Genomic DNA, 72089 nt, shown 5'->3' on the forward strand with positions numbered 1-72089 from the left:
CACTTCCTCAAGCTTTACTCAAAATATGTAAAATCCAATTGCCTATTGGACAACTGCCCCCCCCAACTATTATGAAAACAGCTCCTACCTCTTTCAAGGCTGAACTTTTTAACTGGGTCTCTACATGCATGCATACTGGTAAATTCCTGGAGGATCATGGGCATATCCTCGTGACCCCTATTATCAAAAACCCAAAGAAGTCTATTTCCTTGACGGCCAACTACAGACCCATTGCCAACATACCATTCTTTTTTAAACTAATGGAAGGTCTGGTTAACATCGACCTCACAAAATATTTAAATAAGTTCAACATCCTACATGATTCTCAATCCAGCTTCCGAACAAACTACAGCACCGATACAGTTTTGGCCTCTATGACTGACCATCTTTTCCATCTGTTTTCCCAGGGAAAAAGCGCACTGGTACTGCAGTTCGATTTGAACAGTGCCTTTGACCTTGTCAATCATGACCTCCTGCTTAGGTGCCTTGATTCCATCGGCATTTCTGGACAGGTACTAAATTGGTTCACGGGCTTCCAAAAAAACGTACTTACCAGGTCTACAGCGAAGGAACCTACTCTCAAGCTTGGTCCAATCCCTGCGGAGTGCCACAGGGCTCCCCACTCTACCCCTCACTCTTCAATATCTACATGGCATCACTCAAGAGACAGAACAACTCATCTCATCCGTCCTTACCAAGGTTGAACATTCGACTATGCACTCCAAACTAAAACTGAATCCCGAAAAAACCAAGATCTTCTTGGCAAGTCCCAATAACAAGATCGCGAACACCTCCTGAAGACTAAATGGATCAGATTACCCAATTAACCCCACAACCAAAATTCTTGGCGTCACCCTGGACCGAAGCCTGACTCCATAATAAGATCCAGCAAAACCGGACTTAAATAAATGCAGAATCGTGGGATCATCCCCAGGTTCCAAATCCCAAGGGATCCGCAGGTCCAGCACACAGCCCCAGTACCCCACTCCAGAAAGCTCTGCACCTGTAAATAATGGGTCAGCAAGCTGGTCATCAACATAAAGATCTCCCAGATCAGGATGCGTAAGAACAGTGGCTGACTGAGTCAAAGATGTGCCCACAGAAGTACCACCACTGAGAGGAACATCAGAGGCAGAGCAGTACTGCACAGGGGAAGAATGCTGGCTGTGAAACTCATTCCACAAATATTTCATAAATTCTGAGAAAACCTTCATCTCCTGGGGCGTACAGTTACCCTTTGATGACTTAATTTTGCGTTTCTTAGGCTGCGGAGGATCTGCATCCAGGCAAATGGAACTAACAGCCGTGCAAAGTCCCGAAAATAAAGACGGTCACTCCACCAGGCTAGCCGAGCGTGTTGTTACTTACTTAAGAATGGTGCTGCTGCTTCTCCCGGCTGCGCCATGTGGCATGTGGTGCAAGGATGCTCCTGAGGCACTAAATTTGTGCAATCCTGGCAATAATTCACATCAAGCAAGCCCACAGACTCTGTCCTAACAGGTTTTGAGGCAAAAACTGAAGTTTTGGAAAAGCAGGGAGCTTTAGAAAAAAAGATAATTAAAAATCCAAGATGGTCACTGCTAAGAAATTCACGCCATAATTGCAATATTTTTCACATTAAACAAAGTGCAAAAATGATAATTTTATGATTTTTCAGGTGGAGGAACACAGGATGACATGCAGAGACCCTCAAAACTCCAATTTTCAAACATCCCCTGATTCACCTGTGCTGATAATGTGTTGCAGCCTACCTCAGCTCTCTAACAGTAGCTAGAATAAGAGAATCACTGCCTCATGCTGGGAATGCCTCTTCGATGCTGATCTTCAGGCTGCCAGTCAGACCCTATGCTTGACTGAACCTGTGGACCAATGGACGCGCTCAGGGACAGGCGGAGGTGAGAAGACATAGCTGGCACTCTGTGAGACACCGCTGAGTCTCCTACAGATGCCCAACAGCCTGTGCTCGAACCTTTGTTCGGCAAAGGGAGAAAGATAGGTACGGCCCCGAGCTCCTGCGAGGTAAATGTAGGCTGGCTGACAGGTACCATCAGGGATTGGCCTGTCAGCTGCAGACTGAATTCTGTGTGATATCAATGCAGAGCTGAATAATCACTCCGAGCACAAGACACCCCGAAAAAAAAGAGACTAAAACACACCGAATAAAACAATAAAATGGGAGAGCAGAACAAACACACTCCTGCTGGCATGTGTGCAGAAGGGAAAAACTAGAGGAGGCACTAAGGAGCCCAGTGAAGTACAACAGAGGCAAAGAGAAAAAATCCAGAGTGGTTTCCTTCTGCAGATGGCACAAAGCCATGGGGATAAAACCCATCTGTCTAGAATGTCTCACCTATTGCACTGGAATTGAAATTATAAAATTGTAAAACCAATAAAAAATTAAATTTGAGAGTTTTTTATTTAAAGTTCTTTAAGCTACGTATGGATAATTATAACATCGGTGAAACTAAAGTAGATAGAATTGCTAAATCAAAGCAATGAATGTGCTTGTTTCTGAGTGCAAATTAACTCAAAACCCGGCTCGATAGTGCATTTCATCATCCACCATCTGCAGTCATTCTCTTTTTTTAAAAAAAAATGTAATTTGTCAGAGCTAAAAATCTAAGTTCGCAAAGATAAGACGATCCAAACAGTAACAAAGCCTTGATTGCTTTGTTGCTCAATAAAAGGATAAAAAATAATATAAAATTACTTGCCATTAGTTTTCAAGGACCAATCACATTAAAGAATGATGCTTGTTTGGGCGGTCATAACACTCATAACATTGACAGACTCTTGCGTACATGATGTACATGTCATCTATTCTAGTGTATACTCATTAAAAGGAACTTTTAAAAATAAAGTAAAATTCTGGAATCTCTTTGGGGCACACCAGTGTGCCAGGGCACACAGTTTGAGAGACACTGCAGTAGGGTGAAGCAGCAAGAAGGTAGGGGGCAACAGAATTATTTCATTACAGCCACAGCAGGCTCCTGTTGGGAAGGAGAGAAAAATCTAGTGCTGTTATCACACTAGACAGAGTTGCTATTTGATACTCAAATTACAGAAAATTTGCTACAGCAGATCTTATGAAAGAAAATTTTTGCTTTGTTCTTCAGTTTATTCAGGACTCTAATGCAAGCAGTTCTCGGACTGCCTTCTACAAGTCAGTGAACATTCTATGTCAAGGTCTGAAGGTCCTGAAACTGCCAGGTATGCTCAGGACCTCAGAAAATGGACCTCAAAAAATGAGCAAAGCCAAGACAGATACATTTCTCCTGTAGTATGGCAGGTGACACAGCAAACTATACGTTATATATTTGTGTCTTTTTATTTCTTAAAGTTCACTGATCACCACAAAATCTGCAAAATGCAACTAAGGAGAGAACAGAAGTCCAACCAAGAACCCGAAGTTCCAAGACACCATTAGGCAGTTGTTGTCACTGGACAGGAGCACTCATGACATGGCATAGCCTCTCCATGCAGCCCTCATATTAACCGCTGCACAATCACAGCGTTAAGCAGGTTGGCTTCCTTCAGTGTCTGGCTCTCATCTGACAACTCTTTGTTGGGAAAGGTGGTCATGAGAATGAAGCTAGTGGCTGCCATAGCTGGTCGAGCATCCACAATGAAGAGACGAATATCATGAATCCTGCGCAAAGCGTTGTAAGAAGCACGGCAAGCGAAGACAATGGAAGGAGAGACAGATGTTATTTCCTGTGCTGCTGGTGAATTTGTCTGATTCTTCTCAAGAAAACATTCACAGTACACCATGCTTCTAAAGGGCAGAAAGCATTAGTAACATACACTAAAACCCTGTGGCGGCTCCTCTGCCACACACTTCTTTTAAGTGTCATGCTTCCAGTGTACTCCCTTTCTAATGGGCACTTGGTCCCACAGTGCACTCAATTACATAATGCAATCCCCATCTAATGGAAGTGCTGGATGATATGGCTTTGGTACCTGTGAGTGTGGTTGAATCTTTGGACCAGCCTGCTGCCATCAGCAAGACGGATCTGGATACTGGTGACAGGTTCACTCTCTCTGATGGAAACAGAAGAGCTGGCTTTGGCTTCATTCTCTGCCTGTTGAGATGGAGAGCCGGTGCCAATCACCTGTGGAGCCGTGCTAAGGAGAAAACCAATAGAGGACACAAAGAACAGTAATTTAGAAGGTGAGAATATCCCACCACTGCCAGAAACACAATCAAGGGAAGTAGACCTGCTAAGGCAGCCTAGATCCTGATAACACCTTCATACTGAGCCGCATTATTTCTTCCCCCAAACCACATCTCTCACCCAAATTCTTCTCTTACACACACCACACCCTCACCTGCCTAGTTTCTGCCCCTCTCCAGTAAAAGCCTTGAAGACACCCTTAGCTTTCATAAATTCTTCATCTCGATGGTCTTCCATGTCCAGACTGACCTGCCCTCCTTGTGCCAACCTGCGCAATTCTGAGGGAACCTCACTGCAAGGAAAGAGATGTCACAAAGCAAGAAACCAAGTCACACTTTTCACCTCTGCTTCCTCACAATATATATTTTCCCTTCAGCACAGTCACTGATTGCTCCTATTAGGACCCTTGCAATGAATGCTTCATACCCTCTGCGAATGGACTCTAGAAATTGAGCATTGGCTGGGTCCTGATAGCTCTGCAGTTCTCCATTATCCAAGCTAAATCCATTCTTCCATAGTTTGAGCACCACATGAACCTACAAGAGAAAGGAGAAGGATTACAGTAGAAGGTAGAGGTCTGCATGGGAACGGGGATTGCGCGAATCATGAGAACTGCGGGAATCCTGCAGGTTCCACGGGGACCCTGCAGGTCTACAGGACTCCCACAGGGAACTCCCTCCCAGGTCTACAGGCCTCCCACGGGGATCCCCCTGGTCTACAGGACTCCCAAGGGGATCCTCCCTCCCCTCCCCGGTCTATTGAACTCCCACGTGGATCCCTCCAGGCCCACGGGACTCCCATGAGGATGGAACTGAGGTTCCCAAGGCCTACCTAAAGTTCCATCGATCCAGTTGCTGATTGTTGTACAACCACCAATTGAGGAGATAGAGCTGGAGCATTTCCTTATAGAGGTGCTCCTGATTGGCCATCAGGCTCCAGCTCTTTCTCTCAGATTGGTGGAGTGAGCCTTGACAAAATGCGAGACCCCCCCCCCATCAAGGATCTTGTGATTAAGCACTCACTGCAGCTGTGCAGCAGAAGAGCACAAGAAAGACTGGGAAGCAACAGCATGCTATGCAGCCGGATTATCCTGCAGCAGGTACCACCAATTTTAAAAAAAATAAAATATCTGAAGTGAAAAATTCTGAAGTCATGAAAGCTTTCCAAGAACCTTTTGGTGTGTGTCCGGGAAGGCGGCATTGTTTGCACCACTTTGGGCTCTGACCTTCCTCTCTCCCTACCTGAATGCATAATATAAATACTTGAGCTGGTGGGAGGGATCCCCAAGCCCTGCTAACTAAAGATCTCCTCTTCCAGTCTAGCAACCAGAAATCTCCAAGCTTTGCAGCTAGTGGCCGTATCTTGAAGCTGCCGCTGCTTTCATGCATGAATGAAAGCCAAGGTGGTGGGAGGCAGTAGAGCTCTGAAATATTGTTGCAAGCAGCAGAACTTGGAAAGTTCTGATCTCTGGACCTTTTATGGGGGGGGGGGGGACAGGCAGGGATGGATGAGATTTCTCATGGGGACGGAGGGGATTCCTCATGGGATTCAGCAAGTATGGAGAGATTCCTCACAGGGACTGGTGGGGACGGGGATTTCTGTCCCCACGCAACTCTCTAGTAGAGGGATCACCTCTTGAAAGGCAGACCAAAGCAATCCTATAGAACTACCTCACGAGTGATCACACCCTGCCCCACCCTTCTCCATGGAACCAGAGTCTGCAGCAAAGTTATTTTCTGCAAATTAAGAACAGGAATCAAGCACTATATAGAGGTTTTCATAATGTATCTTACACCATTTTACCAGCAAAGAAACTTTTAAAATTTAAAGATGCATTTGATTGATTGAACCAACATCTCTACAATGCTCTAGATATTTAAAATGAGACTTTTCTTTTGCCCAAAACAACAAAAGTACCAACTGATTCCAGGGGAAACAAAATAGAACTGTGGAGACAATATTCTTGATATAAAGATTTTAATTGCAATAATTCCCCATATAAAAAGTGATGCAGTCAAAATAAGGTCAATACATATGACACACAGCAAAGACTTGTGGTGCGGACCCATCACGGTCCATGTTTCGGTTGTAATCACCACCTTCCGGGGTCCAATTATTGAATACCACAAAATTTAATTATGCTATAAGGCATCCAAAAGTGTGTAAAATCGCCAAGCACTGACAGCATTGAGTGCATCGCATATCAAACTGTAGTCTGAAAAATGCCACAGGAAAGCTGATGGAAACAAAAATAGACCTCAAGCAGTGATGTCAACATCATACATTTGACTATGGTTTCTATCAACGGTGGCTAGCACTGAGCATTGTTTTTCAATCTCACTTTTTAAAAATTTGTCCCGTTTATAGATCCATAATTTGATGCATGAAATTTGTCCCATTTATAGATCCATAATTTAATGCATGAAATTTGTCCCATTTATACATCCATAATTTGATACATGATGTTGAGGTCACAGCTTGATGTCTATTTTTGTTTCCATCAGCTTTCCTGCAGCATTTTTCAGACTGCGGTTTGATGTGCAATGCACTCAACGCTTTCAGTGTTCTGCGATTTTACTCACACACTTTTGGATGCCTTATAGCATAATTACAATTTGTGGTATTTGATAACTGGACCCCAGAAGAAAGTGATTACAACCAAAACATGGACCATGTCGGGTCCACACCACAACTCTTTGCTTTGTGTTCATATGTATTGACCTTATTTTGACTGCATCGCTTTTAATTTGTGGAGATTTACTGCAATTAAAACCTTTATATCAAGAACATCATCTCCACAGTTCTATTTTTACTTTTGCCTCCAGAAACACATGAAAGATACTTCCCAGTGCCAAACTGCAGAGCACAGCTTCTCCTCCTACTTGCTTTACCCTCACTTTCCTATTGACTATTGTATTTCTATTTCCTCATCTTTGTGATCCCTTTCTACCTTTTCTACTTCTTCTAAATTATACTTCTTTTCAATTTGTAAACAGCTCAAACATTCTTCAATTGACAGAATATCTAATAAACTTGAAATTTGAAACAAAGCTTACTGCTGGCTAATCTGTGTGAATCAAACCCCGGTCTGACACTTGGCTATCTCACATTGCTATTACAGCAATGACAAGAGCAAACTACTAAGAAAGAAATTCTTAAAGAAGGGAGGAGAGTAGCAACCTGTACTCACATCCTGAGCAGAATGCTGTCTCCTATCTGCTGCTACATATGCAGATTCTTCCTCTGGTGCTGCCCCCAGACGGTATCCACCCCCAGCAAATGGCTACAAAAGGAACAGACAAAACTACAGTCAAATGGTGCAGTCTCCAAACAGCTATTCACATGCAGGAATTTCAGTCCTAGACTTCTAGAGCTATATCACAACTGGAGGAAACTGGATTTTCTGCTGAAGCAAGGTGAGAATTTTTCAGCATTGTTAATGTACCAACAAAGAAAGAAACAAACAGACTAAAAAGTGATAAATCCCCTGGACCGGACGGGATTCACCCGAGAGTTTTAAAGGAACTTAAGATAGAAATTGGGGAACTACTACAATCTTTATCTAACATGTCAATTAGAACCGGGCAAGTACCAGATGACTGGAAGATTGCAAATGTCATCCCAATTTTCAAAAAAGGATCAAGAGGTGAACCAGGAAACTACAGACCGGTGAGTCTCACATCGGTACCTGGGAAGATAATCGAAGCACTGATTAAAGACCGCATTGTACAACACTTGGAAAAGCACAACCTAATGAAAGCTAGTCAACACGGCTTCAGGAAAGGGAGGTCATGTTTGACAAATTTACTTCAGTTTTTTGAGAAGGTTAACAAGCAAATAGATAGTGGAGATCCAGTGGACATAATTTACTTGGACTTCCAAAAAGCGTTTGACAAGGTTCCGCACGCAAGGCTTATGAGTAAACTATTAAGTCATGGAATAGGAGGAGAAGTGCACGGATGGATCGGAAATTGGTTAGAGAACAGAATGCAGAGGGTAACCATAAATGGGAAATTCTCAGAATGGGAAAAGGTGACCAGCGGCATGCCCCAGGGCTCGGTTCTTGGTCCCATTTTGTTCAATATTTTTATAAATGACCTGGAAGATGGAACATCTTGTAATATAATCAAGTTTGCGGATGATACAAAACTATGTCGGGCGGTTGGCTCTCAAAGGGACTGTGAGGATCTTCAGAAAGATCTAAATCAGCTGGAAACGTGGGCAATAAAGTGGCAGATGAATTTTAACATAGACAAATGCAAGGTGATGCATCTGGGAAAGAAAAACAAAGAACATGAATACAAGATGTCGGGGGTGACATTAGCCAAATGCGAACAAGAAAGGGATTTGGGGGTGCTGATAGACAGAACCCTAAAGCCATCGGCTCAATGTGTGGCGGCGGCGGCGAAGAAAGCAAATAGGATATTAGGCATGATTAAGAAGGGGATCACGAGTAGGTCGGAAGATGTTATAATGCCACTTTACAGAACAATGGTCAGACCACACTTAGAATACTGTGTCCAACACTGGTCTCCATACCTTAAAAAGGATAAAATTCTATTGGAAAGGGTACAGAGGCGAGCCACGAAATTAGTCAAAGGCATGGAGAATTTAAGCTACATGGAACGCCTCGGAAAACTGGGACTGTTCACCCTCGAAAAGAGAAGACTGCGTGGGGATCTAATAGAGACTTTTAAAATATTAAAGGGTTTTGATCAAATTGACCAGGAAGCAGCATTACTGACATTTTCAGATGTGACGCGGACAAGAGGTCATAGCCTAAAACTGAATGGGAGCAGGTTCAGGACAGATGTCAGGAAGTTCTATTTCACACAGAGGGCGCTTGGAATGCTCTCCCGGAGGAGGTGGTGGCAGAAAAAACTGTGCTGGGTTTCAAACGCAAGTTGGATGCACACCTTCTTGCAGATCATATTGAGGGATACGGGAAATCCGGGTCTCCAAAAAGGAGCACCTAAATGGGCCTCCGCGTGTGCGGATCACCGTACTAGATGGACCTTGGCCTGATCCGGTGAAGGCGTTTCTTATGTTCTTATGTTAAACATACATGCAGCTGTCACTCTACTGGGGTTCTGGGTTCAAATCTCACCATGGCTCTACTGCTCTCGCCAGGGCTCTTCGATGTCCGATCCACAGCCACAGCTCCATGTTCTTTGGCCCCTTTAAATAAATCCTCCACCAACTCATTGGGACTTTTCTTTCTAGGAGGACCAACAATCTGTTGTCCGCTTCTCTCAGAGCCCCCAGCATAAAATCTGCATAGACAGAGCAAAGCAATACCACGGCTCTATCAGTTTTTTCCTCATAAAACTTGGAAAGATTCCCAAGTCACCAACCAGGGCTACAAAACTGATAAAGATATCCCCAATACCAGGGTTTTCATAGAACTCCAGAAAAAGAACGACGGATTGAGACATCCAGGTTTTACTTTCATTTTAAGCAATGGAAGTAAAACCCAAATATTTCAATCCATCCTCTTTTTTTCTGGAGCCATATAGTAACCCTACCCAACACTACAAAATGAAAGCAGAGAAAAGCAGAAGCAATAAAGGCATTGATAATGACACAAACATACACAAAATAAGCAAGGACATCACCAATAACACAAATCACAGTCACAAACCCCAGAGAAATCCCATAGACTTCAAGGGTTACCAGCAGATGGCTGTTAAAGGCCTAAAGACTCTCAAGTCTGATTAGCATATAATTGAAAATAACTTCAATCTTCTCTTGCTCTATTCTTGGATAAAAGTATTTTACTGACCTTTGTCCTTCATCCTCATCCTCTTCTTCTTCCTGAACATGAATCAGGTCTCTGAAGGAAGTTACTCTGTGACCACTGACAGCATAAGCAGAGCGAAAAATAAAGCAAGAATGAGAAAGCAATCAGTTCTTTCAGTATAAAGCACAGTTACTTACCTGTAACAGGTGCTATCTGAGGACAACAGGCAGATATTCTCACATGTGGGTAACATCATCCACGGAGCATGGAATGGACAGTGGAAGCGGGCTATCACTTTAAAAAAAAATTTTTAAGTCTTGAGACTGCCCATACCACGCATGCGCTGGAGCCTTCCTGCCTGACGTCGGCTCACAGCACCATTAGTTCAGTAAAAAAGTTAAGAAGCCAACTAGGAAAGGAGGGAGGGTCATAAGAATATCCGCCTGCTGTACTCAGATAACACCTGTTACAGGTAATTGTGCTTTATCCAAGGACAAGCAGGCAATATATTCTCACATGTGGGACTCCCTAGCTAAACTACATGGTTGGTGGGTAGTTGGCATCTAGACGACAAATAAATTTTGTATAGAACTGCTTGGCCAAACCGACTATCTCATCTGGAATAATTCTCCAACAGTAGTGAAATGTAAAGGTATGAACTGAGGACCAGGACAGATGTCCTCAATAGGAGTTGATTACAAATGAGTTACTGAAGTTGCCATTGCTCTAACTTTAAGTGCCATGACACGACCATCCAGTGTCAGCCCAGCCCAAGCAAAGCAGAAGGAGATGCAGTCCGCAAGCCAAGTGGAGATGGTTCTCTTGGTGACAGAGCTCCAAGTCTATTAGGATCAAATGACAGGAGCAGTTGAGTGGAAGTTTTGTGCGGTTTTGTGCAATCTAAGTAGTAAGTGAGAGCAAATTTACAGTCCAGGGTATGCAGAGCCACCTCACCATGATGGGAATGATGGGAAGAAAACAGGTAGAACTATGGACTGGTTGAGATGAAATGACGAGACTACCTTAGGGAGGAATTTTGGATGGGTTCTGAAACTAGAGCCTAAAACTAGCTGACTCGGTGCACTGAGGTGATGCAGAGTAGAAATGCTACTTTCCAAATGGTTTCATAAGGGCAGACAAGATGACATTAAAGTCCTAAAGGATAGGTGGTGGTTTGATTGGAGGCTTGGTGTGAAGGAATCCCTTCAAAAATCTGTACACCATAGGATGTGATGATAGAGGTTTGTTATCTAGAGAAATATGAAATGCCATTATTGCACTAAGGTGAACTCTGATTGAAGCAGTTTTTACATTAGTCAGATAAGTGTAAAAAATAATCCAGAACTCAAGAAATAGGACAGGAAACTGGATTAAGTAATTTGAAGTTACACCAGTTCATGAAGCATGTCCATTTGAAACATTAACAGCATTGAATGGATGGTCTTCTAGAAATAATATCTAACACCGGCTTTGAGAATTCTGTAAGGTCCATTGATGAGGAGCAAGATACCATGCAGTGAGAGTTAAGGAGCCAAGATTGGGATGTATAATAGTGCTTTCGTTCTGTGTTAGCAATGTGGGAAAGATTGATAGAGAGATGGGTTCTTGAACAGTGGACTGCTTAAGAGGGAACTATGGTTGACAGGGCTACAGAGAAGCTATTAGGATCATGGTGGCTTGCTCTTGGCAACACTTGCGAAGAGTCTTCGTTAGCAAAAAAAAATTGGAGGGAATGCATATAGGAATTTGTTCCACCAGTTTAGAAGAAATGTGTTGGACTCTAGGCGATGGTAGTGTAGACCTTTGAGCAAAATCGTGGAAGTTTGTGATTGGAGCAGGATGCAAAGAGGTCTATCTCCGGCATTCCCCATTCCTAGAATATCTGATGGAGAGTGGTAGAGTTTAGAGTCCACTTGTGGGATGAAGGAGTCTGCTCAACCTATCGGCTAGAATATTTTGTTTTCCCTCTAAGTAAACTGCTTTGAAGAAGATGTTGAGAGGGATCATCCAATTCCAGATTTGCATCGACTCCTGACAGAGAAGATGAGATCCTGTACCTCCTTGTTTGTTCACAAAGAACATGGCTACTTGATTGTCCATGTGAATGAAAACTACTTGATTGAGTAGTTGGTCTTGAAATGTGAGAAGAGCATCTCAAATTGCTCAGAGCTCTAGAAGATTTATGTGTAATGTCTTTGCTTGGGTGGTCCAGGAACCCTGTGTGCATAGCCTGCTAGATGGGTTTCCCCATCTGAGCATGATGCATCAATTGTAAGAACTTTCTGTGAAGTGAAGTCTGAAAAAGAATCCCTCTGGATAATTGGTTGGGGAAAGCCACCAGAGCAGAGACTGATGGAGTTTGAAGGTTATTCGTATCTTCTGAAATAACATTACATGAAATTGGGTTCACTGAGACAACAAGAGTCCATTGAGGAATCCTGTAGATGTGTAAATGGAGTCACATGTACTGTGGATGCCATGTGACCTAGTAGACATAGCATTTGGCGTGCTATGATTGTCCGGGAGATGGATACAGATTGGCAGAGCTGAAGTACATTTTGGAATCTCTGCTGTGGTAGAAAAGCACAGGATTGTGTAGTGTCTAGGAGTGCTCCTATGAATTCCAGAAATTGGGATGGGAGCAGATGAGACTTCTCACAACTGACTGCAAAACCCAGAAATTCTAGAAGTTACACTGAAGATTGGATTGCTACTTGTGTTGTTTGTGGAGAATGGGCTTTTATCAACCAGTCGTCCAGATAAGGGAAGATATGGAAACCGTTTGAATGGAGTTCGTCACCATTACTACTAGGCATTTTGTGAACACTTGAGATGCTGAAGAAAGCCCAAAGGAAGAACCTTGTATTGGAAATGTTGTGCTCCCACTCTGAAGCAAAGAAACTTCCTGTCATCAGGATGGGAATTGAGATCTAGAGAGCAGGACCAATTGTTCTTTTCCCAACAATGACAGCAGGGTTCCTAGAGAGGTCATACAAAACTTCTCCTTCACCAAGTATTTGTTGAGTGCTCGAAGGTCTAGGATTGAAAAGACCTCCTGTCTTTTTCAGTATGAGAAAGTATTTGGAGCAGAACCTCCTGTCCCTCTCCTGTAAGGGACTATTTAAATAGTATTTAACTGGAAAAAAAGCTGAGAGTTTTGTGAAGGAGGTCTTTTTGGTGAGACGTAAACTACGACTCTCTTGTAGGATGGTTTTGAGGCCTTCCTTGCAGATGGAGAGTATAACCTTGTTTATTTGAAGGATGTTATGAGAACCCACCTGTGGTAGAAATGGGTTAGATGGCCTCCAAAGGGGATAGGGGGAGATTAGTGAAGCTTGGCTAAGCTCTCTTTGAGAGAATCAAAAGGAAGGCTATGTCTTCTGTTGAGGCTGAGATTGAGACTTTATGAGGTTGCTACTGCCTCTGGCACCTCTGCGGCTGTAATTTAGATGAGGTAGGGGAGGATTACATCTAAGCCTGGAGTAGTAAAAAGTTCATCCGGGTGCATAACGGGCAGTGGATTGCAGCTTGAATGTTTTAGTGGAAGATAAGAGTAGTCATGGATTTTTCGTGGCACTTTATCTTTTGTGTAGCTTCATCAATCTTGTCTCTAAAGAGTTCGTCCCCTACACAGGGAATATTTGCTAATTTCTCCTCAACATTGGCTTTGAGATCTGAAACTCTGAGCCAAGCCTGTCTATGCATTGCAATGGATACAGCTGAAGTTCTAGATGTCACATTGAATGCATCAAAGAATGAACAGGCCATGTACTTTCTGGTTTCTAGATTATTAATAATGTGTTGGAAGTTAGACAGTTGGTCATCTGGGATGTAGTTCTCAAAATCAGATAAATTTTGCACCAGTTGTTTTAGATAGAATTAGAGAATGGCACGGGGATAAATTTTTCCCTGTCCCTGCAGAAACTCAATTTCTCCGTCCCATCCCTGCGAGTTTTGTCACTGTTCCATTCCTGTAAACTCTGCCATAACCACATAAGCCTCAAACACTGATGATTTTAAAGTGTTTGAGGCTTGTGCAGATGAGGACAGAGCTTGCAGGAATAGGGTAGGGACAGGAAAAGAACTCAGCGGGATGGGATGGGAAAATGAGTTCCTGCGGGGACGGGAAAAAAATTTGTCCTCGTGTCATTCTCTAGATAGAATGTTGTAACTGAGCACTCTACTAGTTAGCATAGTACTTTGGAAGACTTGGCATCCAAATCTGTCTAACGTTCTTCCTTTTCTGCCTGGTGGTGCACTGGCATATGTTCTGAAGTTGTTCACTTTCTCCAAGGCAGATTCAACTAGGAGTGATTGATGCTGGAGTTGTGGCCTACTGAATCCAGGGCAAGACTGAACTCTGTACAGAGAATCTATCTTGCATAGAGCCACAGGTACTAAGAGGGGGTGACTCCCAGTTCCTGAACATGGCTTCCCTCATCAGATGTTAGAAAGGCAATTTGAGGCAGTCCTTCAGCCACTCCTTGAAATCTAGAGCATCAAAAAGTTCTGCTCTAGATTCTGACTCAGATTCAAGACTTGGTAAAGCCTGGCCCATCTGTGTAATAAATCGAGTAAATGAAAAAATCTCTGGAGATTTTCTCCTAGGAGGTGGAGCTGGGTCAGAGTCCAATCCATAAGACTCTGCAGAAGTCATTGAGGTCTGAGTCATACTGTTGTCAATGCCATGGTGAAGGTGAGCGTCGGGGATGGTGCCAAGAAGTATGACTGTGTGAAGGCAAGAACTGGCAAGGATGGTGTTGAGGTCATGCCTCCTAAACATTGAAGAGCGTCAGTATTGACTCAAGTAGCATGCCAAACATGAAGTAGAACTTCTGTCTCTGGAGGAAGAATGATGCCTCGGTGCATAGTACAGGATCTAGTCTTTTGAGATGTGGCAGGGTCTCTGCTGGGACTGGGCTGGCCCTGAAGGTGCCATGGTCAGAACCTGGTTTTGTTGTGACTGAAGAACAAAAGCCAATTCTCACTGTACCAGTTCCCGAAGTTGATCTTGAATTGATGGCACCGGTACTGAAACTGTTGGTACAGATGGTGCATGCTGCTTCTAGTGTCAAGCTTGGTGACCTTGATGAAAAGGCACGTCTCGGAGGAGATACCACGTGCAGCGAAGGAGATTTGGGTCATGGCTCGTCAATGCTTAAAGTACATCAAAGGTGTCAAGGCCTGGGAAGCATGGTGAGAGGGGAAGGGATGCTTAAGCTTCTTTTAGCTGACTTCCCCAATGAAAGTGGTATCATGGCCATGGAGCCAGACCTCGGTGTTGAAGACAGTGCCGGTACCAGAACAGAAAGAACGATTAGGTTCTTACCTTGGTAATCTTCTCTCATAAATCCACACATTTCTGGAAAAGTGGGTAGTCAATCCCATAAGAACTGCCATACTGGGAGAGACCGAAGTTCCATCAAAACCAGTATCCTGTCTCCAACAGTGGCCAACCCAAATCCCAAGCACCTAGCAAGATCCCAAGTAGCAAAACAGATTCTATGCTGCTTATTCTAGGAATAAGCAGTGTATTTCCCCAAGCCATCTCAATAATGGCCTATGGACTTCTCTTTTAGGAAATTATCCAAACCTTTTTTAAACCCTGCTAAGCTGATTTCACTACATTCTCTGACAACAAATTCCAATGTTTAATTACACGTAGTGTGAAGAAATATTTTAAATCTAGTAGCTTCAACGCATGCCCCTAGTCCTAGTATTTTTGGAAAGAGTGAACAAGCGATTCACATCTATCCTTTCCACTCCACTCATTATTTATAGACCTCTATCATATCACCCCTGAGCCGTCTCTTCTCCAAGCTGAAAATCCCTAGCCACTTAAGCCTTTCCTCATAGGGAAGTCGTCCCATCCCTTTTAAAATTTTTGTTGCCCTTCTCTGTACCTTTTTTAATTCTGCTATATCTTTTTTGAAATATGATGACCAGAACTGCACAAGATAGAGTGATACAAGGGCATTATAATATTTTCATCTTTATTTTCCATTCTTTTCTTGATAATTCCTAACATTCTATTTGCTTTCTTAGCAGCTGCAGCACATTAAGCTGAGGGTTTCAATGTATCCTCAACAATAACACCTAGATCCCTTTCCTGGGCAGTGATTCCTAACATAGAAACCAGCATCACATAGCTATAGTTTGGGTTCCTTTTTCCCACATGCATCACTTTCCACTTGTTCACATTCCACTGCCATTTTGATGCCCAGTCTTCCAGTCTCACAAGGTCCTCTTACAATTTTTCACAATCCTCTTGCAATTTAACAACTTTGAACAACTTTATGTCATTAGCAAATTTAATTATCTCACTAGTTATTCCCATCTCTATGGAAATGGAATTGCAAAACTAAAAGATGCTAGGAACCGATATGTGGAGAGTGATGAGGAAAAAGCAAACGTGCTAAACCAATACTTCTGTTCTGTGTTCACGGAAGAAAATCTTGGAGAAGAAGTTACGCACGAAAATGGAGTAGATTCTGCGCCGTTCATGGAGGAAAGTGTTTATGAGCAACTTGAGCAACTTGAAAAACTGAAGGTGGACAAAGCGATGGGACCGGATGGGATCCATCCCAGGATACTGAGGGAGCTCAGAGAGGCTCTGGCGGGTCCTATTAAAAACTTGTTCAACAAATCTCTGGAGACGGGAGTGGTTCCTGGAGATTGGAAAATAGCGGATGTGGTCACTCTTCACAAAAGTGGTCACAGAGATGAAGCGGGAAACTTCAGGCCGGTAAGCCTCACTTCGGTTGTTAGAAAAATAATGGAAGTGTTGCTGAAAGAAAGGATAGTGAGCTTCCTACAATCTAATGGGTTACAGGATCCGAGGCAACATGGCTTTACTAAAGATAAATCGTGCCAAACAAACCTGATTGAATTTTTTGATTGGGTGACTGGAGAACTGGATCGAGGACATATGCTACATGTCATTTACTTAGATTTCAGTAAACTTGAAGGGCTGAAGTTAGGACCCAAAGTGGTGAACTGGATTAGAAACTGGTTGTCGGAGAGATTCCAGAGGTTAATGGAAGTTGCTCGGAGGAAGGAAAGGTAAGTAGTGGAGTCCCTCAGGATTCGGTGCTGGGGCCGATCTTGTTCAATATATTTGCGAGTGACATTGCTGAAGGGATAGAAGGTAAGGTTTGCCTTTTTGTAGATGATATCAAGATTTGTAACAGAGCAGACACCGTGGAGGGAATGGAAAAAATGAAAAAGGATCTTAGGATATTAGAGAAATGGTCTAATATCTGGCAACTAAAATTCAATGCATAGAAATGCAGAGTAATGCATTTGTGGATTAATAATCGGAAGGAACCGTATATGCTGGGAGATGAGAGGCTGATATGCACAGACGGGGAGAGGGACCTTGGGGTGATAGTGTCCGAAGAACTAAAGGCGAAAAAACAGTGTGACAAAGCAGTGGCTGCTGCCAGAAGGATGCTGGGCTGTATAAAGAGAGGTGTAGCCGGTAGAAAGAAGAAGGTGTGTGTTCAGTTTTGGAGACCGTATCTGGCGAAGAACGTAAGAAGACTTGAAGCATTCCAGAGGTGGGCAACAAAAGTGATAGGAGGTTTGCGCCAAAAGACGTATGAGGAGAAACTGGAAGCTCTGAATATGTATACCCTAGATCAGGGGTAGGCAATTCCGGCCCTCAAGAGCCGGAGCCAGGTCAGGTTTTCAGGATATCCACAATAAATATGCATGAGATAGATTTGCATCTCAAGGAGGCAGTGCATGCAAATGCATCTCATACATATTCATTGTGGATATCCTGAAAACCTGACCTGGCTCCGGCTCTCGAGGACCGGAATTGCCTACCCCTGTCCTAGATGAAAGGAGGGACAGGGGAAATATGATTCAGATGTTTAAGTACTTGAAAGGTATTAATGTAGAACAAAATCTTTTCAAGAGAAAGGAAAATGGCAAAACCAGAGGGTATAATTTGAGGCTGAGGGGTGGGAGGCTCAAGAGCAATGTAAGGAAATTCTTCTTTACGGAGAGGGTAGTGGATGCTTGGAATGCGCTCCGGAGAGAGGTGGTGGAGAGGAAAACGGTGATGAAGTTCAAAAAAGCATGGGATGAACACAGAGGATCTATAATTAGAAAACAATGGCAAATATTGAAGAACTAAGGCCAGTACTGGGCAGACTTGCATGGTCTGTGTCTGTTTATGGCCGTTTGGCTGAGGATGGGCTGGGGAGGACTTCAATGGTCGAGAGGGTGTAGATGGACTGGAGTGAGCTTTGACAGACTTCAGTAGTTGGAACCTAAGCACAGTACCGCATAGAGCTTTGGATCCTTGCCCAGAAATAGCTAAGAAGAAGAAAAAAAATTAAATTGAATCAGGTTGGGCAGACTGGATGGACCATTCGGGTCTTTATCTGCCATCATCTACTATGTTACTATGTTAGATCATTGATAAATATGTTATAAAGCAGCGGTCCCAACACAGACACCTGGGGAACAGGAGCCAGTGAGGTTATTCCCTTTCTAGTGTGATTGTAAAGTATACACAACACACGGGGATCTGAGGCTCTGCCCATTTGACAGTAACTAAAAATGATTTAAATATTTAGGAGCTATTCACAGCGGATTAACACCTCTGAATAATCTGGACTAAGAATTTTGAAATTACATTTGAGAAGGGTATTTTTCTGAATTAAGTATATGTTCTTTCTCATCCTGTATATAATTTTGGTGAACCCCACTATTTACCTTTCTCTACTGACAATATTGACCATTTAAAACCACTCTCTGTTTTCTCTTTCAACCAGTTCCAAATCCATAAAAGGACATTACCTCCTACTCCATAACTTTCTAATTTCCTCAGAAGTCTTTCAGGCGGTATTTTGTCAAATGCCTTTTGAAAATCCAAATACACAATATCAACCGGTTTACCTTTATCCACATGTTCATTCACCCCTTCAAAGAAATGTAATACCCATGTTGGTTTTCTCTTATTAATCCATGCTTACTTATATGTTCTGTCATTTTGTTCTTTATAATAGTCTCTACCATTTTGCTTGGCACCGATGTCAGACTCATTGGTCTATAATTTCCCGGATCACCTCTAGAACTCCTTTTGAAAATTGGTGTCACGTTGGCCACCCTCCAGTCTTCCAGTACTATGCTGGTTTTTAAAGAAAATTTACAAATTACTAATAGCAGCTCTGCAAGTTCATTTTTCAATTCTATCAGCATCCTGGATATATACCATCCCGTCCAGGCGATTTGCTACTGTTCAATTTGTCTTGTAGGGAGTATCATTTTCATATTTTTGATTCTCCCCTCTTACCTCAAGACTGCCCTCTGACTTCCAGTTGGTACTAAAGCAGACTCTCATACCTGTATAGGACAGAGAAAAGGGAGGGGTACAGGGAAACTCCCCGAGAAACAAGTCTAATCTGCTCATAACATCAAGAAACATCAGAACAATCAGAAATTTTAAAAACATGTGAACAAGAAAACAGTGAAAATACGGAAACTCAGCCTGCACTAACAATGTGGGGCACAGTAATCAAGGACCCCCACCAGTGCAAAGTGCACAAATATTTGCAGGTATTACTCTCAACAAAGGCTGGTAAAGAATCAGTAACTCTCAGAGCAGGTTCCAGGAATAAAGTATGGATTTATAAGAAAGAAGATTACCAAGGTAAGAACCTAGTCTTTCCTTCTTGTACAATCCCACTCTATTCCTGGACAATTGGGACTTAACAGAGTAGTCCTTCAAATTTAGGATGGGACCAATGAACCTGCTGCCAAGACCAAAGATCCAAATGTGGATCCCTCCTGGCCGCCATATCTAGTCTGTAAAACTTCGTAAAGGTATACAAAGACTGTGTGGCTGCTCTACAAATTTCTTCCAAAGACTGCTGAATATTCTGCACACGAGGATGCATGGAGTGTACCTTCACCAACACAGGACGATGCTTACTAGCTCCAATGTAAGCCAATGAAATTGCCATCTGAATCTATCTTGAAATGGTGGCCTTTCAAGCTGATCTGCCCTTACGAGCTGGTCCAACCAGCACAAACAGGTGCAATTATCTGTTGATAATTTTAGGACTGTCATTATGTTACTTATTACTTTACTACTGTAATGCTTTAATAATAATAATAACGGTTTATATACTGCAGGACCGTGAAGTTCTATGCGGTTTACAAGGATTATAAAAAATGTTACAAACTGAGTAGAATTGACATAGTTAATATCTATTGTTTAGCAGTTCTAGAGATCTGGTATTGAGAGAGAGATTGTGCGACTCAGTTTCCTATGTACTTTAGGAACAGATATGTTTTCAGTTGTCTCCTAAATTCCCTATATGTATTGGCAAGCGTAAGTAGTTGTTTCAGATCATTGCCCCATAATGCTGCTTGATACGAGATAAGATGTTGGTGATGAATTTTGAATTTACATTCTCTAACCGGGGGGGAAACAAAATTCAAGTTTGAGCTTCTTTTATGTCTATTGGTTGAAAAGGAGAATAGGTCAGTTATGTATTTGGGGGCTAGACCGAATAAAACCTTGAAGCAAAAGCAGCCGAACTTAAACCTCACACGCGCCTCCATCTGCAGCCAATGAAGGAGTCGGTAGGAGGGAGTTATGTGATCGAATTTCTTCAACCCGAAGATCAGCCTGACTGCTGCATTCTGCACCAGTTGCAATCACTGCATATTTTTCTGGGAAATTGCCTGATAGGCGATATTGCAGTAATCCAGTTGGCTCAGTATGAGGGATTGTACCAGGATTGTAAATGATGGTGCGTCAAAATGTGCTCTAATGCACAGTTCTTCAACTGCCGGTCCACAGGAAATTTTTGCTGGTCCGCACAGGGCCGGCAAGATTGACTCCATTCAATTTCCTGCCGGTCCGCGCAGAGCCAGCAAGATCAACAGCTGAAGTCTGCGCTGGGCCCGAGAGATCTTGGCGTTCTCCCCTCTCTGCAGCTCTCCTTTACTTCCCAGCGCAGCGATTCACGAAGGCAGCCTCGGGGCTTTTGCTGAGTCATGGCTACCTCTGATGATGCAACTTCCTCTTTCCTCAGAGGCAGCGCGACCCAACAAAGGACCCGAGACTGCCTTCCTGAATCGCTGTGCTGGGAAGTAAGGAGAGCTGCTGGAAGGGGAGAAAGCCACTATTGGAGTCTGGGAAGCTGCTGGGTAAGGGGAAACAGGGACAGCTGCTACTGGAGAGGGAGAAGGAAAGATGCTGCTGGGAGGGAAGGAGGGAAAGGAATCTGGGAAGCTGCTGGGCAAGGGAAAAAAAGGGACAGCTGCTACTGGACCTGGAGGGAAGGAGAAGGAGAGATGCTGCTGGGAGGGGAAGAGGAAAAGGAGTCTGGGAAGCTGCTGGGCAAGGGAAAAAAAAGGGACAGCTGCTACTGGACCTGGAGGGAAGGAGAAGGAGAGATGCTGCTGGGAAGGGAGGAGGGAAAGGAGTCTGGGAAGCTGCTGGGCAAGGGAAAAAAAGGGACAGCTGCTACTGGACCTGGAGGGAAGCTTGTGGGCAAGGGAAAAAAAAGGGACAGCTGCTACTGGAGAGGGAGAAGGAGAGATGCTGCTGGGAGGGGAGGAAGGGAAGAGAGTTACTGCTGGACAGGAGGAGGAGGGAAGGGATAATTAAAAAAGGAAGAAAACAGCTGGCAGAGAGATTAGAGAAGGGAAAGGGGAGACACAGGCATGAGAAAGTAGAGAGATTGATGATAGGAAGGGGTCAGCAAAAAATAAGCAGAGAGGGACAACGATGATAGATCTGGTGTAGGAGAGATAAAAATGAAGAGAGCAGTGAAGCTGGAATGAATCATGTAAAAAGGAGAGAGGGGCCACAAGCTGGATGGAAAGTGGCATAGAAAGAAGACAGATACCATATGGAAGGGGGAGAGGACAGACAGTGGATGGAAGGGGCAGATGCTGGATTGAAGAGACAGAGAGGGCAGGCGCTGGAAGGAAGAGAGTGAAAAGAAGATTGAAAGCAGAAACCAGAGACTACGAAAGGTAGAAAAAATAATTTCTATTTTGTGATTAGAATATATCAGATTTGAAATATATATCCTGCTAGAGCTGGTGTTAGACATAACTGGGGACTGCAAAACCCAGGCAGTGCTTCTTTAGCTTCCAGCTGGCTTAGGGCGCTCTCTGACCAGGGGGCAAGTGCATTAGTTGCACTCCCCTAAAACTATTCCTGTCATGTGTGACTGCAGTATTCTGTTAGCATGATATTTCTGTGTAGCATTCTGTAATAATTTGACTTGTTCAGTTTTCTTGATAGTAGAGGGGATATATGTGAAGGGGAGGGGAGACAGGGGTTTTGTTGATCCTTGCTCTGAATTATTTGTATTTATAAAATGACAATTGTACAGAATATTGTTTCTTTTTATACTTTAATAAAATACATTCAATATAAAATCATAACTGAGGCTTGTGTGGATGGGATCAGATGATTTGTGGGGACCGAGCTCACAGAGATGGGGCGGAAATGGGGTTTTTTAATTTTAGTCCTAGTAATTTGCCGGTCCACAAAATAATTCTTTTTTTTCTGCCGGTCCACGGGTATAAAAAGGTTGAAGAACACTGCTCTAATGGACCGAAGCTTCCAGAGAGTAAAAAAAACTTTTTTGATCAAAGAGTCTACCTGGTCTTTCATGGTTAGGCCCTGGTCCAGCATTACGCCCAGAACATTCAGAGTGGGTTGAATGGGGTAACTAAGATTGTTGATGCATAGTGGAGTTTTAGTATCTAGTGGGTGTGGCGAAGCTATGAAGAATTTTGTTTTTTTCTGAATTGAGCTTCAGTCTAAATTCAGTCATCCATTGTTCCATCGAGTTTAGTGCTTTTGTTGCCGTGGGAGTAACTTCTGAGAGAGAGGTGGCGAATGGGATGATGATCGTAAAGTCGTCTACATAACTGAATAATTTTATTCCTAGTTAGGAGAGTTGTGCACCTAATGTTGACATGTAAACATTGAAAAGTAATGGGGATGTGGGATGCCAGATGGGGTACTCCAGGTCTGAGAGATTGCAATCAAAACAAACTTGATAGGTGCGGGATATAAGGAAGCCTCGGAACCAGTCTAACACCTCTCCTCTGATACCAATTGCATCTAAGCATTGTAGCTTGTATCACATACTTAGGGCTGAGGGCTGATGTAATGGCCACCAGAAACATAGGCTTGACGGTAAGGTCCATCAAAGAAGCCTGATCCAACGGTTCATAGGGTGGGCAACAAGCATGTGACAAGAGAACCAGGTTCAGATTCCAAGTCAGATATGGCTGACACAACAGAGGCTGGAGTTGTTAACATGCCCTTTAAAAACCTGACCACATCTGGGTGAGCAGCAAGAGAGCTTCCCAGGGGCTTAGGACTGCAGGAAAGTCTGGCTATCTGAACTCTGATAAGACTGCAAGACTTTAAGAATTTTATGGATGTTTGGGAGCCATTGGCTAAATACTGTAAAGAAGAATAATTGATTTTTATTTTATAGACAAGTAAACATACACATCCGGGGGGGGGGGGGGGGGGGTTAAGGGAAGGGAATGGAATTGGAATTGATCCAGGGATTTTATGAATAGTTTCATGAAGGTTTTTATATATTTGTTTATTAGCTGGGAGGGTGGGGGAAATTTCTTTGTGCAGTAATATTTGTAAGTTTTGTTGCACTTATTATATAATGCAGTGATTCCCAACCCTGTCCTGGAGGAACACCAGGCCAATCGGGTTTTCAGGCTAGCCCTAATGAATATGCATGAGAGAGATTTGCATATGATGGAAGTGATAGGCATGCAAATTTGCTTCATGCATATTCATTAGGGCTAGCCTGAAAACCCAATTGGCCTGGTGTTCCTCCTGGACAGGGTTGGGAACCACTGATATAATGTACAAATATGTGAATAATTTATTGCGCATTTGTAGTTTGAAAAATCAATAAAGAATTTTAAAAAGACTTTTTTCCAAACCTTCCTGAAAGAAAGCAAGAACTAGCGGAATTGATGCCGCACTTGGGTCTGTGCTCTTCTGAGCATACCAAGTATGAAAACACTGCCAAGCCTTAGCATACTTGGCAACTGTCAACTTCTTCTTGTTGTGTAACATGGTAGCCACCACTTCAGCAAGTAACCTCTGTGCACTAAAGCTGCATGCTCAAGAGCCAGGCCTTAAGACCAAAGCGGTTCAGATCCTGTAGGACTATGGGACCCTGCATGAGAAGGCGAGAGTGGCAAGGAAGCTTGAGCCCCTGCCCCAGCTGCAGACAAACCAGGTCCGCATACCACGGGCACCTTGACCAATTGGGCGCCACAAAAATCACCTGACCCCAGTGGGTCTTGATTATCCACAGAAGACGGCCTATCATGGGCCACAGAGGAAAGACATAAAGAAGACCTTCCTGTGGCCAAGGCTGCACCATGGCGTCTAATTCTTTGCTTCCTGGTTCACGATGGCAGCTGAAGAACCAAGCTGCCTTCTTGTTGGATGCTGATACCATCAGGTCAAACATTGGTTCTCCCCATCTTTCTACTATACTTTGGAAAGCTCTATGGGACAATAACCATTCCCCTGGATCCAAAGTTTGGCGGCTGAGATAATCTCTTGCACATTGTCTACTGCCACGTGAGCCTGAAGATGTTTTTCCACCCAGCAAAAGAAGAGTTGAACTTTCTGCTGCAGGGACATGCCTCTGGTGCCCTTTTGACTACTGACAAAGGCTATACTGTGGCACTGTCCGAGAAGACTCAAACCACCTTGTTCTGGAGCACACTCTCGAATTGCAGGAGAGCCAGCTGGATTGCTCGAAGCTCCAAGCAATTGATTGACCACTGCTTCTCAGAAAGAGACCAAGGTCCCTGGACTGGACTGTTCACGCAAAGCATCCCCAGCTGTAAAGACTGGCATCAGACATCAAGATCACCCAGGTGGAGATACAGAGGAGAAACCCCCCTCCTTAGAGAGAGAGAATTCAACCAGTAGGCTAGACCGCGTCAAACCTTCATTGTCCAAGGGAGCTTTAGATGCAGCGGATTTCTTTGCGGACTCCAATGGGAGGAGAGATAAGCACGTCCTAGAAAGGGCATAAGTAATCCCTCTCCCAGAGGACTACGTCTGTGGTCGCGATCATCAACCCCAGAAACATAGAAACATGATGGCAGATAAAGGCCAAATGGCCCATCTAGTCTGCCCATCTGCAGTAACCATTATCTCTTTCTCTCTCCGAGAGATCCCATGTGCCTATCCCATGCCCTTTTGAATTCACAGTCTCTGCCTCCACCATTTTTTCTGGGAGACTGTTCCATGCATTTACCACCCTTTCTGTAAAAAAGTATTTCCTTAGATTACTCCAGAGCCTATCACCTCTTAACTTCATCCTATGCCCTCTCATTACAGAGCTTCCTTTAAAATGAAAGACTCAACGTCTCTATCATATTTCCCCTCTCCCGCCTTTACTCCAAAGTATACAGATTGAGATCTTTAAGTCTGTCCCCATACGACTTATGATGAAGACCACACATCATTTTAGTAGCCTTCCTCTGGACCGACTCCATCCTTTTTATATCTTTTTGAAGGTGTGGCTCAAGAATTGTACATATATTCTAAATGAGGTCTCACCAAAGGGGCATCAATACCTCCTTTTTCCTACTAGCCACACCTCTCCCTATGCAACCTAGCATCCTTCTAGCGTTCACCGTCACTTTTTCACCCTGTTTGGCCACCTTAAGATCATTACATACAATCACACCCAAGTCCCGCTCATCTGTCGTGCACATAAGCTCTTCACTCTCTAATTTGTACAGTTTCCTCAGGTTTTTGCAGCTCAAATGCATGACCTTGCATTTCTTAGCATTAAATTTTAGCTGCCAAATTTCAGACAATTCTTTAAGCTTTGTCAGGTTTTTCTTCATGTTATTCACACCATCCAGCATGTCTACTCTATTGCAAAATTTGGTATCATCCACAAAGAGGTAAATCTTACCCGACAATCCTTCAACAAAATCGTTTATAAAATTGTTAAAAAGAACAGGCCCAAGAACAGAACACCTTGAGATACACCACTGGTAAGATCCCTTTCCTCAGAGTGATCTCCATTGATCACTACCCTCTGTTGCCTTCCACTCAACCAGTTCTTGACCCAGCCCGCCACTTTGGGACCCATCCCGAGGGCACTCAGTTTATTATTAGACGTCTGTGTGGAACACTGTCAAAGGATTTTCTAAAATCTAAATATACCACATCTAGTGCACATCCTCTATCCAATTCTCTTGTCACCAAGTCAAAGAAATTGATCAGATTTGTCTAACAAGACCTATCTCTAATGAATCCATGTTGCCTCCAGTCCTGTAATCCACAGAATTCCAGAAAGTTGACCATTCTCTGTTTTAAAAGTGTTTCCAGAACCTGCAGATATTGCCAGACTGTTGGGACCTGAGTTTCCAGAAACACATCCTATTCATTCCCATGGTAAAATGAACCCCCAATATTCCATGCCTTGTGTTGACATGAGCTGACTCTTCTGAAAGCTGACCACTCACCCTAGCCTCTGCAGCAACTGCATGACTTGCTGAATTGCTTGGTGTCCTTCAGATTCTCAACTGGGATCTGATGAGCCAATTGTCCAGATATGGATGGACCCTGATCCCGAGTTTGCATAGATGGGCTGCCACAACTACCATCACCTTGGTAAAAGTCTATGGCGCTGTTACCAGCCCAAAAGGCAAGGCTGCAAACTGGAAGTGCCTTTGCAAAACATAGAATCTCAAGTACTTTCTGTAGTCTAAAAAATGGGAATATGAAGGTAGGCCTCCATAAATCTAGAGAGGCCAGAAATTCCCCCGGCACTACCAAGGCATTCACCAACCTCACTGTTTCCATTCAGAACTGAGGAATTTTGAGGACGCATTGACCGCTTTGAGATCTACAATTGGTCTCCAGTCTTCGGAGCTTCTCTTTGGCATGATGAAGTATATTGAATATCTGTCTGAGCCTGAGTTGGGCTCTGGAACAGGCTCTATGGCCACTATTATCCAGCAACCTCTGGATAGTGGCTCTGATTTTGGCCTCTTTCTGTGGTCTCCCCACTGGGGAGTCCAGAAAAATTCCGGAATGGGCCAATAAAACTTGAGCTTGTATCCATATCGCAGAATGTCCAGCGGTCTGTAGTCATATCCACCCCCTCCTCCAAGAATGCCGAGAAACTTCCCCAATCTGCAGAGGGTCAGCTGAGGGCCTGGTGTCATAACTACTTCTTAGGGGCAGAAGTGGAGTGGACTCCCAAAGAGAGTGCCTAGCTCCATCAAACCATGTTTGGTGATGTTATATGATCTCTGACCCCAAGAGAGCACTCAAGTATTGATGATATCACTTGGAGGGATGAAAAGTAGAATGCCCCAGTCCCCTAGACCAAGGCTGACAGTCAGATAAGGTCATAAGGTCATCCAGACCCTTACTGAACAATAATTGCCCTTTAAATGGCAGTTTAGGGAGGTTGGAAAAAGAATCACCTGACCACTGTCTGATCCACAACATCCAGCACTAGGAGACAGAGTAAGCCGACAGCTTGCTCACCACCCTGAATAAATCATATAGGGCATCAGCCACAGAGTCCATGCCATAAATCAAAACTAAAAATGTTTTCATGCATGGGTGTTTCATGCATGGGTGTTTCTCTATGGAATAAATTACGGAGTCAATTAAGACTATGTTTGGATTGTCTTAGCTTTAAGAGATTGCTTAAAACAAAGTTTTTTGTTGATGCATATCTGTGAATTCTCAGGATTTTATACTACTGTGTTCTAAGAAGATTGCTTAAGCTAAGCTTTTTTTGTTGCATACCTGTGAATTACTCCCTAGGATTCTGTTCCTCATCTAACTGTAATGATAATGAAGGATGATATCAAGGAGTTTTAGGTTCCACTTCTTGAGTTGCTTTGAATTACTGTATAATGTTATGTATGTGTTATTTTTATGTATGTTATTTTAGAAACCGCTGAGACTCCAGGAGGTATATAAATGTCTTAAATAAATAAAACCAGAAGATCCTTCAGCATGGAGTGACAGGTTCTCGCGACAAAAGATGCTGCTGTGGCTGCTCTCAAACCTGAGGCCACAAAATCAATTTTGCAGGCCTGGGCATCTTACAACACCACACCACCTTCACTGGGGAGAGAAGTGTGCTTGGCATATTAATAAAATCTGGGGAAAAACCTTACCCCAGAGGAGCAGATGCCACCTCTGAGCTCTTCTTAGAGCACTTGGAGACTTTAGCCGCCGAATTGCAGCTGCATTTTGCTAGACATACACTTGTGCTGCCTCCGGCCATGTTTTGGACATTTTGGATGAACCAAGTTCCAGACTCCCCCGAAGGGGCGGGGGGGAGGGGGGAGTGCTAAAGCTGATGCCACCTCCCCCCCTCACAGCACATGGAACACAGATGCTCACCCAACCATCCGCCGCAAATAGGGCATGAATCCAAAGTATCCTACCCTGAGGAGTCCATCTGAACCATTATCTTGCAAAAACGAAGTGGTTTGAGGCAGATAAAAGCTTTTATTTCAAATCAGGAAAATTCAAGATGGCCACCCCAGGAGTGATTTTAGCACTAAATAGCCTGGGAAACAGACACTGAAAATTAAAAAAAATAAAAAAATGGCCCGGGAAGAACACACCGAAAATTTTTTAAAACTGCAATTTTTGGATTTTTGGAGTGCGGGAAAGGGGTGGGGACTAATCTCCAAACCCCCTGAAAACTGATTCTGAAGGACTCCCCCCCCTCAAAATTGATCTCACAGGCTGTCAGTCTGTAACTCACTGTGCCATGATGTGTGCTGGGAGCTGCAAAATGGAAGCTGAGTAAGCTAATAGGGAGATCCTCTGCCTCAAGAAGCCTGAAACCTGGACTGCTGGTATCTTCTGAGTGCCTCTTGGGCCCAACAGTCCAGCCAAAGACCTCCACCCTTCCTGGAAACACCATACATGCTACCGGGTGCAGGAACGCAGTCAGCCCCAATCCTGGACACACCTCCACACAGCCTGAACTCAAGCACACTAGCGGATGAATCTGGGGTGAGCAACACTCCCAAGGGAATGGTCCCTGAGCCCCGAATGTAGGCTGTCCAAGAAGGTGCACTACAAAACAGCCAACCCCCTGGAAGAAGACTTAACCTGTTGTTACCTCAGGAATCCTCTGCGGCATGAAGGACGCAAAATATTGACGTGAGAGAAAAAATAAACACAAGCAGAAAAGACTACCTCTAACTGTCTCGCTTGTAGGAAGACAAATGGAAGTCAGATAGTAGTCCTGAGGTAAAGGGAGAAGATCAAAAATATGTAAATTAGGCTTCCTACAAGACATCTCATGAGATGGGATTGACTATCCACTTGTCCAGGAATAGAGTGGGACAGTACAAGAAGATGGCCTTTGAGTATCTGCTTCTATTGAAACCAACATCGTTGATGGTACATAAGTGGAACCAAAAAGCTTTTCGTGTTATAGTTGTCTCAACTTTAAAGACCTAGAACATAAGAATAGCCTTACTGGGTCAGACCAATGGTCCATCAGGCCCAGTAGCCCGTTCTCATGGTGGCCAATCCAGATCACTAGTACCTGGCCAAAAACCAAGGAGTAGAAATATTCCATGCTACCGATCCAGGTGGAATAACGCAAATAGGACTCAGGACAATGGGCAGAGCCCAAGGCACGTAGCCCTTTCAGGACCAAGGGACATATTTGTCCCATAACTTTAAAATCCTATAAATTTTGATTGGGATAGTCTACAGTTCTAAATTTGATATGTACGGATTCCATATGATACTGCCTTTATGTAAACAAACTAGTTCCAACATTCATTCATTAGCGTCGTTGCCAGATTGACGAGAAGATTCACTTGCCACACTGTCCATAAGCCAGAAGTGTGATTTAAAAAAAAAAAAATAATGATATTTCACAAAAAAAATCAATTTTTTGGCATCTGCAAGCCCTTTTTACCATAAAAATGTCGTCAAAACCACAAAAATTGGCCTACGATCCTTATGGTCCTGAAAGGGTTAAGGCATCAGCTTTGGGGATCAGTGGCCAATATTTAAAACCACTCAGAGGCTTGGTCATTGATGGAAAGTCAGCCGACACATGGTCAAAGGACACAATTGTCCAGGGAGCTTGAGTAAATTCTATGTCAAAAAATAGTTTATGCTCCTGGCCTGAAAACAGGCTCCAAGGTGCCCAAAGGCCCAAATCAGAAAGTTAATGCAAAATGAAGAAATAATTGAACTAGGGAGAAAAAGTTAAAGAAATTGAAAAACTATGAGGAAAGGCAGCAAAAATAAAAATGGGAAGGCAGAAAAAAAAAAAATGACACTTTCCAACTCCAAGTAAAGAGTGCTTTCAGCTCTGCGGAAAAATGGTGGTCCCTTGAGCCGACGAGCAGGAAGACTCCAGAACATGAGTGGTACAGGCAGTCTCAAGACTTAAAAATTTATTGAAATGACGGTACACTTTCCCCATTGTCTGTACTGGGCTCAATGGATGACGTCACCCACATGTGAGAATATACTGCTTGCTTGTCCTAGGATAATGAACAGTATGTTAAAAGTACATATGACAATAGCAATATGAACCTTACAGCATTTCAAAATTGTACATGTCCCAAATTCTTTTCAATCTTCCTATTTGCTGCTAATACACATTGCTTGTAAAAGTCTACACACCTTCGTACATTTTCACATCTCATTGTTTAAAAAAATACAATTCAAGGAGGGGGTCAAGATGATGTCATGGGCAGACGCATGAGCTGGTCGCTCTACCGCTGTTGCTCTCCCTAACATCTGATATGGGGAAGAGAAAAGGAACCTCCCACTCTCACCCTCCAGTGTCGGTGGTTTCCAGGTGATTGATTCAAATGACAACTGACGGAGTTGCTATCTTGGTACATAAAAAATGTGTGGCCACGTTCAATATGATATCTATGGATCCATTGGCAAGATGGGTTAAGGTAAAAATTAGCTCAGGGAAAGATACCTTGTTGCTGTTTAATATATATGCACCTAATTCAAATCAGACAGAATTCTTTAAGAATCTTCAACAACTGATTTTACCATCATCTGCCTCCAATTTAATATTAATAAGATGATCTTGCCTGTGGTTTGTTACCAAATGGGAATGTTGCCAGTTTATTTTCAAGGGTCCTTTTACAAAAAGTTAAATAGTATTTTGTCAAAATTTATTTGACTTGGAAAAAATGCAAGAATTGCTCTAGTATCTTTACAAAAAACAATTTGGAGGGTAGGGTAAATTTTCCCAATTTTTATAGGTATCATAAAGCCCATATAATGCATCAAGGTATGTATTGGATCCTCCCTGAGCTCATGGAGCATCTTCCAGACTAGTTATATTTAGAATGGAAAATTATGTCCCTGATGCGACTATCTCATGTACTAAGTATCAGATTACCTAGATATGCTAAGGATAACATAAGTTTATTGGATACATGGAAAACAATTAACTTTATTGACAAACTAACAGATAACTATAATGAAATCTACTATGCAGTCCTTATGGTTAAACTCCAAGATTCAAATAGGCAGTGCTGGGATCGCTTGGAAGAATTGGATGCAGGCAGGTATTCGGACATTAGATGATGTTATGTCTAATGGTAAACTGCTTGATCTTTCACAGCTGCAACAATCATTTGACATTTTAAAGTTTCAACAATATAGGTGGTTGCAGTTGAAGCAGGCTATTCAGAGTGGGTTCCCTGAATGGAAAAACTTAAAAACATATTATAGCTTGCAGATCCTTTGCTACCAGACAGAGCTAGTAGGACATTAGGCCGCCCAGTGGTACAAATTGATTACTGAATTTTTAAATAAAAAACCAAAAAATAGTCTTAGAGATATTTGGAGCATCGAGATAAAACAGTATATTTCTGTATCTCGTTGGCCACGAATTTGGACTTGGAGGTTGATATATACAGCATCAGCATCTATGAGACAAACATGGTTATTTTTATTACACAGGATTTTTTGGAACTCAGTTCGTTTACAAAAAATAGATAATTCTAAATCTAATAGATGTTGGCATTGTCATATTAATATAGGGACTCTGGATTAGAGAGTTGCGCGGGGACAGAAATCCCACCCATCCCCGCAAGGATCCTCTCCATCCCCACCCGTCCCCGTCAAGATCCTCTCCGTTCCCACCCAACCCCGCAAGGAATTACCTCCATCCCCGCCCGTCCCCATAAAAAGTAGCAATTACTTCTGACAGGATCATCAATTCCACAGTTTTTTTTGTGTTTGCGCTGCTGTTTTCCTTGTGGAATCTCTTTGGTGGAATCCTTTTTTTGTTTTCTGTTCAGGTAATTAACTTATAAACCCCCTCTTTTACTAAGGCTGACATGTCCATTATATTATATGGACAAACCCTGCTTCCAAAGCTTTCCATCCCCGTGGGAGTCCCATGGGCCAATGGGGGATCCCTGTGGGAGTCCCGTGGTTAGGGGGAATTCCCATGGAAACCCCGCGGGATCCACAGGATTCCTGCGATCCCCTTTCCCATGCAGACCTCTACTCTGGATCATCTGTTGTATTTCTGTCCACTGATACTTGGTTTTTGGAAGTCAATTTGGAGACAAATAAATTTCATTCTTGATTCATCTATTCTGCTGTCCTATGAGGCGATAATTTGTGATACGATACTTCATATCAAACCTACTTTAGATAGGTATAAAAGTCGCCTTTTCTTGATCCTGACAGGAGTTCAACTGATTACTCATATTTGGAAGAACCATGACATGATTAACTACATGTATGTACCGCATATAAATATGAAAGAATTATGGCGGAACGCTTGGAAAATAGTAAGTTCTTTAATGATATATGGAGTCCATTGACTACTCTTGTTGCAGTACAATAAGGGTCAAATTTCTTTTTTTTTTCTTTTGTATGAGATATCCTTACACATCCAGGGAGGGTGGGTGGGGGGAGGGAAATGTACTTTGAGGAGTTTAATAATTTAATCACAATATTGTAATCGCATCATTGGTATTACTATATTAATAATTACGTCGAGATTGGGTGAAAATGTCTATTTAATGTATTAATTGTATAGTTAATAGTACATTTCATACAATGTTCATGATTAACTAATTGTATTGCACTATCAAAGTTTAAAAATCAATAAAGATTTAAAAAAAAAAAATTTCCAGCAAAGTGTTATATCTCTTATCCAAATAAGAAATTTCTTTTTTTTTTTTTAGCCTAAGCAACTACTTGAATCTATTGTGGCAAAAGAAGGGTTGGTTGTTATAACTAATAATGAATAGCTTGATAAACTTGGCACATACTGGCTGTAGATTGAAGATGAGTTGCTGCTACTCTAATTTAGGTTTTCTTGTTTCCTTATTTTTCTTATCGTTTGACCTCGTTTAATTACTGTGGGCTAAATATTTAAGATTTTGTTTAACTTCAAGGAGTTTGTTTCTTTATCCTTCTTGATCTGTATCAAGTCAGTGTATTTTACTTAATTTGTAAAATAATAAGCTGCATAAATAAATGATTAAAAAATACAATTCAAAATATACTAAGGAGAATTTAGTTCTTACGTGGGACTAAAAGAAAGAAAGTTAGCAGGCAAGAACTAATTTCTCTTTCCTTAGCATCATCAACAAATCAGTCCAGCCTTGGTGGGACATACCAAAGTAGTCCTTAAGGCAGGAACTAGAATTAATTATTTATTTTGTGTCAGTCTATTTTGAATAAAAGCACCAATATACTCTCACCATGGAAATCTTTCATCTCTTCTTAATTTATATAGAAGTACATATCAAGGATGTGATGTTCATTTTCTTCCTTATTATTTGCAATAGCAATAGAACCTCTAGCAACAACCATTAGACATTTAGATACCATCCATGGTATAACAGCAGGTGAAAAACATGTAATAGCTCTACACGCAGTTGGACACACTAATCTTTTTACAAGATTTAAATCAGGGGTGTCCAAACCTTTTGGCTTCCCTGGGCCGCACTGGCCGAAAAAAATGTTTCTGGGGCCGCACAAAATACTTCACAGGGCCGCATGCAGCCCTTGGGCCGCAGGTTGGACACCCCTGATTTAAATCAATCCTTACCTTGCCTATTAACATTATTAAGGGAATACAGACAAGTATCTGGTTATAAAGTAAATTTTACAAAGTTGGTGATAATGCCTTGTGGCCTTGACTATGATAAAACAAGAGTAATCTTGAAAAACAACACTTTACGGACAAGTTGTTCACCCTCTCCAAGGTAGGGAGAAGGAGAGGGCACTCTCTAAAGTTGAAAGGGGATAGATTCCATACGAACATAAGGAAGTTCTTCTTCACCCAGAGAGTGGTAGGAAACTGGAACGCTCTTCCGGAGTCTGTCATAGAGGAATACACCCTCCAGGGATTCAAGACAAAGTTAGACAAGTTCCTGCTGAACCAGAACTTACGTAGGTAGGGTTAGTCTCAGTTAGGGTGCTGGTCTTTGACCAGATGGCTGCCGCGTGAGCGGACTACTGGGCACGATGGACCACAGGTCTGACTCAGAAGCGGCAATTCTTATGTTCTCATGTTCCAAATTACTGTTTTTTCTAATATCTCCTGTAATCTATCCATGTTACTCTCCCTTGATTAGGATAATTACTAACTCAAATCAAAATGGACCTTAAAGTAGCAATATTCTACAATGTCACACTTGGGAAGGATAAACACCTTAAAAATGATAATTTTCCTAAATTATTCTCTCTTCACCAACCTCTCTCTCTGCCAATATCCTTTTTTAAAAAAGTATAGATAATTACTTGCTTGTCTGAAAACATCGGAAATCTTTCTCAGTTAGGATATACTTGGAGCTGAAATGCTATTCATCTTTTATTTAGCTTATTTTGCCTCTTCAATATAAAAAGGATAGGCATATACAGTATTTTACTTTTAAGACACTTCTGAAATCTTTTTATGAACAGTTGGAAATATCAGTTATTCATCTCTATTATTTTTAGATGATTGTATATTCTTGTAATTTAGAGGAGATATTTATTTACTGTTACTTCCCATATATGAATAGTCTCTTGATGGAATCCACACTGAACCTAACAACATGTTGCAGAATATAAGATTACTAGTGTTTAAGCCCGTTAGATTAACGGGTGCTAGAATAGATGTGCAGTCTTAACAGTTAAAAAAAATTTTTTTGCTGTCTCCTTGGCCACTGTCTGTCTGTCTATCACCTTGGTCGCTGTCTGTGTGTCTATCACCTTGGTCGCTGTCTGTCTGTCTATCTCCTTGGTCGCTGTCTGTGTGTCTTTGTTTATTTTGGTCTGTCTCCTTGGTCGCTGTCTGTCTCTATTTTTTTGCTGTCTCTCTGCTTGGTTGCTGTATGTCTGTCTGTCTTTTTTGCTATCTCCTTGGCCACTGTCTGTCTATCATCTAGGTCGTTGTCTGTGTGTCTATCTCCTTGGTCGCTGTCTGTCTGTCTGTCTATCTCCTTGGTCGCTGTCTGTGGATCTGTGTTTATTTTGGTCTGTCTCCTTGGCCACTGTCTGTCTCTCTTTGTTTGCTGTCTGTCTCCTTGGCCGCTGTAAGTCTGTCTGTCTTTTTTTCTGTGTGTGTCTCTCTCCTTGTCCGCTGTTTTTTTTTTTTCAATCTGTCTCCCTAGTCCCCTGTCCTTCTGTGTGTGTCTTTCACTGCTACCTACCTGTGTTTCAGTGTGTATGACATATGTCAGGGGGAAGTTAGGGGGATGTCATGTGTGTGTAGATGTCAGGGGGCTATTGGGGGAATATGCCCCTTCTCCCATCTACCTTTTTTTTCTCTTTTTTTTCCACGTAACTGGCAGAGAGTAACTTGAAACAGGCACATAGTAAGTAGTATGAAGTAAACTGGCACAGAGTAAATTGTATAATGTAGTAAATCGGCAGAGTGACTTGGGTAAGGTAAACCGCCACTCGACACTCTTTTTAAAGATGCATTTAATGACTAAATGAATTGCTTAGGAATTTCTTTTTATCTTTATATCTTTTGAGAGTTTTTGTCCTTCCCCTTCCTATTGTTTTTGACCTTAATTATCTTTCTTTTTATTAATCAGATTGTATTTCTTTCCTTGTGTTTTATTATGTTTGCAAAGTAGACAACCCATCAAATTATAGACCAATCGCTTCTATCCCATTATACGTCAAAATAATAGAAGGTCTAGTAGCACAACATCTCTCCAAATACCTAGAAGCCCACAATATTTTACATCCATCTCAATATGGATTCAGAACTAATCACAGCACAAAAACTCTACTGGTATCTTTACTAGACATAGCCCGACAACACCTCAGCCTAGGAAACAGGTTGCTAATCATCCAACTTGATCTCTCAGCAGCATTCGATCAATGGAGAAAGTATCACAGAGGTCTCGGTGGGTGAAACTTTGGCCTCCAGTGACCACAATATGATATGGTTCAATCTCAGGAAAGGTTTCACGAAATCTACCACACTGAACAAGGTTCTCAAGTTCAAGGACACAAACTTCCAAGACATGGGAGACTTCGTTCACCAGGCGCTACAAATCCAAGCAGACACCAACAGCGTGGAGGAAATGTGGTCAACTTTGAAAACCACCATACAGGAAGCAACCAACCGCTATGTTAAATCAGTAAGCAAACGGAGTAGGAACAACAAGCCACAGTGGTTCTCTATGGAGATCTCGGACCTCATCAAAGAGAAGAAAAAAGCATAGAAAGGCTCCAGGATAGAGATGGCAAACTACAGACCAGTGAGTCTCACTTCAATAGTGAGCAAACTAATGGAAACCCTAATCAAACGCCAATTGGATAGGATCATGGACGAGGAGAATCTACAGGATCCCCGCCAACATGGATTCACTAAGGGGAGATCCTGCCAATCCAATCTGATCAGCTTCTTTGACTGGGTGACGAGGAAGCTGGATGTTGGTGAGTTCCTGGACATCGTCTACCTGGATTTCAGCAAAGCATTTGATAGCGTGCCACACCGCAGGTTGCTGAGCAAGATGAGTTCTTTAGGTTTGGGCGACACATTAACCAAATGGGTTGGGAACTGGCTTGGGGGTAGGCTTCAGAGGGTGGTGGTGAATGGCACCCCCTCCAAAATGTCAGAGGTGATAAGTGGAGTGCCACAAGGCTCCGTCCTGGGCCCGATCTTGTTCAACATCTATATAAGAGACTTGACAGAAGGGCTCCGAGGTAGAATAACATTATTCGCCGACGATGCCAAACTGAGCAATGTAGTGAGCAAAAGCACAACAGACAAAAAAGCAATGGCAGACGATATGGTGCATGACTTACTTCTGCTGGAGAACTGGTCTAGGTCCTGGCAACTCAGCTTCAATGCCAAAAAATGCAAAGTCATGCACCTGAGAAGCCAAAATCCATGCAAGATTTACACCCTAAATGGCGAGATTCTGACAAGAACTAAAGCAGAAAGAGACTTAGGGGTGATTGTCAGGGAAGACATGAAGGCTGCAAACCAAGTGGAGCAAGCTTCATCCAAAGCAAGGCAAATCATAGGTTGCATACGCAGGAGTTTCGTCAGCCGTAAACCTGAAGTCATTATGCCACTGTATAAATCCATGGTGAGACCACACCTGGAGTACTGTGTGCAATTCTGGAGGCCGCATTACCGCAAGGATGTGCTGAGACTGGAATCGGTCCAGAGAATGGCCACCAGAATGGTCTCGGGACTCAAGGAGCTCCTGTACGAGGAGCGGTTGGGGAAATTGCAGCTCTACTCACTCGAGGAACGTCGAGAGAGGGGAGATATGATCGAGACATTCAAGTATCTCACGGGCCGCATCGAGGTGGAAGAGGACATCTTCTTCTTCAAGGGTCCCGCGGCAACAAGGGGGCATTCGTGGAAAATCAGGGGCGGGAAACTGCATAGTGACACTAGGAAAGGGTGGTTGATCGCTGGAATAGTCTTCCACTTCAGGTTATTGAGGCCAGAAGTGTGCCAGATTTTAAGGCCAGATGGGATAGACATGTGGGATCTATCCGCAAAGATAGATAGGGAGGGTCACTGGAGTGGGCAGACTTGATGGGCCGTGGCCCTTATCTGCCGTCTATTTCTATGTTTCTATGTTTCTAGTGGACCATCCCCTACTACTCCAGACACTAGACGCAATAGGAATCTCAGGTAGAGTTCACAACTGGTTCCAAGGCTTCCTTAAAACAAGATCATACAGAGTTAAGTCAAATGATCTTATATCCGAATCATGGTCAAACCCCTGCGGAGTACCACAAGGATCTCCTCTCTCACCCATACTATTTAACCTCTTCATAGCTTCCCTAGGCACAACACTAGACGCTCTAAATATAACATCATTCAGCTACGCGGACAACATAACCATCCTCCTCCCCTTCGACATCCAAGACCCCATCTCCACTGGACGCCTGAAAACAACACTGGAAACAGTAGAAAAATGGATGACAAATCATAAGTTGAAGCTGAACTCGGACAAACCTAAATTCCTACTACTAGAGAAGGACAAAAAACCGTCCTTAACAGAACTGGAAGTAAATACAATCAAGTACCCAATACAGAGCTCCCTCAAAATTCTGGGAATACAATTAGACAGATGCTGCACTATGCAGACACAAATCTACAAAATCATCCAAAAAGCATTCTTCACAATGCAAAACTTAAGAAAAATAAGAAAATTCTTTAACAAAGATCAATACAGGATCATTGTCCAATCCCTTGTGCTCAGCATTGTAGACTACTGCAACAGCCTCTACTTACCATGCCCAAGCAACATGATAAAACAACTGCAGACCGTCCAGAACACAGCCCTCAGACTCATCTACTCGCTTAGCAAATTTGACCACATCACCAATGCATACTTAGACTCTCACTGGCTACCGATAAAAGCAAGAACTCAATTCAAATTCTACTGTCTTCTATTCAAAGTAACCCATGGAGCTGCACCCAGTTACCTAAACAACCGCCTATACCGTTACCTCCCACCCAGAAGAAGGAGAACTCGGAACCTTTTCACCTACCCTCCTCTCAATGGTACTCGACGCAAGAAACTATACGACAACCTTCTAGCGACACAGGCAGCTAAAATTGACCCTTCAATCTCCAAAATACTGATCAAAACAACAGACATTAAAGTGTTCCGAAAAGAAATAAAAACACTTCCCATCACTCTAACCACCACCTATTAGCTCATGATTATTCCCTTGGGAATATCACCCCTATAGTAACACCTAGTCAAATCTTCAAATAATCATCTCTTAAAACTATATCACCAACAAATATTAAGAAACCTAAATAAGCAATCACCATCTGTAACTAGAAAACTTCTTCCTCCGCCTGTGCCTTGCGGTTCTAGGCAGATTACAATTTAGAAGATATCTGGGCATTTCCAGTAGAATTGCATAACAGGAAGTGAGTATATTACAGGTTACGGTAGAGAATAATAACACATTCAAGTTATAGAAGATGGTTACATAACATTGAAGGAAGAAGTTTTCTAGTTACAGGAACTCTTCTAAACTTCTGTTAGACTCTTTTTTAAGAATTCCATCAGCAGAAACCCCATTACAATAATCTACCAGAGTAGAAACAAGAAGCGTTACCAAACACAAGAAGCTAGAATATAGGTATTTTCAACTTATCATCTAGGATTTTAAATCACCAGGAAGAAGAAGTTCTCTCCAAGGGTTTGTCATTCGTTCCAAGCATTCATTATGATAGATTTGACACAAGTATTCATTTGTACAGGTTCTTCAGAACGTTAAGACTAAATGTATTTTTTCAGGATAAGGTTAGTCCAATCACAGATTTAAGTCTTCCTGAAGGTATAAAATATAAATCAAGCTGGACTCCCCCGGGCGGTATTGCAGTAATTTATAGATATCAGTTTGCTAAACAATTTGAAAAATCACCCTCCCGGGCTCCAATAGAATATTTGCAATTCAAAGTCAATGTCAAACCTGAATTCAATATACTTCTCCTTTATATGCCACCCCCCATAACTCAGGATTTGGTTATGCATTTACTGTCATTATTCATGGAGTTTAGTACAATATCACAAAATCTACTAATTATGGAAGATTTTAATATTCACTTCGATAACCCTGAGAATTTGCTCACATCAGATTTGCTTAAATTTTCTTCCAATTTAGATTTAATTCCTAGAATTTCCCAATTAACCCATGTAGCAGGACGTTGTCTTCACGTCGAAAAATTTTTTTGTGGAATTTTCATCTCCCTGGACAGATCATAGCTTAATTTCCCTACAATTTGAACATAAATCAAACACTAGAGTATATCAGGAAAAAACCTATGTCTATAGGGATTTTAGTAATTTAGAGAAATCTAAAATAAATTCTACAATTGATTTATCTTTTGAAGACTTTACAAATTTATCTTTAGAGGATCAAATAGTTAGTTGGGATAACCTATGTAGAACTGTAGACAAGCTAGACCCAATAGTAACTAAAACTATTACAGCTAGAAAACAAAGAAACCCATGGTATACAGCTGAATTGTGTCTTATCAAAAAACAATTGCGATCCTTAGAAAGAAAATGTCGGCAGGAGAAAACAATCATTAATCAATCAAGATATCAAACCTAAGTACAATATTACAAAAATAAAATAAATGAGACAAAGAAAAAATATTACGCCTCTCACATCCGAACAGCAAATAACTCCTCTACATTATTTTCTATTTTAAAATCTTTAACGACATTTAAACCCCGCTCAGCTCAAAGTACAATTAGTGCTCTGCCAGCTCAAGATCTGGCAAATTCTTTCATAGAGAAAATCCAAGGGATCAGGAATAAATTTTCAGATACTTCAATACTGGAGTCCAATTATTCCACCACAGTTTCCTATATCTCAATTTCAAAATGCTCTCATTTTACACCACTCACACTCTCTGATTTGCAAAGATTATTTCTTTCATTGAATATAAAGGGCAATGATCAGAGTCACTCCATACATTTTGAAAAAATTTTTAATATCTTTGGGAAATACATTCAAAAAATAATTTCTACTTCCTTAGAGAAAAGGATCATTCCCAAAAAATGGAAACATTCGACTATTCATCCAATACCTAAAGACCCAAAAGGAAACTTGAACGACCCTACCAATTTCAGACCAATTGCAAAAATACCTTTTGTTGCAAAAATGATGGAAAAAATAGTTTTTAATCAGGTATCTGAATTTTTTGAGAAAACTGGGACACTGCATCCTCAACAAACAGGCTTTCGTCAACATCATTCAACTGAATACTCTCTAATTGGCCTGACATCATCCGTTCTCTATTTCTGGGATCATCACCAATCGGTTCTTCTTATTTCCCTAGACTTATCTTCAGCCTTTGACACTATAGACCACCATCTTCTCTTAAATAGACTCTGATCATTGGGAATAATCAATGTTGTCCTTCAATGGTTTCAGTCTTATTTTTCAGAACGCTCTTCAAAAGTGATATTTAATAATTTATCCTCAAATACAATTGCAACTAGCTTCGAGATCCCACAAGGATCAAGCTTATCTCCCCTATTGTTCAACATATTTTTGGTTCCTCTGTTAACCCTTAGTCAATCAATTGGGTTTACACCATTTGCTTACGCTGATGATGTCCAATTTTTATATCCTTTGTATCCAAGATCAACTGAAGAAATTTCAGAAGTCAACATGAAATTGTCAAAAATATCCAAATGATTACACAATAACAAGGTGGCCCTTAACACTTCTAAAACAGAGGTTATGCTATTTCTATGCAGGGAGGGTCAGAAATTAGGAGCTAGTATATATATTAATAACAGTATGATCAAAGAAGTCACCAAGGTAAAGATTCTCGGGGTCTTTCTAGACCAGAAATTGAGCTCTCATAATCAAATAAGTTCACTTGATAAGAATTGTTTCTACAGGCTAAAGCTGATTAGATCACTATCCACATTCTTGGATGAAGCATCTCTAAACATCTTAATGCACTCCTTAGTCATATCAAAAATTGACTACTGTAATGCTTTGTAAAAGGGAATAACTCTAAAAGAAATACGCAGACCACAAATCCTACAAAATAAGGCAATAAAAAAAAAAAATCACTAAAAGGAAAAAATTTGACCATGTGACTCCCCTTCTGAAGGAAAAACACTGGTTACCTGTTAACCATAGAATCACATAGAAAATAGCATTACTCTCATATAAAATTTTAACGAACCAAGCTCCTGCATTTTTAGAAAGATTCTTAATCCCTTATACTCCTATCTTTAAGATCGAAAGAGAAATCACTCCTCCTAGTCCCCTCATTAAGAGTCATCTACTCTAGGAGAGACAGGATCTTTTCCGTCACGGCCCCCTAAATCTGGAATTCGCTCCCAACTAATATAAGGGAAGAAAAATTACTTGGTAAGTTTAAAAGCCTCCTGAAAAGGGGCCAAAAGAGACTACGAAGAAAAAAATAGCCAAGGAGGCAAAACTCTTCAAGCCATTCTTTCGGTACATTAAAGGGAAACGAATCACGAAGGAAGTGGTGGAGCCATTGGATCACCATGGAATAAAGGGAGTGCTAAAGATAAAGAAATCGCCAACAAACTGAACACATTTTTTGTGTCTGTATTTACCGAAGAGGATATACGCAACATACCATCAGGCTCTATGCTGGAAATGAAGACGGGAAGCTGACAGAGCTGACGGTCAGTCTAGAAGAGGTACACAGGCAGATTGATAGGCTTAAGAGTGATAAATCCCTGGGACCGGATGGCATCCATCCGAGGGTCATCAAGGAACTGAAAGGGACTATAGCTGAACTGTTTCCAGCTTGCCTGCAAGCAGCCACAGAGGGAGAGAGACTCGGGATGCAGGGATTAGGAGAAGTGGAGAGCCAGGAGGACGCAAAGAAAGAGCAGAGTGAGGGGTAGTGGCGAGAGGTAGCTCCGCCCACCCCTCCGACGTCGGACCTCGGAGCTCTGCCTTAAAAGGGGCGGAGCCAACACCGATCGAGTCCAGCTTGCCTGCAAGCAGCCACAGAGGGAGAGAGGCAAGAGAGAGACTCGGGAGGCAGGGGTTAGGAGAGGAGGAGAGCCAGGAGGGCGCAGAGAAAGAGCAGAGTGAGGGGTAGCGGCGCGAAGTAGCTCCGCCCACCCCTCCGACGTCGGCTGGCTTGGGGGTGAGTTGGCTAGTTGGCTTGGCACTGGCTGGGGGTATGGGAGCTGGCTGGCTGGCTTGGGGTGGGTTGGCTGGTTGCCTTTGGGCTGGCGGGCTGGCTTGGGACTGGCTGGCTGGGACTGACTGGCTGGCTTGGGGTTGGCTGGGGGCTGGCTGGCTTGGGAGTGGCTGGCTGGCCAGGTTGATTGGGGGCTGGCTGGCTGGGCACTGGCTGGGGGTTTGGGAGCTGGCTGGCTGCCACTAGACGTGCCTACCATTAGATATGCCCACCATTAGATGTGCCCTGTACCCTGTCCCAGCCTACTACTAGACCACCAGAGGGAGGACAAGGAACAGGGTACACCATTTGGTTCAGAATTTTTTTTTCTTGGTTTTTCCTCCTCTAGAGGTGGGTGCGTCTTATGGAGCGAAAAATACGGTACATTTCCCACGTACTCAGCTCTGGGAACTTTGCACTAGTTCTCCAATTCGACCTGAGCAGTGCGTTCGACCTGGTAGACCACGACATACTATTAAACTATCTAGACACCATAGGCATCTCTGGCCACGTGTTAAAATTGGTTCAAAGGTTTCCTGAAAAACCAATCCTACCAAGTCATCAGTGAACAAGTCTACTCCTAATCTTGGACCAACTCCTGTGGTGGGCTATCACCAACCTTGTTCAATCTGTCCTCACTAGGCCATGAACTATCCAAACTAAATCTCCAAACACACATATATGCTGATGACATCACAATCATCATCCCCTTCTCTACACTATCGACTGAAACTAGACACTTCATTTCATCTGTCATTGATCATGTAGAACAATGGACAAAAACTTCAAACTAAAACTTAACCCCGTAAAAACCAGCTTACAAGGGAGAACTTTCCTATTAACCCCACCATAAAAATTCTAGGAGTGACCCTAGACCAACAACTGACATTCGACGCCCACACCGACATCTTAGTAAAAATATGCTTCTGCCATTTATGGAAACTACATACAATAAAACTATATTTCAATTTTGCATCGTTCAGACTGTTAGTATAATCACTAATCCTAAGATCACTGGACTACTGCAACATCATTTACCTAGGATCTTACAAAATAAATAAATAAATAACTACCAAAAGATTGAGAACAATCCAAAACACAGCCATATGACTGATTTTTGACCTGTAGGGCGTGGCTTGGACGCGCATTCCGATGGTCGGGTAAACGAATAGCTCCATGATCAAAAGCTATAATTTTTGAAATTACTACAAAAAAAATCAAAATTCAAAAGAAAAATATCTAAATATTGAAAGACAATGACATCTAGCAAACAGAACAAAAGCGATTTAGGAGCAGGAGGATCCGGTACAGGAAGTAATAAACGATCAAAACCGGAGCCAAGCATCACTCCTTCAAAAGCTCCACTGCCATCAGATGACAACCTCGATGTAATGGAAGAATTAAGACAAATTAAAGAAATTGTTCTGGACAGCAACAAAAAACTACAAAAAGCTATTGAAGATGCAGCAGCATTAACTAAAAGAGTGGAAGTGACGGAAAACAGAATAAACCTAATAGAGGATAACTTTGAACAACTTAATCTGAACGCAAGACAAAACAAAATCATATGGAAAGAGGTAGAAGAAATTAAAAAAGACCTTGAAGACAGCCGGAACCGTGAAAGAAGAAATAATTTAAGAATAATAGGAATACCGGAAGGGGTAGAAAAAAATAATCCTATTACTTTTTTGGAACACTTTCTACCTAAAGTGCTACCATTAAAATTTAAAACACCACTGGAAATCGAAAGGGCACACCGGATACCAACACAAAGGAAAACTTCACAAACTGGACCAAGGACATTAATATTCAAACTACTGAGACATCAACAAGCGCTGGAAATTTGTCAATTAGCTAAAGAAAATAAAAATCTCAAATGTCAAGATTCAAAAATACATATTGTCCCTGATTTTGCCAGGGAAACCGCATTAAAAAGGAAAAAATTTTTAGATATGAGACCACTCCACATTTCAAAAAACTGCACTGGCTACCAGTAGAGGCCAGAATAATTTTCAAATTCAGTTGTCTATGCTTCAAAACACTAATCGGTACTGCACCCATCTACCTTCTGAAACACTTTGTTCTACAAAACAAACTCCGTCTCTCACGCAGAACACTTTCCGAATCCCAAATGATGCCAATTCAAAAGATTCCTTGACAAGACACTTTCCTTCCAAGCAGGAAGATGGAACAATACTCTAAGGGCTTCTTTTAGGAAGGCACGTTGGCGGTATAACGCACGCAATACAGTGCCAAAAGGTCGAAATACTATGTCCCAAGATTTGCCAAAATGCTGAAACTCGAGGGCAAGTCCAACATTGATGGCTGAGCGAAGCATATAGTTGACCACATTTCAGACAACAAGAAGAGCCCGTGATGGACATACGATAAAGCTCTAGTAGGGGATATAAATGGAACAAAAATTTATGTTGAATCTCCCACAGAGTGATGCTAGGAGACAATCGTAGAGCTCTCTTCAGCGAGCGCTGCAATTGCAAGGAAGAAATTGGATTCTGTAGATCATCAGTCCAAGTTCTAGCTAAAATGTCCAGGTTAAAACCAGGTTGACAGTCCAAAATGCCGATCGTATGATAGCAAAGTATACTTTAATAAAATAGCTTTAATATAAAATCATAACTATTCGAGACTTGTGAGGATGGGATGAAACGATTTGCGGTGATGGAGCAGAGACGGGGACAAATTTTTTCCCCGTGTCATTCTCTAGTATGCATCTAAAACATAGCAACATATTTCAAGACCAGGGGTAGAGAACTCCGGTCCTCAAGAGCCGTATTCCAGTTGTGTTTTCAGGATTTCCCCAATGAATATGCATTGAAAGCAGTGCATGCAAATAGATTTCATGCATATTCATTAGGGAAATCCTGAAAACCCGACTGGAATACGGCTCTTGAGGACCGGAGTTCCCTACCCCTGTTCTAGACCGTACAGCCATAAGTTCAATGCGGTTAACAAAAGATTATGCTATGAAAAACTACAGAGAATGTGATGAAAATAGAAAGATATCTAATTAGTCAAAAATTTAGAAAAGAGAAAGGTTTTCAACAATTTTCTAAAATGTTCATAAGAGATCTGAGTAGCAATGGTCAAAAATTTTATCGTAATACGTTGCTAGATATGAGAGAGTATGCGCGTGATATTTCTTACTTTTGCAGCCCTTGACTCAGTGTATCGCAAACTGTGTGCCTCCTGAGATTTGAAGTGTGCCGCAGCATACAGGGCAGGAACAGATGCGCCAGCGTCAGCTAACTTGCAACTGCCTGCCTTCTGCTGCTGATACAAAGAGGAAAGCAGGAGTATCGGAAGCAGAAGGCAGGAGGATCTCACGGAAAACGATCTCACGGATGATATGGCGCAGGATCTGATCAAGTTGGAAAACTGGTCCTCAACATGGCAGCTGGGCTTCAACGCAAAGAAGTGTAAGGTGATGCATATCGGCAGCAGAAATCCATGCAGAACATACACCTTGAATGGAGAAACACTAGCTACGACCTCAGAAGAACGGGACTTGGGAGTAATCATCAGTGCAGACATGAAGGCTGCCAAACAAGTAGAGAAGGCCTCATCCAAGGCAAGGCGGATGATGGGATGTATCAATAGAAGCTTCGTCATACGTAAACCTGAAGTCATAATGCCACTGTACAGAACCATGGTGAGACCTCATCTGGAGTACTGTGTGCAATTCTGGAGGCCACATTACCGTAAAGATGTACTTCGAGTTGAGTCAGTCCAGCGAATGGCCACTAGGATGGTCTCCGGACTCAAGGGTCTCTCATACGAGGAAAGACTGGGCAAGTTGCAGCTCTACTCTCTAGAGGAGCGCAGGGAGAGGGGTGACATGATTGAGACATTTAAGTACGTCACGGGTCGTGTCGAGGTGGAAAACGACATATTCTTTCCTAAGGGACCTTCAGTCACAAGGGGGCACCCGCTCAAACTCAGAGGAGGGAGATTTGGTGGTGAAGCCAGGAAGTATTTCTTTACAGAAAGGGTGGTGGATCACTGGAACAAACTACCGGTGCAGGTGATCAAGGCCACTAGCGTGCTCGACTTTAAGAATAAATGGGACATCCAGTGGGATTTCTACGTGGGTCGAGCAGCACTCTGACTTAATGGGGTGGGACAGTAGAGTGGGCAGACTTGATGGGCTATAGCCCTTTTCTGCCGTCATCTTTCTATGTTTCTATGTTTATAAGGCAGGAGGTTGCAAGTTAACTGACGCCTGCGCCTCATTTCCTGCCCTGTATGCCACGGCACACTTAAAATCAGAGAAGAAGAGGCAAGCAGGAGCTCAGTGTGATTTTAACTTAGTCACACAGCTGCCGCTAGCATTAGTTTAGACTCGGTTTCATCAGGCAGCCTTTCCTAGACCGGCCCACTTTGATGATGTGAGGCGGGCCAGCCTAACAAAAGCCCCGAGGCTGCCTGATGAAACCACAGCTAAACTAATGCTAGCGGCAGCTGTGTGGCTAAGTTAAAAGTATATAGTGAGCTGCTGCTAGGCTAGAAAGGAGAGGAGGGAAAGGGAAGATAGGAGAGTTACTGCTGGACAGGGGGAAGAGGGAAGGGAGAAGGGGTACTGTTAGACAGGGAGGAGGAGGACAGCAGTACTCCTTCTCCCTTCCCTCCTCCCCCTGTCCAGCAATAACTCTCCTATCTTCCCTTTCCCTCCTCTCTAGCCTAGCGGCAGCTCACTGTATGCTTTTAACTTAGCCACACAGCTGCTGCTAGCATTAGTTTAGCTGCGGTTTCATCAGGCAACCTCAGAGCTTTTGCTAGGCTGGTTCTCCTCGCATTATCGAAGTGGGCCGGGAGAAGGGGAGGAGAAGGCAAGGGAAAAGGGGTATTGCTGGTCAGGGGGAGAGGTGGGAAGGGAGAAGGGGTACTGCCGGACAGGGGGAGGAGGGAAGGGGTACTGCTAGACAGGAGGGAGGTAAAAGGAAGGGAGAAGAGGTGCTGATAAACCTGGCAGAAAGGGAGGGACAGGAAAGGTGCTACACAATGGAGGGGAGGGTGAGAAGCTGCATGGGGAGAGAGCATGTTGGGTTGGGGGGTGGGAAGGAGGAATGCCACTCAAGGGAAGAGGCAAGAACAGAGAGAGAAAGCGTGCAAGAGGCAGAAAATGTTGGACTTATGGAGAGGGTGGGATGGATGGGAAGGCTCGAAAGGAGGGAAGGAGAAATGTTATACTGGGAAAGGGGGAGGGAGCAGAGTGAAAAGTTGGACTCATGGAGGGAGAGAGACAGAGAGAGAGAGATGTTGGTTGTGGGAGGGAAGGAGGACCAGAGAAGAAGCATGCAGGAGGAAGAGAGAAAAAAACTGTTGGACTGGTGGACAGGAGGGAGAAATGTTGGACAGGGAGGGGGACCAGAAAGGAGGAAGGGAAGGGAGATGGACTGCAGGGGGCAGAAAGGAGCAAGGGAAAGAGAAATGTTACAATGGGGGGGGGAAGAGAGATGACTAAAGGAAGGGGGAGATATCAGACCAGGGAATGGAAGGGAAGAAGGGGAGTCTGGTAGTGCTATACATGTAATAATAATAGTAGTATAACAGTAGAGAGAGATGCCAGATTAAGGGAAGGAGAGGAGAGAAATGCCAGACTGGGAAGGGGGGAAAGGAAGGAGAGAGATGTCGGACCACTGGGGGGGGGAAGGAGGGAAGGAGAGAGATGTCAGACCATGGAAATAGGGAGGGAATGAGAGAGAGATAGGGAGGGAAGGTAAGACATGGAAAAGTAGTTTTTGAGAAGAAAGCAAAAAATTGAATGTTAAGTTAATGCCAAAGATGGATGCAAGGCAGAAAGTGAAGGTGGAGAGAAAAACAGTCAGTGAATAAGAAGGCACTGGAAACATAGTTAAAAGCACAGAAAAATAAAAATACCAGACAACAAAGGTAGGGCAAATTATTTTCTTTTCAATATAGTGATTGAAATGTGTCAGTTTTGAGATTTTATATCTGCTGTGTATATCAGGGATCTCAAAGTCCCTCCTTGAGGGCCGCAATCCAGTTGGGTTTTCAGGATTTCCCCAATGAATATGCATTGAAAGCAGTGCATGCACATAGATCTCATGGGGAAATCCTGAAAAACCGACTGGATTGCGGCCCTCAAGGAGGGACTTTGAGACCCCTGGTGTATATTGTGTGTATATGAAAAATGAATGGAAAAAATTGCATTACAATTAATAAAGGGGGTTGGATCTGGGGGAAGAGCTTGGGTGGGTCCAGGGTAGAGTATGGGAGGTCTGTGGTAGTTGATATTTGTTAGACTTCCCTGCTGACATGCCTTGCTGGCACTTCAGGGCCTCTCTGGAGGGCCTCTGCGCATGCGTAGATGTCAATGTGATGATGTCATGCATTCATGTGATGTCATCATGGCAACGTCCACGTACGTCTGGGTGCCTCGAGCCGTGGCCACTACCTTTAGTGTGCCCTGCTTGAGAAAGTTTGAGAGACACTGCCTTAACTGATGGAAGCATGAATAAAGCATGAGATTTTCTACTATTCTTATGTGACACTATGACGAACATGTCGACAAGGTAAAGTGGAGCAACTCCAAAGGCAACTTTATAATATAAACATCCCAACTTAAAGATTACCCGAGCCTCAACCGGAAGCCAGTGAAGCTCACAGTAGCAAGGTGTCACATGGCCGTATTTCCCCAGGCCATAAATCAATCTAACTGCCATGTTCTGAATTAAGGTCAATCTAGCCATATTTTTCTTACTAATCATCAAGTAAACAATATTGCAGTAGTCCAATAAACTCAAAAGTAATGACTGAACCAAGATTTTAAAAGTGGCAACTTCAAAGTAGGATCTGATGGTACACAATTTCCATAAAGTATAATATCCCTTTTGGACCACTGCATCAATCTGATTCTTCATGGTCAAGCACTGATCAAGACCAACCCCCAGTATTTTAATTGTTGGATTTATTGTGTATAGTATAGAATTAATCTTAATTGTTGGTTCAAAAGGGATCTTTTGTAACAAAACAAAGAAAAATTTGGTTTTATCCTGATTTAATTTCAATTTAAATTCCTGCATCCAGGACTCCATCAGATGCAACACTGACTCAATAAGTTGAATACTATAGAGCTTCACAACATTGGATCACTATTGTGATATCATCGGCATAGCTAAAGAGTTTTAAGCCTAATTTGCGCAATAAATGGCCCAGTGAGGAAAGATACACATTAAAAAGCGTAGGAGAAAGTGGTGAGCCCTGTGGGACTCCGCAAGGGTTTTTCCAAATATCAGAAGAATTATCTGGAAGACACTTTGAAAGAGAATGATAAACTTTTATTAAAAAAAATAACAGAAGTATGTGAGCATTGGAATCCGTGACATCTTTCATGGTGGGGGAGAGTGCAAACAATTAAAATGATGATTCTGCCTGTAGTTTGTTACCAAATGAGTATGATACCAATATTTTTTCAGGGGTCATTTTATAAAAAACTTAATGGTATTCTTACGAAATTTATTTGGCTGGGTAAAAGACCTAGGATTGCTCTAGTATCTCTACAAAAGCCAATTGAGGAGGAAGGGGTTAAATTTCCAAACTTTTATAGGTACCATCAAGCCTATATTTTATGCCAGGGTATGTATTGGATCCTTCCAGAACTCTATGATAATGCTCCAGATTGGTTATATTTGGAGTGGCGTCTTATGTTTCCTTTACATTTAGTTCATGTTGTTAGTATAAAAATGCCTAGAAGATATAAACAGAACAGAATTTTGATTGATACATGGAAAACTTTGAGATACATTAGTAATCTAACATCTATTCCAATAAGCAAATCAACAAATCAATCTTTATGGATAAACTCCAAGATTCGAATTGGCGGAGCTCAAATCTTATGGAAACACTGGATTATAGCAGGCATAAGAACTTTAAATGATGTTATTTTAAATGGTAAACTGCTTGACTTTTCACAGTTGCAAATTAGATTTGGTCTTGATAAATCACAAAGTTTTAAATGGTTGCAGCTGAAGCAGGCTATTCAGGTGGGGTTCCCTGAATGGAAAACTCTTAATACTCAATATAGTTTGGAGTTCCTATGTTTCCAGGCTGATTTCATGGGACACCTAGCCGCACAGTGGTATAAATTATTATCTGGATTTTTAAATAAAAAGCCAAAAACTGGTCTGAGAGACATTTGGAGCATTGAGATTAAGCATAATATTTCTGCTTCTCAATGGCCACGAATTTGGTCTTGGAGAATGAGATGTACAGTGTCAGCATCTATGAGACAAACTTGGTTCTTTTTATTACATAGAGCTTTTTGGACCCCAGTTCGTTTACAAAAGTTGGATAGCTCTAAATCTAATAGATGCTGGCACTGTAATCTAGAAGTGGGGACATTGGATCATCTAATTTTTTATTGCCCCTGCATTAGGAATTTTTGGAATTCAATTTGGTCTCAAATAAATTGCTTATTGGAAAATCATGTGGAAATATCATATGATACTGTTCTGTTCGGTATGTCTATGAGGAAAAAAAGTCAATTATCAGCACATAACAATAAGCTTTTGATGATAATGACGGGTGTTGCTATGCAACATGTTACTAACAACTGGAAAAATTATAGTAATCTCAATTATACGTTTTGATGGAATTCCCTGTGTCATATTTACAAGATGGAAAGAGCAATTGCAATACAGAAAGGAAGTTATAAAATTTTTTTAAAGATATGGAGACCGATGGTTGATTTTTGTAGTGAATAGGCATCATTTTTCTTTGATAATATACATAGGGGGTGGGGAGATTGGAAGATAAGATGTAGCAAAATTGAAATTTTGAAGGAATATGATAGTTTTAATGATTGTATAGAAAGATGGGAGGGGGAGGGTTTTTAATTAATTTACATATTAAGAATATAATGTATGATGTTCAAGTGTTATACGATAGTATTTCATGTTGTTCTTTTTGTGCACTTGATGTAAGTTTGAAAAAGAATAAAGAAATTAAAAAAATAAAAAAAGAAGAATTATCATTAAATCTAACCTGATATAGTCTTGATTCAAGGAACCCTTTGAACCATGAAAGGACTTTTCCCTGGATTCCTAAGGCATCCAACGATTCTAGAAATTTAAGACGGTCTACAAGAACGAATGTGCTACTCAGATCAAACTGGAGTACCAGTGCACTACTGCCCTTACTCAAAAGACTGTTCAAATAGTAAAGTAAAATAGCTAACACCGTCTCTGTACTAAAGTGGGATTTAAAACCTGACTGAGAATTATGTAACAGGGAGTAAAGTTCCAAATATTTTGTTAATTGAATTTGCACCAGCCCCTCCATGATCTTTATAAAAAAAAGGGAAGGGTGCTATCGGTCCATAGTTTGATAGCAGAGAGTTAAGTTCCTTGTTATTTTTAATGATTGGGGTAATAATTCTATTCCCCTCTTCTTGAGGGAAAATGTCATTATCTAAGGAATCAGTTATCCATTCTAACACTTTTATTTTAAATCCTGGAGGTGCACAAGACATAAAAGGCTAGATTCACTAAGCAAACCGATCGTGTACCGATCGGTTTGCAACCCCATAGCAACCAGATTTCCCTCCGACCCAATTCACTAACCCCTCTAGCGATCCGATCCCGATTGTCCCATGCAAATTAGTAAAACCCCGTGCAAAATAACCAAGCGATTGATTCACTAACAATTGCTTGGCTAATTTGAGTCGGGTTTTACTATTGGCAAACCCAACTGCTGCAGACCTGTTGGGAGGCGCCTTTGGTGCCTCAGCCAATCAGGGCCTTAGGCTCCTCCCCGCGCATCACATGATGCACCAGGCCCACATTTGCAGTGCGTCATAAGAACATAAGAAATGCCTGCACCAGATCAGACCTTGGGTCCATCTTGTCCGGCGATCCGCACACACGGAGGCCCTGCCAGGCCTACCCTGGCGAATTCTTTAGTTACTTGTATCCCTCAATGTGTCTTTCAAGAAGATGTGCATCCAACTTGCCCTTAAATCCTTGAATGGTGGTTTCCTCCACAACCTCTTCTGGGAGAGCGTTCCAGGCGTTCACTACTCGCTGTGTGAAGCAGAACTTTCTGACATTTGTCCTGGCCCTGTCCCCCCACAGCTTCAGCTCTTGTCCGAGTCACCTTTGACAATGTGAATAAAGTTGTTTCCTGTTCTATTTTGTCGAATCCTTTCAGTATTTTAAAAGTCTCTATCAGATCCCCTCGCAGTCTCCTCTTCTCGAGGGTGAATAATCCTAGTTTTCTGAGGCGTCATCAGGGAAGCAGTAGGAGGCGAAGGAGCAGGAGGACTTTGTGGTTCCTCCTGCTCCGGAAGATGTTGCTGGAGGCCTATGGAGCAGGAGGGACTGACTACCCCTCCTGCTTCCAACTGTTAGGTACAGGGGGGGCATTGGATCAGGACGGATCGGGCCAGGCCCGACCAAGGGTGGGCTGGCCAGGTCGGGGTGGTGCAGTGTGCTGGTCGGGGTTGGGCCAGGCGGAGGGTGGGGTGAGTCACATGCCGGTCAGATGGTTACTCAGTTGGTGGCAGGAGGGAGTTGGTATCCCTCCTGCCATATTTGCACGGGCAGGGAGGGCAGCATCGGGTGGTGGCAGGAGGGAGTGGGTATCCATCCTGCTATTTGTGGGTCACGGGGGGGATCATTTGTGGGTGAGGCTGCCAGGGGGGTGTCGGGCAGGGACAGAGTGTGTAGGGCTGGTGCCCGATCTCTCTTCCCTGCTTGCCGGACTCTCCTGCTCTCTGCCACCATTCCCCGCAGTGCAGCCCACTTTAAAACTACGGGCTTGCACTGCAGGGAATGGCGGCAGAGAGCAAGAGAGTCCGGGAGCAGGCAAGAGAGATCTGGGCTGGGCTGAGCCCTGACAGCAGTGAGAGGAGGCTGTTTCTCCTGTCACTACTGTCAGGGTGTGCGCATGAGCGGGGCTCGCTCTGGCCGTGGGTAGGGGGCATGCTAACGATCATCTCCATTTGCATGCAGGCCTTTACTGAATCAGTCGGCCAGCATGCAATAGGAAACGGATCATACACAGTTAGGAGGTTTAGTGAATCCTGCCCAAGGTTATGGAATAGGAATCTAAGAAGCAATAGGATTTAGAATATCTGCAAAATAGTTTGGTAAACATGAAACTCGGAGACCCGTCATTTTAGAACTAAAGAATATTGCCAGATCATTTGCAGTAGGTAGTGGTAGTTGAGATACTTGTAGGTTTTTTTGTCGTATTAAACACCTTATTAACCAAGTTAAATAGTTTTTTAGTATTAATATTAGTGTTGCCTACCTGGGTTGAATAGTAAGCCTTTCATTTCTCTTCTATCTTGGAAAAGTGTTATTAATAGCATCTCCTATGACAGCGCTCAAAGGAATGCATGCAAGTCCCTTTCACAGAGTATGTCATGTGACAGCCCCAACACAATCTGGCACATTAAAGTACATGAAGTTCAACTCTGGGAAGCTAATAACAGCTAGTAAATTAAAATGGATCACATGCAACCATTGGTGGCCTCTTAGTGGATTAATGACACAACCACAATCTGTCCCAGATTAAAGTCAATTTCTTAGTGCCATTCAATTGTTTGGATCCCACTGGTTCATGCAAGTATGTGAATAAGAATTGTGGGCAACTAACTCATCCTCACCTCGGTCCAGTACCATGGGAACCAGAGCTGGGATGTTGTTGTGGTATGGTGATCAAGTCATCGTCGCCACCATCCTCATAGAAACTGGCAAGTGCTAGCTGTGGGATAAAACGACATATAAGAAGGGTCCAAGACAAGTTCACCATCTCCATGGTGTCCATGGCAATGGAAAGAATCAGAGAGAGAGAGAGTGTCTATCTCATTCTTGTTGAGAGGAAGGAGGGCAGCAAGTGCTTCTGTCTCCATGAAAGAGTGTATCTTTTATTTTTTGCGTGGGGTCATCATGTATATGTATTTTTCTCTGTTTACTGCAGGGTGTGTATATATCTGGAGTGAGGGTAGTGTGCCTCTTGAGAAGTGTGCGTTTCTCTTTCTTAGGGTGGGACTGGGTGTGAGTGTGTATTTCTAGGGAATTAGGTTACTGGGTGTTTGTTCTCAGGACTGGGAAAATCAATGTGTGTGTTTCCATCTAGAGCAGGGGTGTCAAAGTCCTTCCTCGAGGGCCGTAATCCAGTCGGGTTTTCAGGATTTCCCCAATGAATATGCACTGAAAGCAGTGCATGCACATAGATCTCATGCATATTCATTGGGGAAATCCTGAAAACCCGACTGGATTCCGGCCTCCGACTTTGACACCTGTGATCTAGAGAAAGAGGGTAGTGTATATGTATGGGGGGGGGTCTCTCTCTGACGGAGTGAGGGATGAGGTTAGTATGTATGTGTTCCTTTGTGTTGTGGGAGGTTCCCTCCCGGCGTGGAGAAGGAGGAAGTTTCTTGAGTGTCTCTCCGTCCGGTGGGGGAATCTGTATCCGTTTCTCTCTATAAAGAAGGTTAAGTTTGGCAGGTCCCCAGGATGACTAAACATTTTCCTCCCAGGATGGAGCAGGACGACTCTTCAGTTACCTGTAGGTCCCAACCCGCGGACTCCAGAAAGAAGCGGGCCCGCTCCTCCTCGGCCCCAGTTACAGCCACGAACTCCCTCAGCTCGTTCTGCGGCTCCGCCATCTTCCGTCCGTGCGTTGCACCAGTGCTCCGGCGGGCAACCAGGCCGGCACTCCTGCTTCTGGTGTCACGGTCCCAAACTGCATCCGGCGGGAAACAAACCCAGAATTTCAGCTTCCCATTTTTATTTTATTTTTATTTTTTTGCAATCCCTTTTAATTAAACATTTTTCAATATAAAAAGCAAATAATCAACCTTTGTGGAACAACATATAGTATGTAACAGAGATCATTATGTCAGATTGCTTAGAAAGTTTAATGAGAACTGAAGTGACAATAAAGAGGCTCTGTCCCAGCCCAAAAACAAAACACATGTTGACATGAATCTCTAACTCAGGAAAAATAAAAATAGCTAAGAGTGACCCACGGAAAGCTGGAGATTTATCGATGCTATACTGATACTACACTGATGCCAGTGAGAGGTTTTTTTCGTAGGCTCCAGCCTTGTCTTTAAAAAAAAACAAAACAGTTCTGGCAGATGCACATTCCCAAGAAAAAATGATATAATCTAATTAATAAATATAAAATAAAATTCTTCTTTCTACCTTTGAAGTCTGGACATTTTATTTTTCTAATAATGGTGGTGGTCCCAATTTCTAGTTTCTGCTTTCCCTGTTCTGACTTATTTTAAACTCTTTTTTTTTTTTTTTTTTTTTTTTTAACATAGTCTCCTTGTTCATTTGGCACTTCTTTTCTCTCCATGCAACCTTTATTGGTCCTATCCATCAACTGTCCATTATATCCCTCTCTCTACTCCCATGTTCTTCATCTACATTCTCAGTCCTACATACATGTCCTCTTCCCCCACCTCCATGTCCAGCATTGCACTTCTGTGTCCCTGTCAGGGAAAAAACCAGACATGTCCTCTTTTTAGAGGATTGCCCATATGTCCTGACAGATTTTCAAAACCTGCCAGAATTAACTGGATTTGGACAGCCCCAAGCTCAGGGCTTCTGAGCTTGTGCGAATGTGAAGCGATGATGTCATACATGCACGCAAGCATGTGATGTCTTTGCATCACATCCATGCATGCTCGGAGGCCCTCTAGATGTGGCCCAGAAGAAGAGATGAGGTTTGTATGGGGCTGGGGTGGAACAGGACATGGTCACATGTCCTCTTTTTTATTGAACAAATCTGGTAACCCTACCTAGGAATCCTTCATGCCCAGCACTTGGGTGTGATTGCATGTGATGATTTTAAGGTGGCCAAACAGGTTGAAAAGGTGACAGCGAAAAATAGAAGGGTGCTATGGTGCATAGGGAAAGGTATGGCCAGTATATAGGGTTGTCCCTATATTTAGGGATGCCCCTGTATATAGGGTTACCAGATGTCCGGATTTACCTGGACATGTCCTCTTTTCAGAGGACTGTCCAGGTGTCCAGTCTGCTTTTCAAAACCTGGCACTTTATCCAGGTTTTGAAAAGCTGGTAAGATCGGGGTCAAGTCTGGATGCATTCCAGACCTAGCCTGAAGAAACGAGGTTTGCGTGAGGCTGGGGTTGGTAGGTAGAATGGGGTAGGGGTAGGGCCAGGGTGGAATGGGGCAGGCCTGAGGACGGAACAGGGCAGGGGCTACATGTCCTCCTTTACCAGATGCAAGATCTGGTAACTCTACCTGTATAAGACTTTGGTGAGACCTCATGTAGAATATTGTGTACAATTCTGGAGGCTGCACATTCAAAAAGATATAAAAAGGATGGAATCAATCCAGAGGAAGGCTACTAAAATGGTGCATGGTCATGGTCATCGTCATAAAGCGTATGGGGACAGACTTAAAGATCTCAATCTCAATCTGTATACTTTGGAGGAAAGGCAGGACGTTTAAATACCTATGTGATGTAAATGCACGAGTCAAGTCTCTTTCATTTGAAAGGAAGCGCTAGAATGAAGGCATAGAATGAAGTTAAGAGGTGATAGGCTCAGGAGTAATCTAAGGAAATACTTTTATACTGAAAGGGTGGTAGATGCTTGGAACAGTCTCCAGGAAGAGGTGGTGGAGATAGAGACTGTGTCTGAATTCAAGATAGGCACATGGGATCTCTTAGAGCAGGGGTGCCCAAAAGGTTGATCGCAATCGACCAGCAGACTCGCATTGCCTTTGCATTCTCCCTGTTCCTTGATGCCACAACAGGCCAGTAGTAACTGCAGAAGCGCCAGGTACACCATCCTTCCTCCCTCTCTCCCCTCCCGACGTCAATTCTGCTTTGTCTATCTTGGAAAATTGTGGAGCAATAGGAGTTAGGAAAAAACTTGTTACGCTGCCCGTTACCCTTATATTGTACACTGCTTAGAAACCTGATTAAGCGGTTTAAAAAGTATTTTACTTAACTTGACACTTGATTTATGGGTGTTAGAGAGTTTGTCGGCCCATTTGAACTATGGCCATGGAGATCTTTGTAATCCGACGCTTTACTGATGTTTTTGTATGTGTGACCGTATGTGAAATGTCATAAATCCATAGGAATCTTCTCTTGCTTCCCGCTTTACGCTAGAGCCTGCGAGCAAGAGTGGGGAAAAGAGGACAAAGTTTACTTATGCCCTAGTATTTAATTTATGCTTGAACCGAGGTGCCACGCTCATTGTAGAGGCAGGAGGTTTCCCCTGGATAGTTTTAAGCAGGTCACTATAACTATGATAGAATTTCCCATGTCTATAAATGACATCGTAATTTAAATTCTGTTTTTTATGTATTTACAGTTACACCGTAAATCGGTGCCTTTATCTTGCTTTCAGTAAGAGGGGAAAACCAAACAAGCTCACCCCTCACAGTGGACAATTGTTCTTTTACGTTGGAAAAATAATTGAAAACAGTGGTATACATTATTTTAAACAGAATGGGTTTAGAGATAATAAAGCAAGTGTTTTCTTTCTTTCATTTTATTTTTTTTGTTGTTGTTGTTGACTGTCCCTCTTTTTCTTCTTACAAGAGGGGGGAATACATAGCGTACATAGTCCTCATGAGATGTGACATCTCAACCCTGCCAGTTATGGCAGGCTTGCAGAAGCTGATATAATACAATGCAATTTTTATTTGGGTAATTATGGAGATTCAATGTTAACTGCGTTTGAATACTAATAAATCAAAACACTTAGGGAGCCAAGAACTAGTTTTCTGATCTATATAAACTAGGATATCTTTTGACTTTAGGAGACATTATAATTCGTTTATACCGCTGTGGGTGTCTGACTTTTTCTAGCATCAGCTTCTGATGGCAGACCTTTCTGCGTTGGTTATATGAAATTTGTACACCGTAATGTGTATTTTTCTTTAGATTAGATTTTGATGTGACAGGAACAACAAACACTAGTGTTTGGCTTTAGGGTTTGCAATGTATTTTGCCTAAGTTAAATAACATAAGGTATGCACATTAGTTCTGACTTGGTTCAGGCTTTTACATAGTCATGCTGGGACTGGATTAACTCTCCTCATCTTATGGTTTAGTACCATTTAGCTAAATTCAAAGCAACAAAACAAACACCCACACATTTTCCCTTTGCCCTATTGCTTTTCTTCCATCTATGTTCTCTTTCCTTTCCCTCCTTGAAGTTCTCTTTTTCTTTCCTTGTTTCTTATATGTTTAATTCTGGGTTTGTAGAGGGTTTTTTTTGTATAATTTGTAATAAATTACCCAGGGAGATGGAAAAAGCATTTAGGTTGGGAACCTGGGAAAGGTTGGTAAAGCAAGACAGCATGATTGTTGCCGAAAGTTGCAGACAGGATAGTGTAAGTTGCTCAACAGGGTAAAATGCATGTGGATCTAGCCAGAATTAAGAATGTGAGTTTCACACTGATGAACGTGAATAAGGACTGTGATTTTAGACATATAATTTTGTCAAGCTCGAGGGAACTAGTATTTGATCCTGCGTGCAGTGGATTTGTTACAGTGAGTAATTTAAAGAGAATTGAGCCAGATAGTTTCCGTGTTCTCGCAGTTGTAAAAGTGTGTCTGCTGGTAATAAAAAAGAAAAAAAAAAGCGACCATTTGTCAGACATGTGGGGTTTGTGTTGGGCACATCCCTGCCTTTGTATCCCAGTGTTGGGGGATTTAACGTACAAGACTAACAATGATAGAGGTTAAGTATCCATATTTTTCTGAAAATGAAATATTTGCTAAACATGGGCTTGCTAACATTGATAACGGATGGATTGAGATTAATTCTTTTGTGCTAACAGTCTCCCTTGCTTTCCCGTATTGTGTCTTTCTCCTGGTGTTCTTTATGAATTCTTTCTTCCCATGCACGTTTGTATACAGTGTTATTATCCATCAGATTCTAAATACAATTGGAAACAGAAATACCTTTACAATAAACTTGTAAACTTTACAATAAGCTCAAACTCCAGAGGAAGGGGGTAGTTATTATGTACGGACAGTGCAGACTAAAGTAGCTACATCTAGTCTGCAGCAGTGCCACTCCTCAGAGTGTAGCGGGACCCAGGTGGCAGACAAGGGTTCCGGGTCTGCTTGCAGGGAACATGGCTAAGTGTCCTCAGGGATGGTGGGTGGTGTCACGTTAAAATGTCTCTTCTTTGTTTTCGCAGTCCTACATACAGAGCTGTTCTGGACCTGTTACAATGAGCCTTTTTCTAACCCAGAGAAGTAGGACACTGTTATGCTTTCAGTAACCTTGAAATGACCTTGCACTTAACATTTAACATGTTTCTTTTTTCCCTTTGAATTGACATTGCCCTACTTCAGAATACTATATTTAACATTGTACACTGTATCTTACTTTACCTAGTAAGTTTTGCTTATTTTTCCAGATTGAAGCTCACCCTAGCAGTTGCGTCCCTGTCTGCATTATGAATGAAATAGGCAGGGCACCGAGTCAGCGTGATCACATTCTTACGTTTTCTCTTTCAGAAGTTCCAGTAACCATTTTGATGCCTTTTATGATTATGTGATTATTATGCCATGTGTAATATCGCACTTTACTTTGCCACTGTGTGCACACAATTATGATTCGTGCTATGATGGATGTTTGTTTTTGTCTAACTGTGCATTTCTGCAGATCTAAGTTCAGCTCTGAATCTTTGACTGATGGAAGAAAAGTTCCACGCCTGTACCTTTGTGTTTTCTATGTTTGTGCCCTGTAATCTTTGTGTTGTCTATCTGTTTGGTTTGTGGGGTACCCCGGGGAAACCGACTATACCATTGGCCATTTTTGGAGATTTTTCTCTCCCTTTTTGCATTTTTGTTTTTTTTCCTATCTAAATTGGCTTTTTTACAATACATTTTTATTTTTATTTTTTCTCTTTCATGTTAGGGGTTCTCTTATTTAGAGAAAGGTTCTATAGACTTAATGGTATTTTTCTGTGCACTCTACTGAGTTTACACCATGTAACATGTCCTCTTCTGCATATTGTGTACTTGAATCTTGTATCTTTCTTACTGTACTTATGACCAGTAAATGCATTATTTTTGTCCCTTGTTGACGCCCTCAGTACGGGCAACCTGTTCTCTCTCTTTCTTTTCGGCTGCTGGATGATGATACCTGGACTTCTTTCAAGATGGTGTATGTGCAGACCCCTTTCATTCCGATTGTGCACCGTACCAGTTTATAGTGACTGCGTACCTTGAAATACTGCATCCTGACCTTTTACTTTCTTGGACACTTTCTCTCCCATGTTTTGTTTATGCCCGTTTTACCGGTTTGCTGGACTTTATCTTTTCTTCAATTTTGGCTCAGGACATTATTTTTGTGGCGGACTGATTGTTTTCTTCTGTATATTCTTTTTAAGTGCCATTATAATTTTTATGCTGTGATGCCTAGGCTAGGTTATGGGCCTGTCAAGTTTATCCGTTTTTGTTTTTATGTTTTTATTCTTTCCTGCCATGTCATTCATTTCTTTTAATGCTTTATTTATATTTTGATAGCTTGTCTCTTATACTACCACCTGAACAGACACACATATGTCCTGTATGTATTTATTGCTTTCATAGCTTCCTATGGTCTGATTCTCCTATTTTTAATGACTCTCAATTCTGTTCTTTACTTAGCAATGACTAATGCTTTGTCTTGAATGCTGTGGAATCCTGCTGAGACACTGCATCCCAATTTTCATGCTGTGTACGATGACTCCCAGTTCTGCAATCTATGCCCGTTATGTTCTGTGCCTCTGCTTTTGCCCACTGTTGTTTTTATTGTTCACCTATTAGCCTTTTGTTCCTCCATCCTCTGGTTCTGGCATGTATTGTTGTTCAGTTTCAATAGCTAGTTGGGAGGGCTGCCCCTCCTCCATGCCTCTGTTTCTTCCTCTCTCTGCTACCTTTTTCGTGGCGGGCTTACGACGTGCCGTCCTTCAGCCCGCCAAGAGGGGACTGACATGTATAACCTGGACATACAGATGTTTCAACTGGACATACTGGCCTCACTTGTGTATGCTGGACACGACAGACCTATATTTTCCCATAGCCAGGCCCTGTACCTTGCTGTCTGTAAACATCTTCAGCCTTTGCAATGCTAACAATGATGTTCTTGTTTCCATTCCCTGCTGGGAAGATATCCCTCCAAGGTTCTGCTGAACTGTTATCAGTGCTGTATGACTTATGCCAGACACCCTAGAAAGCCATAAAACCTTTATAATGAGCAAGGAGCCCTGCTCATGTGGGTGTAACGAGATGAAAGAACTTGGTACCAAAACATTTGCTCTCTGTCTCTGAACCAAGCTATGGGAACCAGACAGTTGGATTGTTGAAAGGTCACCTTTGCCAACTTTTCATCTTACAAGGACACCATCCCGAATATGCACAGAATTGTAAAACCACTAATTAGCATCTACAAAGTGATAAAGTGATCTCAGCGCTTGGGAAAGAAAGTTCTCCAAGAGTTCTCTGTTTCTGCAAGGCCCCCCCTTTACTGAGGGGGGTGTGTGGAGGTGAGAGAGGCGTGGACGGAAGGGAGGAGTTAGATTTACATTATTTTTATATGTACCAATAGGGAATTACATAACCAGAATTCGGGGATGGACTTTTTTGGAACAAAGGAAGAATTTCTCTGTATAAAAAGCACGTGCATTCTAGGTAAAGCCAGAGAGATTCACTTACTTATGCTATGGGGAACTGCTAGCCCCCTGCTAAGCATATGGGTGCAAATTCTTCTCTCCATTGCATATTCTGAACTGACAATATATTTTTTTCCAATATGTCTTTGCTGCTGTAATACTGTAAGTTTTTTATACTAACAATAAACAAATATTGTCTGTTTTGGAAGATACAATGCCGTCTTGTAGTTATTTCAATGAGGTAAACAAAGCAGCCTTTACTTCAAACCGATCCCAGTTTTTCCAATTCCTCAAAATAAGTTGTATGGCAATCCCTGTCATAATACGGAGAAGTTTATTATTATGGGAAGATATTTGTCTTTTGGCCCTCATTAACGTGCCAAATAGCTCGGTATCGTACGTCAGTGCCACAGGATTTTTCAATAATTTATTCACTTGATCTCAAATGCATCTCTAAAATTTAAGTATCAATGGACAATAGAACAGTAAATGATCCAATGTCCCTACCTCGAGATAACAGTGCCAGCATCTATTAGAACTATCCAATTTCTATAAATGAACAGGGGTCCAAAAAGCTCTATGTAACAAGAAAAACCTTGTTTGTCTCATAGATGCAAACGCCGTCCATTTCATCAAAGACCAAATTCGTGGCCATTGAGATGCAGAAATCTGCTGCTTTATCTCAATGCTCCAAATGTCACAAAGACCAGTCTTTGGTTTCTTATTCAAAAATTCAGATATAAATTTATCTCACTCTTCATTAATCACAACTCTAAGTTACAATGAATAAATAAATAAAAATATAAATATATATGTGTGTAAAGTGCTCAGACCATATAATCAATTGTTTAGTGGTAATACCAAACTGTGGTTATTAAAGGGACCATCATTGCCTTTACAATCCCGAACCCAACCATTAGATGTTATAAATGATAAAAGTTGAAATATTACTTATCTGAAATGGCTGGTTAGCTGTATAATCAATAACCACAGATGAAAATAAAGTGCCAGTGCATAAACGTGCTTTAGTGATAATTGAATAGCCATGCTAAAATCCCTAGCACCCCTAGCCCATCTTTAAAAAGGGATCAAGAGGTGACCCGGGAAACTACAGACCGGTGAGTCTGACCTCTGTTCCAGGGAAAAAAGCGGAAGCACTGATAAAAGAAAACATTGATGAACATCTTGTAACTTCTGATAACCAGCCAACATGGCTTCTGCAAGGGGAGATCGTGCCTAACGAACTTATTGCACTTCTTCAAAGGAATTAACAAACGGATGGACAGAGGAGACCCCATAGACATCATATATCTAGATTTCCAAAAAGCCTTTGACAAGGTACCCCATGAACGCCTACTTCGGAAACTGAAGAACCATGGGGTAGAAGGAGACATACATAGATGGATCAGAAACTGGTTGGCAGGCAGGAAACAGAGGGTAGGAGTAAAGGGCCACTACTCAGACTGGAGGAGGATCATGAGTGGTGTCCCGCAGGGCTCGGTGCTCGGGCCACTGCTATTTAATATATTCATAAATGATCTACAAACAGGGATGAAGTGTGAGATAATAACATTTGCGGACGACACCAAACTATTTAGTGGAGCTCGGACTAAAGAGGACTGTGAAGAATTGCAAAGGGACTTGAACAAACTAGGGGAATGGGCGATGAGATGGCAGATGAAGTTCAACGTTGAGAAATGTAAAATATTACATGTGGGAAGCAGAAACCTGAGGTACAACTATACAATGGGAGGGATGTTATTGAATTAGAGTACCCAAGAAAGGGACTTCAGGGTAATGGTGGACATGACAATGAAGCCGATGGCACAGTGCGCAGCGGTCGCTAAGAGAGCGAATAGAATGGTAGGTATAATCAAGAAGGGTATTACTACCAGAACAAAATAAGTTATCCTGCTATTGTATCAGGTGATGGTGCATCCGCATCTGGAGTACTGCGTCCAATATTGGTCGCCGTACCTTAAGAAGCATATGGCGTTACTCGAGAGGGTTCAGAAGAGAGCGACACGTCTGATAAAAGGTATGGAAAACCTTTCATACGCTGAGAGATTGAAGAAACTGGGACTCTTTTCTCTGGAGAAGAGGAGGCTTAGAGGAGATATGATAGAGACTTACAAGATCATGAAGGGCATAGAGAGAGTAGAGAGGGACAGATTCTTCAAACTTTCGAAAAATAAAAGAACAAGAGAGCATTCTGAAAAGTTGAAAGGACAGATTCAAAACGAATGCAAGGAAGTTCTTCTTTACCCATGTGGTGGACACCTGGAATGCGCTTCCAGAGGGCGTAATAGGGCAGAGTACGGTACTGGGGTTCAAGAAAGGATTGGACAATTTCCTACTGGAAAAGGGGATAGAGGGGTATAGATAGAGGATTACTGCACAGGTCCTGAACCTGTTGGGCTGCCGCGTGAGCGGACTGCTGGGCACGATGGACCTCAGGTCTGACCCAGCGGAGGCATTGCTTATGTTCTTATGTTCTTACAAATCCCTCTAGCTATCTCCCTATAAATTTGAGATATTACAAAGCCCCCTAGCTATCTTCCTACAAATTTGAGATATTAATTTATACCACTGAGCGGCCTGATGTCCCAGGAAATCTGTCTGGAAGCATAGGACTGGCAAGCTATACTAATTTTTTAGATTTCGCCAATCAGGGAACCCCTTCTGAATGGCTTGCTTAAACTGTAACCACTTATAATGTTGAGACTTTGAAATACCAAAAGATTATAGCAGTCGTGAAAAATCAAGCATTTTCCCATTTGAAATAACATCATCTAGTGTACGTATGCCTGCCTTCATCCAATGCTTCCAGATGACCTTAAACTCGCCAATTTGAATCTTGGAGTTCAGCCAAAGGGACTGACGTGGATTTATGAATCGGTATAGGTGTTAAATTATTAATAAACTGGTATTTTAGCCCGTTACATTAACGGATACTAGAATATATTTCTGTCTGTCTTTATTTCTGTCTCTCTCTCCCTTCCGCTGTCTTTCTTTCTGTCTGTCTCTGTCCCTGGCCCCCTTTGTCTGTCTGTCTGTCTTTCTGTGTATCTCCCTGCCCCTGTGTCTTTCTTCTTTTCTTTCTGTCTCCCTTCCTCCTGCTGTCTGTCTGTCTGTCTTTCTATCTATCTCTCTCTCTCCCTGCCTCCTATGCAGCAGCATTTCTCTCCCACCACTTCCTTGTGCAGCAGCCAAAGCAGCATTCCCTCCCCCCACATCACTTCCCTGTGCAGCAGCAGTAGCGTTTCCTCTACCCCCTTTTCCCTTCCCGCGGTCTGTCCGGCTCCCTTAGTCCCTTACTGCCCCCCTTCCCTTCCCTTCCCGCAGTCCCGACTACGAACCTGGCGATTCCAGCAGCGTGTGTAGCAGTCTTCACACGCTGCTTCACGTCCTTCTACTGCCCTGATTTACTCTGGCACGTCCCTGATGACATCATCAGAGACACGGCAGAGCAAATCAGGGCAGTAGAAGGGCCTGAAGCAGCATGTGAAGACTGCTGCACATGCTGCTGGAATCACCAGGTTCATAGTCGGGACCGCGGGAAGGAAATGGAAGGGGGGGCAGCAAAGGACTCGGGTCCCGGGCGGCGGGGTTAGCGCAAGAGCCGGGGCGGAAAGTTGCTGGGCTCCTCGGGTCTGTCACGGAGGCCAGGCCAGCTCCGTTTCTCGGTTCGTCCTGGGGAGGGGGAGGGGCAGGAGGCATTCTTTGTGTCCCAGTCCTTCGGAGGGTGCGTGTGAGTAGCCGGGAGGCCTAGGTGGTGACAGGGGCAGCGGCAGCCATCTCCGAGTGACACCAACTCTCTCTTCTCCTTTTCTGTCACTCCTGGACAGCTGCCCCGCGCCCTCTGACGACTATGGTACACTTTTATTTTTCCCCTCTGTGGCTGCCTCTAAATGTCCTGCCGCCGAACGCGCCTGTCGCGGCTCTAGTGCACCTTCGGATACGTAAGCACGCATGCGCACTCTTGCTGGCACATCCTGACAGATCAGATCTCAGGGAACACGCGGTGAGAGTGCGCATGCGCACTTAGCGTTTTATTATTATAGATTCTAATGTCTGCCATGTGTCTAATAAAATTCTATTGTCCTTATACAGCCTAGGTAACTTGATACTTAAGATGTGACCTAATCTCAAAGGAGACAGGAGTTTCCATTCCAACCATAACCAGTCTGGAAGATTTTCCATGAGCTCGGGGAGGATCCAATATATACCCTGATGCATTATAAGGCTTGATGGTATCTATAAAAATTGGGAAAATTTACCCCACCTGCCGCAATTGGTTTTTGTAAAGATACTAAAGCAACTCTTGCAGTTTTACCCAGCCAAATAAATTTAGTAAGAATACTATTTAATTTCTTGTAAAACGACCCCTGGAAAAACACTGGTAATATGCCCATTTGGTAGCAAACCACAGGCAAAATCATCATCTTAATCGTTTGAACTCTTTCCCACCAAGACAAATGTAATGGGTTCCATTGCTCACACATTTCTGTGTCCTTCAGCAGTAAAGATTTTTCATTTATTTTCATCATCTCTTCCAACATTTTTTGTATCCAAATACCTAAATATTTTATACCCTCTTTCTTCCAAATAAAAGGAACAAAACGTAAAGCTATCTATTTAAAACGTAAAGCTAGCTATCCTCTTTATAACCTCTTATTTCTTAGTATGTCCTTCCCTCATATATTGAATTACCTGTAAACCGTGTCGAGCTCTAACTTTATGGAGATGATGCAGTATACAAACTTAAGGTGAGAAAACAAGCAAATCCCATCCACTGTCCTAGATAAAACCCTTCTTTAAGCAATTTATGTAAAAGTGCTGGCTAAGCAAAACCATACAGAAAACTTACCATTCAAGTGGGCAGGTATATAGGCAGTGTCTGTTCTACCGTCCAGGTACAATAGCCATGTGCCAGAAGAACAGAATAAAGACGAAACTTGCGTCCATTGTGTTATTTCTAGAGGCATCAATGAAACTCTAGTACTTTTGAGGCATAAAGGTCAGAAAAATGCAAAGAAAGTATAGCTAAAGGAAATATAGAACCTTAGATATATATTTAAGACATCTAAATCCCTAAATTTCCCTAAAATAAGAGAACCCCAATATTACCAAACTTGGGAGTCTGTCCCTATGCCCAGAAGTGTCTGGCATAGTAACCTAGACTTAAATGCAGTAAGATGTAAAATAATGCAAAATGGAAACCCTAAGAAACCCAAATATATGCATAATATGTACAGTTAACTCATGTGCAGGTGATGCAAACACTGAGTGTACACAAGATATAATTTTTCTTTTTCTGTGTGTAATGCAAGAACATCTCTCAAAATAAACTTAAATCATTAAAAGAACTGGTGATGTCGGCAATTAAAGCAAATAAGAAGCACTGCCACAATGTGTGACAGGTTTATAACCTGCGTCAGGTGTCACAGTACATAGAATACAGCAAAATAAATGAAAATTTAAAATACAGGAAAAAACAAAGAATCTTTTCTGAGAATAATGCATGAGGACAATGATAACAAGATATCATAATGAGCCTACTGGATTATGCAAAAGTATAATTAAAGTTCAGAAGCATAATTCAAATTAAGTAACGTAAAGTAAAGTGGCTTGAAATTAAGTCTGTTATTTGTACAAAATCTTTTGAGTCCAGAATGTCTATGCAAATATTATAACAATATGTAAAATTAGAGTCTATGGATCAATTTCAGAATAATGGCTTTAGAAGTTCATGCTGCTACATTTCTATCTGTTAATGATGACACCAGAACCAGTTCATGTGTGCTGAAGGAAAATTCTTCTCTTTAGCTAATGCTCTCTGCTAAGTGGGGGGAGTGTATGGTTGCTTTCTTTGTTTATCCGAGGGAGTGGAAAACATGCCGTCTGTAGAGAGGACCTGTGTGATACGAACTGGTACTGCTGAAAAATAAACACATGATCAGTAGTGAACAAAGAAAGGTTGAAATTCCCGCCAAAAACCAGGCTTCAATTCTCTGTGCCCGTCAAACACAGCTCTAGTGGTGGAATGTGGGTACTGTTCTCTTTTTTCCTCAGAGAGCGGTATAAGGCACTGCAAAGAGAGCACATATTCATTAACATAATGTGGTGGGACACATCCCCCACTCCTCTGCAGACAGGGCTGACCAGAATTCTGCCGAGACTATAACCTGTATTTGCTGGGAGACAAAGTACAGATTCAATAAAACTTTTTACAGGGTCCTGTAATACCAAATATGGCCACAGGAAAATTTAAAATGCAGACCCACTATCTGAGGGACATAATTAAACTTTCTGCTAGCACAAAAGAATGATTCTTTATCCATATTCTGTATCAGGTTCCTACCCCAAAGAGCTTACTTGTAAAAGTGAAGCTAAAACTCAGCTCCATATCCGCCCATTTACATAAATCACTATCATCATTATTTATTACCTTTATCAATGTTATCAAGCCCTTTGTTTATCATATATTTCAATGTACAGAAAATATGGGTACTTAGAGGGGCATAATTGAAAGGGTCGTCTAAGTATGTTTACACCCATTTTGCAAGTCGTCCAAAGTAAAAAAACAGCTTAAGACACATTTTCGAAAAATACGTCCAACTTTTTTTTTCGTTTCAAAAATCGTCTAATTATACAACCTGCCGATTTGATCGTCTAAGCCACTAAATCGTCCATCTTTATACCACATTTTCGTCCAACTTCATAATGCCTAGAATAAGCCCTGTTGGACATGGGAGGGGTCTGAAAAGTGATGGGCTGCACACCTAGACATGGCACCTAAATAGTGGGGTAACTTACAGGGCACTGCTGTGAACTACGTACAGCTCCCTTATAGGTTATGGTGAGCCTCCCCCCAAACCACCTCCAGAATCCACTAGACCCACTTATCAACCATCCCAATAGCCCTTATGGCTGCAGGAGCCAGTTATATGCCAGTAAAAAAGGGTTTTGGGGGTGTTTAGGGGAGTGCACATGTTTAAGTATCAATGCAGTGATTACAGGGGCTTATGGGCATGGGTCCTCATCTCTATGGGTCCCTAACCCACTCCCAAGACGATTTAAGCCGCCTCTGTGCTGGACAACTAGGCTTTCCTATGCCAGGCGGCCAGGTGATGATGGTCTGGAGGCTGAATTTTAAAGGTGTGATTAATATTTTTATGGGGGGGGGTCGGTGATCACTGGGGTAGTGTGTGGAGGTCTGTTTTATGTGTTTGCAGTTCTTATCTGGTGAGTTTAGGTGGGTTTTTGTGACTTAGACCATGAAGGCCTAGATCATTTAGAAATACGTCCAAAACCCGTTTTTAGTATTGATACTTTTGAAAAATATTCGTCCAAGTGCCGACTTAGGCCAGTTTTTGGATGTATTTCTCTTTTGATTATGAGCCCCTTAACCTCTTGTCTTTGTTATTCTTTAACTTTACACCTCGAGCAGGAAGAGAATTCCAGCGTTGCAGATCTACTTTCCTTCCTCACATCTCTAGGCTTTTCCAAACCACCTCTGACAAAAACTCACAGGAAAGGTCACCACTTAAGACTTGATCACATTTCTTTCCAATGCCCCAACTACCCCCAGCATAAGTCTAAATGGTGAAGCCTGGGCCAACACCCCTGGTCTGACCACCTTCTATGTAATTTTAAATTTGACATTTGTTAAGTAATTGCTGTTTTAATGCATTTGTCTGTTATAAATTATGTATGTTTGTTGGAATCTGCCTAGAAATATTGATAGAGTGGAATATAATTTTTTTAAATAAATAATAACCAATTATTTGCCTATAATAGATTGGTGCTAATTGGCACAAATTAGCTGATACACACAACTGCCCTTAGGATTATTTTAATTGAGCATACAAAATTAATACACACAACTGCAAGGGGTGTGAACATAGTAACATAGTAACATAGTAGATGACGGCAGATAAAGACCCGAATGGTCCATCCAGTCTGCCCAACCTGATTCAATTTAAATTTTTTTTTTTTCTTCTTCTTAGCTATTTCTGGGCGAGAATCCAAAGCTTTACCCGGTACTGTGCTTGAGTTCCAACTGCCAAAATCTCTGTTAAGACTTACTCCAGCCCATCTACACCCTCCCAGCCATTGAAGCCCTCCCCAGCCCATCCTCCACCAAACGGCCATATACAGACACAGACCGTGCAAGTCTGCCCAGTAACTGGCCTAGTTCAATATTTAATATTATTTTCTGATTCTAAATCTTCTGTGTTCATCCCACGCTTCTTTGAACTCAGTCACAGTTTTACTCTCCACCACCTCTCTCGGGAGCGCATTCCAGGCATCCACCACCCTCTCCGTAAAGTAGAATTTCCTAACATTGCCCCTGAATCTACCACCCCTCAACCTCAAATTATGTCCTCTGGTTTTACCATTTTCCTTTCTCTGGAAAAGATTTTGTTCTACGTTAATACCCTTCAAGTATTTGAACGTCTGAATCATATCTCCCCTGTCTCTCCTTTCCTCTAGGGTATACATATTCAGATCTTCCAGTCTCTCCTCATACGTCTTCTGGCGCAAGCCTCCTATCATTTTCGTCGCCCTCCTCTGGACCGCCTCAAGTCTTCTTATGTCTTTCGCCAGATACGGTCTCCAAAACTGAACACAATACTCCAAGTGGGGCCTCACCAATGACCTGTACATGGGTGAGTCTGGGATGTGTCAAGCAGATTATAGAAAGTCAGCTTTATGCACCTAACTTCTACATTTAGGCTTGAGCATTTGTACCAACCATTGAGCTAGTGTAAGTGATCATGCCTAAAGTTGTGTGTGTAAATGCAAACTTGATCTAATATGCTATAATGGCAGTTGCACAAGCAATTGACTTTATGGAATTCATGCTTAGCATGCATCAACCTGGTGCCTAACTTTAGGTGATCTATAGAGAATTTCCCTGTGTGTGTCTACATATGTTATAAAATATAGGTGTACATCTCATTTCCCCCACACTGTGTCCCTGGGAAATGTAGATTATGTAAAAGCGGGCATATACTGCCTGTGCATGTACTTCTTACACATATGTGCAATTATTTAAAAAACAAAACAAAACCATTTTCTGAGTGTAAAACAGGCTTTCTGAGTGCTAACCCTCCAGATTCTAAATAGGTCACCCAAATTTGGACAGACACACAAACAAATTAGTCAATTGAATGCTAACAACCAATTATTGCCATTACAGTTGACTGGCACTTAATTGGCGCTAATTTGGATTCATACACACATCGGCCTAAGAGCTATTCTATAATACTTCACACCCAGTAACAGCATACAACCCAAAGGAGGCATGGA

General features: G+C 42.3%; 1 protein-coding gene across 1 annotated transcript; it reads right to left on the minus strand.

Annotated features, from left to right (window-relative positions):
• Nucleotides 1–3082: 3082 nt before the first annotated feature.
• On the minus strand, nt 3083–55862 carry NSFL1C (NSFL1 cofactor). The gene is made up of 9 exons (XM_033914087.1): nt 55672–55862; nt 54769–54866; nt 9958–10032; nt 9283–9448; nt 7366–7458; nt 4602–4711; nt 4330–4467; nt 3961–4125; nt 3083–3649 (listed from the first exon to the last, which is right to left on the minus strand). Exons 1-9 carry the CDS (start codon nt 55771–55773, stop codon nt 3487–3489), a joined length of 1110 nt encoding a protein of 369 aa, XP_033769978.1. The 5' UTR covers nt 55774–55862; the 3' UTR covers nt 3083–3486.
• Nucleotides 55863–72089: the final 16227 nt, after the last annotated feature.

The sequence above is a fragment of the Geotrypetes seraphini genome, chromosome 11 (genome assembly GCF_902459505.1).
Source record: "Geotrypetes seraphini chromosome 11, aGeoSer1.1, whole genome shotgun sequence".
Taxonomy (NCBI): Eukaryota; Metazoa; Chordata; class Amphibia; order Gymnophiona; family Dermophiidae; genus Geotrypetes; species Geotrypetes seraphini.

Excerpts from the sequence above, each read along its gene's own strand:
- NSFL1C (XM_033914087.1), bottom strand. The coding sequence starts at position 55,773 with ATGGCGGAGCCGCAGAACGAGCTGAGGGAGTTCGTGGCTGTAACTGGG. Across the intron at positions 9,449-9,957 it reads GATGAGGATGAAGGACAAAG|ATTTTATGCTGGGGGCTCTG; the intron begins GTCAGTAAAATA and ends CTGTCTATGCAG. Across the intron at positions 4,712-7,365 it reads GACAGCATTCTGCTCAGGAT|GTTCATGTGGTGCTCAAACT; the intron begins GTGAGTACAGGT and ends TTTCTCTTGTAG.